At 32.2% G+C, this 72,089-nt stretch overlaps 1 protein-coding gene across 1 annotated transcript; it reads right to left on the reverse strand.

Moving 5' to 3' along the window:
* Positions 1-17,375: 17,375 nt before the first annotated feature.
* LOC131856645 (uncharacterized) lies at positions 17,376-23,117 on the reverse strand. Its single transcript, XM_059208500.1, has 5 exons — positions 22,873-23,117; positions 22,691-22,777; positions 21,765-22,069; positions 17,947-17,997; positions 17,376-17,688 (listed from the first exon to the last, which is right to left on the reverse strand). Exons 1-5 carry the CDS (start codon positions 23,044-23,046, stop codon positions 17,376-17,378), a joined length of 930 nt encoding a protein of 309 aa, XP_059064483.1. The 5' UTR covers positions 23,047-23,117.
* Between the last annotated feature and the right edge of the window lie 48,972 nt (positions 23,118-72,089).

The raw sequence follows: 72,089 nt of genomic DNA on the forward strand, positions 1-72,089 counted from the left end.
CTTGTGCAACAAAGATGTCAATGGTGAAGTGATAGTTTCAAATCCACTTTGCATCCTCTTACAAGGTTCCAATGATAACCGAAACAAAAATTTTCAATTAGGAAGATAATCAAGTTCCATAACCAATAGGCTCATGTTATGTTTGCAATCAGGTGAGAGGGAGAGAGAAGTAGAGGGGGGAGGGGGGGAGCAAGAGAGAAATAGAGAGAGGTAAAGAGATAAATATAGAGATATATATAGAGATGGAGATGAGATAAATATGAAGATGGAGAAACAAAAGAGAAATAGGAGAAAAGGAGAGAGATATGGAGGGAAAAGAGAGATAAGAGATAGGATTAGATATATGTGGAAGCTAAAAAACTAATGAGAAAGGGAGAGAGAGGAAAAGAAGAAATATGGAAAGATGGATATAAAAAGGAAAATAGACATGAATATATATATATATATATATATATATAGAGAGAGAGAGAGAGAGAGAGAAGATAAAATAGATAGAGAGATAAAGAGATGTAGAGTGAGAGATAAAGATATAAGGATAGGGAGATAAAGAGGTCTATAGAGGAATATGAAGAGATAAAGAGATATGTAGATGGTGAGATAGAGTGATAGAGATATAAGGAGACACAAAGAGAGGGAGAGATAGAGATAGATACAAAGATTGATATACAGATATAGAGTGAGAACTAGAGATAGACAAATAGATATGAAGGGAGAGGGAGAGAAATATGGGGAGATAAATGAAGAGATAGACATATATTGGAAGAGGAGAAAGAGATAGATATGTGAAAGAAGAGAAAGGGAGAGAGTGGTAATGATAAAGAGATAGAGAGTGGGATACATAGGGAATGAGGGAGGGAGAGATAGGGAGAAATAGAGAAAGAGGGAAAGATATATATTCAGAGAAATATAAAGAAATAAAGAGGGATAGGGGGAGAGATAGAGATAGAGAAAGGGAGGGAAAAACAAAGAGTGTGTGTGTGTGTGTGTTTATGAGTTAGAAAGAGAGAATAAGTAGAGAAAGATATAAAAAATTAAAATTTAAAGATAATTATTCTATAATAAATTAAAATTTTATTAAGACAAATGTATAAATTAAATTAATTCTATTATCTTTGAAAATTATTAATTGTAACTTTATAAGTAAAAAATAAATGAAATTAAATTTTAACTTAATGTAAATTGAACCTTATAAGAAGAAGATGATGATTAGAATAATTTGATAAAAAAATAAGATAGAATATTCTAATAAAAGAAGATTAAAATAAACAGTATTCTTATCGAAAGAAGATAGAAATAAAAGATAGAAAAATTAAAATAAGATTTTCACTTAGTGAAAAAGTAATAATTTAAAAAACTAGGAAAAATAGCTAATTCTTTTTTTTCTAATGATTTTGTCTTTTCCACTTTTAATTCTTCAGAAAAATATGGAATATTCAAATAAAAGAAGATATCATTAAAAGATATTATTATTAAAAGAAAAAAATAGTATATTTTTATTTTGTACACATTATTTTTCTAAATAATCATATTAAAATATGTTTTTTAAATTTTTAATCTTGTTTTTTTCAAGTTATTAATCTAAACATACAATTGAGATCAATTCAATCATATAAAGATATTATTATTAAAAGAAAAAAATAGTATATTTTTTATTTTGTCCACATTATTTTTCTAATTAATCATATTAAATATGTTTTTTTATTTTTAATCTTTTTTTTTTCAAATTATTAATCTAAACATACGATTGAGATCAATTCAATCATATTTCATCGTTCTAGTCAATTTTGAACCATTGATTTCAATAAGTTGAAAACTTCATATAGGGTATGCCTTCAACATAATCAGTTTCAATAAATTTCTGATTTTATGTGATGCAAAAAATTTGACACAATCAAAACATATCTTAAATAGTAATGTATACCTTCTACAAATTATTATCTTTTAAGTTATTATCAATAACAGTTGAAAAAATATTAGAAAGAATTAAATGGAGTGTATATATTATCCTTATTTTTTATTTTTTCAATTAATTGGAAAGTGTATGATATTTTTTTCTTATGTATGTAATTAGTTGGAATGGAGTATAATCACTAGAAACCTTTATTATTTAATATATTATACAATTTTATTTATTTTTTCATAATTTAAATCTTTTTATCGAAAATACTATTAAACCAATTCTTTTCAGATTAGTTTAGAGCATTTTTTTATCTTTCTATATGATAAGATATTTTTTTACAGAATTGAGAGCTTTTTTTTTTCTCAATAACAGGTCAAGGCTAAAATATATTAAAATAAAGTAGAGAACATACATTAAAATCTTGATGACTATTAAAGTCATACCCTGAGATTCAAAATCATCCCATCAATACGGGATCAACGAAACTGTCAAATATATAAACTACTACAAAATTTGCCACCACTAGAAAGAAACCTTTATGTAGGCAAAAAAAAAACCCCAAAAATAAGATAACCCGGGCAAAGAAAGATGACAATAAAAATTATCAAAAAGGTATGTGGAGTGAGGCCATCAAACCATGAGATTGGAAAAAAATAGAAAAAAACAAAGACTGGGGCATCTTGGAGCATTAATCCACCGCTTGACTAGAGGATGAACTAGGAGAGAAGGCCATAGAACCAGATGAAGGGGAAGAAACCATTGCATGTTCCATTTCACCTTCCTGTTTACCAAAGTCATCACTGGAGCTTGAGTTTGTTTCCACATCATTTTTGGCATTTAAACTTTCCATAAATTTGTAGTCCAGCACCCAATCCATAGTTTGATCCACATTGTCACCGATGATATTGAAGCCAATTAGACCATCTTCTATGAAACCCATTAAATGATTGAGAAATTAGGCACTTCTCTGAACAATGGCTACTCTAAAATGCCAAAAACATTGGTTTCATATAGTGAGAATTGGGAATCTTAGAGTTGGAATACTAACCTCCATTTTGATGGCATAATGCATCCTATGGAGGATTGTAAAATCTTTGTTAATTCTAATCAAAACTTTGTCTAATTCTCCTAGAAACTCTACTTTGAAGACCCTTCTATAGAGTGTTTCCACAACCAACTTTGATTCACCAACCAAGAAGGTCATGGCAAGAGAAAAGGAAAGGATATTTGTACTAACTCTCAAACAGACTGAAGAATATGGCTAAAAACCAAGACAAAATCAACAAGGCAAGAGTGGAAAAGAGAGAAAATCTAATAACAAACTTGTTGGAGATGCCAAGCTCAAAATTTGATATTCAAAAAGACTTGGAGGACAGATATGTTAAATTGGAAAGAAGCCAAATCTTAAGCGTAATCTCGCTCAAGGGATAAACTTAATGCAAGTGAGGTGGAAAAAGGAGGTTGGAGATGTATGCCGAATATAGGCCTATCTAAAATAGAAAGAGAAACCCATATGTTAAGAAATGCCAAGCTAAGAGAAATGGTTGGTAGCTATCCCAAAACAAATTTAAAAAATAACTGAATATCACTATCCCTCCAAGGAAAGGCTCATTAGTGAACATAGATATATAAAATTTTGAGGCCAAAAGGTGGTAGAATAAATGTCAAGGAACCTGGATAAAAAGGTAGAGAATGCCAGTTTGACCACAAGTCCACATAAAAAAATCCAACCTTTTGCCAACCTCAAGTAGCCGTCAATTCAACATTAATGAGCTAAGATAGCCATACACTCAAATTGAAAGAGTGGTAGATTTGATGCGAAAGATAGAAAAAAGAGTATGTACTCCACCTCAACCACTAGCCTTAGACAATAAATGTATTGCCAGCTAGACAGACCCTAGCCAACAACTATAACAAAGGCAATATGAATTTAAAATTCAAAAATACCCATCCATGGAAAGGGGATGGAGGGTAGAAAAATTTAGGGTTTCCAAGTTTTTTAATAGCATCTATATCCACTTCCAATCCAACAAATATCATAAATAAATAAAGAATAAGAATTTAAATCTGACTACAATTAAGAGATCGTATCAACTAGGTGAGCCCTAGGTTCTCAATTCAGTACCATCTACCCCTGAATTTTCCAAAGAATCTACTATAACATTATCCTTTCTTAAAATGTGTTTAAAGACTATTGGTTCAAAGAATCAAAAACCTCCAAAAATTCCCCTAGCAAAATTGATCATGCAATTTGGGATATAGCTCACCCTCAAGGCATTGATAATAATTACAAAATCTCCTTCAATTTCTAGTTTCTTTTTGTTTAACTCTCTACAAAGAAGGATCCCTCCCAAAAGAGCTTTAAGTTTCGCTATATTATTAGTATCCTCTTTTAATTTTTCTCCCAACTAGGCTACAAAAAACCCATCTTAGGCATGAGCTACACAACCAACTCCAAAAATACCAAGATTACCTTGAGAGGCCCCATTAAAGATCAATTTAGCCCAACCAAATTTAGGGGCTCACCAAAAAACTATCTCTTTTTGAAAGACTTACTTGATCCCCATTTCCAACAAGAGGAGGAATCTTTAGTCCAAATCATTTCCTTTTGGTGGAGCCATCCTAATTTGAAAATTGGATATACTTTTTCAACAAACATTCAATTTTTCTATTCATCACTTCTATAATGGACACTTCTACTTTGTTGATGAATGACTCCCAAAGCATCTTCTTTCCTTGAAAAATTCTACAGTTCCTCTCTTTTCATAATTCCCATACGATTTCTAAGGAGCAAATAATCAAACAACCTCAATAAATGCATGTCTTATTCAACATTGGCCATCTTTTGAAAATAAAAAGGATATAATTAGGAAGAGCAGTCATCCATCCTAATTTGGCTCATAACCAACACCAATAATTTTGAGCAAAGGAGCATTCAATAAGGATACATGGTTAACTGTTTCTGTATGTTGTTCATAAAGAGCACATATAGAAGTTTCTTCAAACCCAATTCTGTTAAATGAATCTACAGTTAAAATTCTCCCTTGAAGGTAAAACCAAGAGAATGTCTCTTCTTTTGGTATACATAAGCCATTATAGCATAATTGAATGGGAATCTCATATTTTATGTAATGATGTTTGTTGATAATGGGTTTATAGCCATTAATGGAAGATAAATTCCCTAAGTTGGCTCCTATCCAAACCAAACTATCATGACTATTTATGAAATTCAACATTCTTTTATTTAGAATATCCTTTAATTGAGATAAATCTTTCCTTGGAAGGGGAAAGTGTTCAAAATTTTCCCATTTCCAACTTAGGAATAATTGTTGGGAAAATCCACATAATCCTTGATAGAGGACCTCCATTCCCTTACAAAATAATCTCTAATTAGGGTATTATCCATTAGGTTGGATATAATTGGGAATTCTCCCCAAGAATCAAGCCAAAAAGAAGAACTTCTCCCATCAAGAATGTCCAAAGGAAGTTGTTCTGAAATTAGATGTCTGCATTATAAAATGAAGTTCTAGACCCTTCAACCTTTTAGTTGATTGCAGACTCTAAAAATACCAATAGGATTAAAGTCTTCTAAGTATTTACCTTATAGAACTCAAACTCATTTGAGGTGTGGTTCCTTAAAAATCTTCCTTACCAATTTGGCTCCAAGGGCCTTGTTTTTCCATAATTGATTTGTCAACCCTAAACCACTAGCTTCTTTGGGTTTATAGATTTTATCCCATGAAATCATAACCATCATCTTTCTTTCAACAAGACCCTACCAAAAACCAATTTAATTTTTTGAATGAGTTTAAGATTAGCACCAATTGAGAGGGGAAGACATGCAGTTTGATATATTGGCAAAGAAGAGAAGACTGAGTTTAGAATAGTAGTTCTTCATGTCCATGATGTCATCTTCTTATCCATCATATCTCCAAATTTATTCAAAACCTTACTTGATCTTGTCCCTATATCTAGAGGAAGGCCAAGATAGGAGCAAGGGAATTGTCCAAGTTTGAATCCAAGGGTATTCAAGATCATTCTTTCCTAAGATTTTAGATTTTTCTTCATTAACCATTTGGTCTGATGCTTGAGAGTAATTGTGAAGGATTCGATTGATATGAGTAGCTTCCCAAGCCTCACCAACAAAAAAAAGTATAATATCATCAATGAATTATTGATTAGTGATGGTTTAAATTGAATTAGTAATTCTAATGCCTTTTATAAAACTAGACTCTTGGGCTTTGCAAATGCTTCTACCTAAACCTTCAATCATAATGATGAAAAGAAAGGGAAAAAGTAGATCACCTTGTCTGATCCCTCTAGAAGAATCAAAGAAATTGCTAGGAGTCCCATTAATTAGAACTAAAAATATTTGATTAGAGATGCGGAAAAAGATAAGATTTATGTATTGTTTGCAAAATTCAAAATCTTCCATGCATTTGCAGAGAACTCTTCAATCAACTTTATCATAAGTTTTCTTTTTGTCTTGTTTTACAATCATGATCAGTTGTTTATGATTTTGGATTAGAGTGAATGGCTTCCTAAGCTATGATTACCCCATAAAGAATTGATCTACTGGGCACAAAACCTGTTTGTTCCTCCAAGATAATGAAAGGAAGAATTTTCTTCAATCTATTGGTCAAAGCTCTAATAAAAAATTTGTAGATAGTATTACAAAGATTAATTGTCCTATAGTCCTCTAGGCCCTCTGTGGTTTCCTTTCTAGGAATGATTATAGTAAGTGTTATTGATTTCTCTTAGGAACCTCCTTGAATTTCTAGCCCCTTGAATAGAATCTACTAATTCAGCCCCCACAATATGTCATCATTTCTAAAAGAAACCTACAAGAAAACCATCTGGACCAGGGGCTTTGTCTGAGTGTAATTGATTCAGAGCAATCTATATATCCTCAATTGAGCATGTTTCTTTTGACATTTTTTTGGTCCTTAGAGATCAGTTTAGGAACATTTTCCAACAAATATGACTGAGCTTTTATGTTGGAACCTTCCCAATTATTTAGAATATTATTAAAATAAGAGATTGTTTCCTTTGTGATGCCCTCTTTATCTTCTATAAGATTTCCCTCTTAATTTTTCAATATGTTAATGATCCTACAAATATTAGTACTATTATGGAAGAACATTGAGCTTTTATCACCTTCTACTAACCAAGTCTCTCCTGACTTTTGTCTCCAAAATATCTCCACCTTTGACAATATCTCTTCATTTTTTCCTAGGAGATCCTTCTATTTTAGGAATTTAGCTTAATCAATAACATCCTTTATGATTTCCTCATTTAGAAGTTTGATTTCTTCATCAATGCTTCTTTTAATTGTGAAAATATCATTCAAGTGTTCTCTATTCTAGGTCAATAATTTTTTTTTAAGATATTTCATTTCTCAAATGAAGCTAAAGAGTTTTGATCCTATGAAATGGCTCTCCTTCGATCATACATCAATTAAATCTAATTTTTTTTAATCCTTCATCCACATATTTTCAAACTTGAATGGGCAATTATGAGGCTTTTTAGCTCTAAGCAAGCTCAATAAGACTAGAAAGTGATCAAATCCAAAATATGGCATGATGGAGGAATTCAAGTCTATAGGAAAAGTAGTTAAGTCTCCTCTACAGAGAAATCTATCTAATTTCTCAGTTATGTGGCTGAAACCTATACGTCTATTATTCCATGTGAATGTCCCATTCTCAGGTTGTAGGCCTGCTAGATTATTTCTAAACACACAATCTCTTAAATTAATTTGAGGCTACAACTCCTTTTGGATTCCCCCCCCCCCCCTTTTCTCATAGAGATTAAAAATTTAATTAAAGTCACTTCCTAGAATAGTATGGAGAAAGGGATTATGACTCATTAAGTCATCTAGTTCTCCCCAAACCTTTTTTTTATTGAGATTAGCGGGAGGTCCATAAACATTAGTCAATTGGAATTTCAAATTATGTCCAATAGCAGTGATAATGCCACTTGGCCAAGAATCACCTTTTTGAGGATATTTCAAAAGAGACCCTATTAACTTTCCAAAAGATAGCCAAACCACCTGAGACACCTTCAACTTGAACTACCTCCATATCCCAAACACCCAACATTTTATTCAAAGAAGACATTTCATCCTCTGCAAGTTTGGTTTCTTGTAATAAAACAACTTCAACTTCTACAATGCTTATAATGTGCTTGACCAAGTGTTATTTGTTAGGCACCTTTAGATCACTAACATTCCAACTAAGGAGCCTAATAATTGAGTTAGAAGGTTCTTCCCATTCCCTACATTTAAGATTGAGGTGATCTTTTCTCGGCCTTTGGCTTTTCCATCTTTTGATCTTAAAGCATTTAATGATTTTATGCCTCTCTTCTTTGCTTTTTGTTTTTTGACAATTAGGATTTCCTTTATGAGAGCTCTTTTGTTGGATACCTACAAGAGTTTCATTAATACTATCTTCCTCAAGGTCAGAAAGGACCTTATTGAGAGATCTATTACTTTCTTTCTTAGTTTTAACTCTTTTCACTTGTTCAGAATAATATTACTTTCCACTAAGTTAAATTTGCTTAATCATACACTCTTTTACATTATGTTTGTAGACAATTTACAATTATGACAATTTTAAAATTGTTTGGAAGATAATTCTTATTGGAACTTACGTGTTTGTACACTCTTAAAAATCATTATTACTAATGCATATTAGCTACAATAAATATTTATTTTACAATATTATTATGAAATCATTAATTAAATAAAATATTTCTTTGAAGCATTACTCATTCAATATTATTTGAGTAATATTTTATGATTATTAGTAAAATCTTCATCACCAACAGGAATATGACTAAAATGTATGTGGAAATGAGAGTTTGCTAGCCTAAACATGTAATCTAGGGACAAATTAAACCTTTATTTCATTGGAGATCAATCCATTAAGATCAAATTCAGTCCCTGAGGAGAGCTGAGCATTTTGGTCAATTATTTTATTTTTAAATGATATGATTAGATATAATTTTGAAAAGGATCATGCAAGAACTAGGTAAAATGCTAGGAAATTGACAAGATTCAACATAAACATAAAAAAATGGATCAACAAGAAACAAAAAATTATAGATCTATAAATGAGATATAGAAATGAAATTGTCACTAAAAATTAGATCTTGAAAATATCGATCAAGTGTGTTAGGCCCCCTAGATCTAGAGGTTATTCCATCAACTAAAACTTTAGATTATATATCAAGATTATCTATAGATCACTCCATCCAAAATTGACCCAAAAGTGGTGGTCACATGTGTAAATTGGCATAAACCATGAGTTTTATGCCTATTCAAAATATAGAACTAGATGTCTCAGTCTTCTCTCTACAACTCTGCAACTTTTGGCTATTGGATATATAACTTGCACATAGAAAAGAAGGAAAAATGTTCTATTGTATAAGTTCTTTCCTATATTAAATTATAGATATAAATAAACCTCTGCTACAACTATGATTGATTAGAAAAGTGAGCTTAACTGTGATAGGGCAAAGACTGAAAACTATAAGGAAATGCTAAATTGAAATGATATTACCTTAGGCTTGATAATATTGATAATGTAATTCTCTTTGGATAAGTCCTTCAATATTTAATTAAATGGCATAACATGACAAGACATTAGATTATCAATCATGAAAACAAACTTGCATGTAGGTTGGTAGAGCTTGTTTCTCCATAATGCTCAAATCTTAAGATAGTTGATTAAGGATGTACTTATTATATGCTTTGGTTTCTTAGGATTGAAATTAAATTACAGATGATGATTTCATATAGGTTTCACAAGTTATTTCCTAGTTTAGGATAACTTCTATTGGTTATATCAAAATATTAGGATTAGACAACAAGTTGTAAGAATTGACACTCTAACATGATTGATTTTGGGCCCTTTTTGGTAAGACTATGGCACTAGGGACCCTATTCCACTAGTAATATGATACTAAGAATGTTAGTACACCCCAAATAAGAAGAGAGAAAGATGGTTTATAGAGTGCATAGTCTCAAAACATAGGATATAGTCACTAAATAAGCATATGACTACATTTTTGTTGTGACAAGATGAGAAATAGGCTTGGAATGAGCTATGACTATGAACACTAAACAAAGGGCCCAAAAACAAGTGTGAAATTCTCAAGGGTTATAATTCATGGTAGTCCATTTAGCTCTCACTTTAGTCAGAGTATGAAATTACATTCATACTAACATAAAAGTTGAGAGAAAGAAGGAAATAATTCTATAGCAATTGAGAGCAAGAGTAACAAGAGTTAAAGATATCACTGATTTATTGGTATCTTAACTCACACAACATCCAAGGAAGGACAAAAAAGATAAAAGATGAGGAAAAAAATATAAAATAAAAGGAAAACACGGAAAATAAAAAGACATAGAAAAATGGTTAGTACTTAAAAAAAGGCTCCAAGTCAACTACTTGAAGAGAACTTGATAATCAAAATATCTCAAATGAAAATATCATTCACAAAATTTCATTGTAAGAGAACAAGTGGAATTATAGAAAGGTAAATATCATACCACATTTTATGAGACATGAAACCATTATCCAATAACTAGGAAGGTATATTATGCTAGGGGTCCATTGAAAAATTTGAACCATGAATTTTACTTACCAACAAGGTGTGTTATGTTTGGTGAGCAATGATTGTATCATTAATTATACGTTATCTAGCTGTGTTATGTTAGGTTATCTATGAAATAAAGTGAGATAGATTCTAGTAGAAGATAAGGTGTCCTATATTGTGTAATATGGATGCAAAAGAAGATTAAAAATTAAAAAACCTCTATTTTCTAGGTAATCTAAAACCTTGATCATAATATAGGTGCTATAGTGTTGACCAAGTTCAAAGATTGAAAAAAAAAACTCTTTCCCGTAGGTAATATGCAAATGCAACTATTAACTGTGTGATTTAATGTGCACAAAAATATGAGACTACAAAATCAAGTTTGAGTATGCATCAAGAAAAAGAAATAAGGAGGATGTGTATGCCCCCTTTAAGATGCAAATATAGCATCATGTTGATACCTTAAGGAAGATAGAGATCCACATTAAAAATAATTCACCATCAACAACAAGGAGATATCCTTGGCAAAAATGCATGCATTCCAAGCTAGGAAGAGGATCCTTGTAAAGAATACAATCTTGAAGAAAGGAAGAGATAGTTGTGAAAAGAAATATGTTTCAACAAGTGTAAAGATATTCTTATCAAGGATACATAGCTACCAAAGTGGGAGGAAGATATCTTTGAAAACATATATCTACCTCTTAAAAGAGAATATTTTTATGAAATATGAAATCTTCAACTTGAGAAAGGGGAAGGAGATGAATAATAGACATCTTCCCTATTTCTAAGAGGGAGAATTATTGATGAAGGATTTAACACTTTAAAAAAATAGAGAAATTATTTCTAAAATATTTACTCTTTCGGAAGATGTCCTAATCAATGATACACAACTTCACTAAATGATAAATCTTCATGAAAGACAAACAATTATATGCAAGATAGGATATCCAATTATAAAATATACAACTCAACAAGAAGAAAGAGGATACTTAAGAAGGATGAAAATATTTAAAAACTATTCATGACCTCTAGTGTAGAGACAAGAATAATTAAGCTATTAAGTTTCTAGCTAAGTATGATTGCACATAAATTTGTACCATCATGAATGATAATGAGCCCCCAAAAGGGTTAAGTATTAGTGTGACATATTGAGGAGCAACATAATAAGGCTACAAAGTGCTAAGTTATCATATGCAAATTAAGACTTTCAAAATAATAAATATTTGATGTTCTATGAATGAGAGCCTTGTCACATAATTATTGAACAAATTCAATAAATTCTCCATGATAAAAAGGAGAGTAAATGTAACTATGACGTAAGAGAGAAAAAAGTGTTGTCATCAATCCACTTAGAGTTATACCTATATCTTATGAAAAGGAAAAATTTGATCATTTTATCATATTTGAGTCTCCAAAAGATTCTTTCAATTAGAGTAGAAATTATTTGTGGGAGGGGAAGGCTATGATTTGATACATGAATTGGTAAGGAAGGAGTATGGAATCTTATGCATTATTTAGTGTACTGGGATGAAGGTTATATAGGGACCTTGATTGCTTGTTCCATATGTCCATTACCATGTGCTATATATCCCTTTTTCAGAAATAATGTCGAATTCCAATTTATAATTTGCTTACAAATGTGATGGGAAAGGACATTATTCCAAGACCTCATGCAATTTTGTTGTGTAAGTATATTTTTTAACACCCAAGGAATGAATATATGAAGGATGGACCCTTGTAAGATAATACACATGGGTAAAAGTACAAACTTGTGTCTCACTTTTATAAAGGAAAAGGCTAACAACAAAAAAATAGTTCAACTTCAATGGCACAACAATGATATTTCTATTTGTTATTTGAAGATGATGTAAATTGATGAAATGTGTAAAACTAGATGAAGTTTATGCATATTATTTTAAAAAAAATTGGAACAAGAATTGATATGTTTTTTTAACTATTATAGTCAATTTTTCAATAATTAAAAAATATTGCAAATCAAGAGTTTCACGTCCCACCACAAAACTATATGTAAATAATCTTGTTTTCCTCCGATTTTGAAATATGTTTTAGATGACATCCATAGCCAGCGTAGAAAAAAAAATCTGATTTCGATGTATATTTTCACCATCCTAACAATTCAAAGTCGAAGTTTCCCGAAATCAACAGTTTTCATCTCCCACCAAATTTCCCCTACCAAAACTATATATATAATTTTTAAATTTTTCTGATATGATTTACTATTTTTTTTTATTTTTTCGAGTCAGAGTCTTCTCGAATGTTAATATACCTACTTGTAGTATTTTGTAATTTTAATATACTAATTCTAATTGAAATTTTATTAAAATTATATGTCAACGTTCCTCGCTCTGAGCTCTCCAAAAGGGTATTTTTATTTTAAAAAATAAATAAAAATTTGATAGTCTAATTCTTAGCAAAACTTGAAAGTTCTACAAATTGGGGGGTTTTGTTGAGTAGGCTGCCATGTGGGATGCCACATAGGCAACCTCAGCCAAGTAGGGCTCAATTGAGTCCCCCAAGTGGTGGGACCCTCCATGGAAAATCACGTGGAGAAGTGACCGCTCGTTTCCCCACCCTTTCCCTCATATATTCATGAGGTCATTTTTTAATTTTTTTAAAATAAAAAAAGAAAAAAATTCATGAAATCTTCAAATTTTTTTGTAGGAAGTTGATTTTTTTCAAGGAAGGAGGGGATTTTTTCTAAGGAGGTCATTTTTTATCGAGGTTATTTTTTCCAAAGGAGTTGATTTTTTTCTTAAGGAGTATTCACTTGTGAGTTCAGGAAAGTAAATTTCAATACTTTATGTAATGGGGAATAAAAGAAATAGAGCAAAAATATATGATCGTATAAGGGATGATTGAAAGAAAGTTCATACAAAACGTAATCAAGAGAAACCTATTGATGTTGATGGATATCCTATTTATGTTTAAGATGATGTAACTGAAGTAGCGGAAGAAATTGGTACTAGTCAAGGTACGAATTTTTCTTTTGTCATGAGAAATTTGATGGAGATGAATGAGGATTCTCTTTTTAGTCAAATTTCCTTAGAACACATGGTACCTGAGAGCACAATTAAATTTCATTGCAAAAACATTTGGGAGGAATATTTTGAAAAAAAGCCTATGTTCGGGAGAGCACAATTATTTGTAAAGTTATTCAGGAAAAGAGAAATGAGTCTTGTTTTGGATTTGTTGCATGTTTTGGATAATAGAAAAACCTTAGGAGGTCATGTAAAAGAAACAATAGTTGAAAATTTGCAAGATGCATTGAACCTTATTGATACCATAAGTCGAGGAGCCAATTCAAGTGCTGCATGTAGAGTGTTGATGACTACGATTTCTAGTAAGAGATTGTCACATAAAAGACAAGTTACAACAATTTCTGAATTATTGCATATATCTAGAAAAAAAGTTTCAATATATATTAGGAGGAGAAATATGTTAGATGAAAACATTGAAATGAATTGGGTAAATATTTGTAGACTTCCTCAAAAACACAAAATTTCTTAAGATGTAAGAAGATTGGTCATTGAATATTGGGCCAGCCACTCCCATGTTTCTTCCAATAGAAGGGACACTATACAAATGAAAGATGAAGAGACCAGTATGAAGATTTCACAACCAAAACATTTTGTAGATACTTCACAGAAAATGAACTATTTGAAGCATTCAAGGAAGAATTTTCAGATGTGAAAATATGTCAGATAATGTTTGAGAGGTTGTGCCCTTTCTTTGTACACATAAATAATATACATGAAACTTATTGTTGTTGAAATCATGTTGATTTTCATATATACTTATAGTCATATAAAAAAGCTATGGCAGTACTTAATCTAGATATGGTCATCCCTGGAAGTACAACACAATTTGTGAAATCAGTTTTATGTGTTAAATCAAAAGATTTAGATGCTTCAATGTACAGTGTATAAAAAGTGCATGCATTGATGGTGGAGATTTACTAACATTTCCATTATAAATTGAGAATATTGATGTTTCAATGCCAGTTTTGTGGAAGAGATTTCAATATGAGACATATCAAACTAAGTCAGGAGATGAATCCAAAAAAAATGCATTGAAGGATAGTGAATTGCCCTACCTTGAATTTATGAATAGATTTCATACTATGATTTATCCTCATATCCAACATTGTCATGGTGCATGATAGCAAGCTAAACAATTTTGTGATTCCAAAAATTGTTTTCCACATGGTTGTATAGTTTTTTATTCCTCCTAATATAACTAGTTGTTTAGTTATTGTCTTTTTTGTTGTTTCACACAAGACCTTGAACTTCCCAAATCAACCCATACCTTTATTAAAATAAAAAAATTGAACTTACCCCACAACCACCTTTATCAACCCACCTCAACTTGACTAAGTAAATATCTCATGAAATTTGATGCTCTATAGGTTACTATTTAAGAGTATTTCCTAAAAAAAATAGAAATTCAAAATTCCATATGTCCTCTCTCATTATAGAGCATTAAATAAATGCTTGATAGTGAAACATTTTTATTTTAAAAACTAATAGGAATATCAAAATCACATATATCGTTATATAGTCCTTATTTGTCTTCACGAATTTGTACATGTTTGGGTAGTTGACCTAGGAGAACATGTCTTCAAATACAATGAAAACCCTTTCATTGTATTCTTATTTTCTACGAGTAATCAAATCAATGAGAGAAATAGCACAAATCAAGGTTAATTAGGTGATAAAACAAGTTGAAGAATTTTTTTTGCAAGCACAAAATGAATTGAAAAGAAGTTATATTAAATCATAGTAGGGAGTCTCCATATGCTTTATTTCATTAATGACATTGATTCTTTTCTCAACAAATTGTGTATCTTCATTTCTTATTTAGTTTGTGTGCTTTAGTATTTAACAATAATAAAAATAAAAGTGAATAGATTTACAACATTAATTATTCTAGGTTAAATGTTAGAGCTATAGTACTTGCACAATCTAAAAAATAACTTTAAATTTGATTATGTATGATTTTTTTACATCAATATTTTAGATCATACTTCATAAGTTACAATGAAAAGAATGAGTTTGTTTATTATTATATATTTATGCACAAAATAAAATAAGAAACTAGAAAATAAAAGAAAAATCAAAATCTAATTTAAAAAAAAAATAATAATTAATCATTAAAAGAGTCAAAGAGGTCATGAATTGTTAACCTAGATTTCCTTAGAAAACAATAAGACTGTATTGATACTATAATATTAAATGAGGCTACGATAATATAAGGTAATCATGAATAATATAAAAATAGTATAAATTAATTTCTAATTTTAAAGAAAGAAATTTAATTAGATTTTTATTTATATATTAAAAAAATTATTCAAACTTAAAAATATTAAATAGATAAGGATTCTAGGTAATAATTAGGGAGGAAGAAGAAAATAATAGGAACATGAAGAAATAATATTTATATTGAAGTATTTTATGAGATGGGTAATATTAAAATTATAATGATTAAATTTCATAATAAATAAATATTTATGTTTTAATTAGCATGCCAATGATTTAGTTAAGTTTTATTTTTTCTATTAAGTTTTATTAAATTTTTTTTTCTATCATAATAAAATTTCAATTGTTGAAAAATGTATAAATACTAATGTTTTTTTTTTTAGGCAAAAGTGGCAAGCCACTGATAAATATATTAATAAGATAATTGATTCAAGAGCTCAATAAGGAAAGAATTGGGAAGAAAACCCTATATCCTTGCTCATATACAATGAACAAAGAGGAAAAGAGGCTATGAGAAGGAACCCCGCAAAGATTCGAAGAGAGAGATAGAACCTGTGCATAGTACAAGCCGCATAGAGGCCAAACTTAGAGTAGCGAGTCGGGAAAAGTCCAAAAGAAACTTTAAAAATTACCCCCATAACCAGTTATCATGAAAACTTGGAAAGCAGAATTCTGGTTGTCAGAACACTATAGAGCTACGACGACCGGTTACCGATTATGTTATAGAAAAACTTTGATACCGGTATGTTGTCCTCTTAAATGGTTCATAAAAGAGCCTCCATTACCAGTACTACTTGACTGATTGACAAGATGTATCCACTACCAGTTCTATTGTACCGGTGAAAATAAAAGAGTAGACCAACACTGGTATAAACAAGAAGCAGTCAAAGAATTTCAAGTCATGTCAGTTGCCGACACATTTCCTTACACATCAAAATGGAGCATATTCAAAGAAGCAAAAAATAGAACTAGAATTATTTTACTTGTCCATGGCTGCATCACCCTGGGTTTGAATTTCAGGGGCATCGAAGGCTAGAATATTTACCTTCCATCTCATTGGTACTGCATCTTCTTAAGGGCAACGAAGGACCTCCCAGATATTGACCTCTATGTGTTGTTGCAATCTGGCATCTCATGAAGGGATCGATGCGATCTTTTTCCACTCTTCAGCCACTTTGGGCTGAGAGGAGCTAGTCCATCCCAAGGTCTCATCCTACACCAGTGCGTTGAGTTCTGACACCCTATCTGAAGTCCGTCCCCTTTCCACCGGTTGCAAAATTGGTAGAATGGGATCAATAGTTTCTATTTCCAATATCACCATGAGAGCCCCAACTTTGATTCTGACTCTGTGCACAATATGCTCATCCAATTGTTTACCAAATTGTTGCAGGCCATTCTTCACATGGTGGAAGTTTTGTCATTCAAGGGAATGCTTGATTCAGTCATAAAGAACCATGTAAGCATGGCTGGATTGGATAAAATATCATGGAAATAGGCCCCCAAGGAGAGCCAACCCCTGCCATAGATTATAATTATGTAGGGCTTCATGGAATGAGGCAGGTGCAAGCACGTCCTATCTTACCAACTTAAAAAACACTAGTTCAAGCAAAGGGATCAATTGCAAGAGGTCCAGAGTGTTGGACAGAAAACCTGAGGAGTTGATAGGGAAAGAGAATTCTTTTGGCTTGAGGGGACAAAATCTCCTCACCAATGAAATCTTTGACTACTCTTTTCAGTTGTGGGTTGTGCAAAAGAAATAGTTGGTCAAGGTCCCTGTCATTGATGTGTCCATGGAAAGTCATCGAGGGTTCTGAAATTCGTACTGGAACACGATCGTTCCATGGCATGTACTCCCAATGCATTTGCTTGCACCCTTCGCAAGAGCCATTCTCCATATTGTAGAACACTGAGATACTTCAAAAATAAAAAAATTCAAAAACTTTCACTGAGAACTATGTCTATAAAAATAGGCAAGTTTCCATTTATAAACAAAAATTAACATCTTGAAATGCAATAATTAATCAGATTTTAAAGACGAGTTCATGATTTCTTGCATTAAGTTGTGGCCGTAATTCAGTCGGGAGGATGTGTGAGAGGCCAAAATTTGTTTTGCCTTGTGTGAAGTGACATCATAAAAATCTCGGAGTACTCACACTAATCTTTCATTCATACCATCCGCATACTACATTTAAATGCATAACTGCAAGCGTCTTGTAAGTCATCCTGTTCATAGGCTTCAAGTTAAATGCAAACATGCAAGTACTTATTAAGTTGTAATTTGTGATTTGAGTGTTGTACTTTCTTTTTGTACTAATTCAAGCAATTTGGGAAAAGAAGATAGTTTGGTGGGAGATGCAACTGACTCAACTGAGATGCCATTGCAGCCCATATTTACTAATTTGTCAGCAACATAGTTGCCCTCTCTTAATGTGTGGCTAACAATGTAATCCGAAAATGTGTCAAGTAAATCCAAGATATGTTTCAAAACATATGATAGTTTCCAAGTCTTACATCTTTTCGAGGTAATTGAATTGATAATAACTAATGAATCCCCTTCTATGTGTATGTTGGAGAAACCACATTTCCTTGCTAACACCAGGCTAGCTAGTAAGGCATTTGCCTCCGCCAAGTTATTTGTACCTGAAGGGATGGGAGAAGCTTGGAAAGCACACACTTTGCCAAATTTATCTCGAATGTAAACTCCAATCCCCAACTTCCCTGGGTTTCCATGAGAAGAGCCATCGAAGTTGATCTTAAAGAAATTAGGTGTTGGGGGTACCCATTTTATGGAAGACCTATCTCTAACATGAGTTGAGGCCCAATTCGGGGGAATCCCCTTTGGCAAAATAATACCATTCCATGATTTTGCAATTACCTTATCCCACTGGGTAAATGACTAAATGTCCTTAGAATTAGTGAGAGATGAATTTATAATTTATGCAATCAAATTTTTGAAATTGATCAGAACGTGATCCAGAGAAGAGGATGTTTTTTTGAAAATTCTTTTATTCCTCTCCCACCAAATGGCCCAAATGATGTGAGCAGGAGCACATTTCCAAATGCCAATGAGAGCGTGTTGCAAATCCAAAAAGAAACAATATTAACTAATAGGAAAAAATATGCAATAAAGGTATTGAATTATTAGTGAATGTAGACCCCAAAAAAAAAAAAAAAATCTACAATATTAATCAATATGTTGCCAAAGTTGAAGGAAATATTAAGATAATCATAACATATTAAATAATAAAATATAATAATGATAGATCATTATATATGATCTAAAAATTTTGATGAAAAAAAGTTTATTATAAAATTTAAAAACACATTCAATATAGAATTATATAAATAGTAAAATGTAAAAGCTCTTATTCTTATTCTACAGTATATATACATATATATACATATATACATACATACATATACATACTTACTTACTTACTTACTTACTTACTTACTTACTTACTTACTTACTTACTTACTTACTTACATACATACATACATACATACATACATACATACATACATACATACATACATACATACATACATACATACATACATACATACCAAAGGAATCAAATGATGGTAGCAAATGATGAATTATAAGATCTGATCATCGATCTGCTCTTCAATGTCTGCCAATTGAAAACAAAAGCTTTCATAAATGCAAAACTCTCCTAACTTCAATGCTTAGTATTTTTTCCTTTAGCGAGCCACGACATTCTGAGGCTCCACTAAAACATATAAAAATATATTCAAATCATCTGGAAAGACTTAAATCTTTTAACTTTGATGAACCACGACCCCCTGTGGCTCCACAATAACATATAGAGTATTATGCTAGATCTATGATTTGGACGCATTGACTCTACACCAGATTAGAACCTTACAAATCTCAAGCCACTCTCCTACTATGAATTGATTTTTCTTCTCCTTTTAATATTTAACTGTTTACAAGCGTCTGATAACAGTTTACCAATGAATATTATATTGTAGAAGGGATTATAGTATAAGTCAAAGATTGAAGCAACCAATTAAATTATTGAGGAACAAACATCCAAAATAAGTCTCAATAATATAGTTATGGTTATACAATAATTATAAATATAAAGCTGATTTTTTTAAGTTAAGATTTATATTATAATGTTAAAATTAGTATATAAAAATCTAATAAAGAGAAAATATTTAACATTTTATTTAAAGTTGAATGTTGATTGATAAATTTTTTGAAGTAAAAGCATCTCAAAATCTATAGATAGTCTAGACATTCATTTATGCATATGAAAATTGGAACATTGATTTCTATGCAATATTCAATTGTCCTCACAAACATGTGTCAATTTTGTGTCTATAAACTAATTATGTGAATCCAAATGTGACCATCATAATCTATATGTTCTACCCTATGAATTTCAAAAAGAAAAGATTTCTAAATAACAATATTTTCTACCAAACTCTTAGGGGTTTTCTTTTAAGGGGATGGTATTGGAAAATACAATAACAAAATTTAACCATGCACATAAATGTGTGAATAATTGCTAAAAATTGCTATGTGATTAATATGCAGCAAGAGTCACTAAAGGAATAATTTTATTGTTGAATTCCTCGTGATCTCTTCTTTGAAGAAATATTAAAATTGAACTCAATAAATACTTTTCAATAAAAAATGTCACTTCAAATTGTAAGGATTTGAGCAAAGTCACGATTGGACCAAAGTGTAAGATGAGACCATGGGTTAACTGTTCAATTTTTATTTTGAAATTGTCAGGAACAAGATCGTGGCAATAAGGGCAATGTCAAACATGTGGGCATGAATTGAGTACTCAATCAAGTTGGATCAATATGTGATAGGATTGGATTGGATAACTGATTAAACTAGTTGGACAAAACCACTAGACTAGAATTACATAACTTATAAAACAAGATAAAAAATGCATTAAATATATATTTTTCATAGTTATTCTATTTTCTTTAATTATTAACAACATTTTCTATTAATTAATAAGTAATAAAAATGTACCATTTCTAATTATATAAAAGTATAATGATACTACTCAAAACTTAATTAAAAATGCATTAAATATATACCTTTCACCATTATTTTATTTATTTATTATTAATAACAATAATTCCTATCAATTAATAAGTAATAATACTTCCAAAGAAAATAGTTTGGTAATTCGGTGACATTAAAAACAGGGTGATTTAGTGCATGCATAAGAAGGGTCAAAATAATTGGTGAACGTGAAAATAGAAAATGCCAATATCTTTTTTAATAATTGCATACACTAATATGTGCATGCAGTACACTGCGCAACTCCTCTGTTTCTCGACGAATACCTTCAAGCTCTTCTTTATGGTCTCCAGAAAAAAAGATCCTTCATAATGCAATTTGCAAATAAAATATAAAGACGTGTGAGACCTCAGTTTATCATAAGCGAAACTACGTAACTAGATAATTAAAAGTAGAAATATATTAATAATATAATAACAATAAAATTAAAATTTAAGAGTTCTAAGTAGCTAGCATTGTATATTTGCTTATTTACAAAATCAAGTCAGCCGAATAAACTGTCAATTCAAACCAGCGTAGAAGTATCTAAATCAGACAGGCAACCTATAATGAATGAACGCTGCTGGGGCAAAGGCCCTCAATTTTTATTTCGTCACATCTATTTTGAAGTATCAAACATTAAAACGTAAACTGCTTGGATAAAAACAAGCAGACCCACGTCTGAAAAACTGACGACTTGGGTGTAACTCATTCAATTAATGGTTGTCAGTGTACCACTAGACCCTATCAAAGTCATTTACAAACTATAAAAAATGTAAAAACATATATATTGTGTAAATTTTCTTAACGACGCGGTTCCAATATGGAATATTTTAAGAGAAATTTGAGGAAAGATTTCTTTTATAGAGAATAATTTGCAGACCAGAAATAATATTAAAAGTCAAAGAAACCAACAAGAAATAAATCAATCAGATACCCATTCTTATGCAAAACTGTAAAACAAGTGATTGCTCCATGGATTATCGTATGGATAGCTTCCTTCATTTTGGCTTGCGTCTTAACTGTTTCGTGAGGAAGAGGCTGGAGCTCCAACACTATTTTGGCTAAATCATTCATGGACTTGAGAAGCATCACGCACTCTTTCTTGTTTCTTTTTTTTGTCTCCATCTTTTCTAAAACTGAGGCCACCAGTACGAGACCAACTGCCGCCCGATGACATTTTCCAATACCTTCTAAAACTTCTATACCTACTTTGATGTTTTTCTCACAAAAGATCGATACCTGTCCAATACATAACAAGAAGTAAGAAATAAAAAATTATTTTGAATCATCTAGTTGCTAAAGAGCCTTCTATGGCTATCCAAACCGAAGAATTTAAAAAAAAACAGCAGATTAGATAATTTCTTCATCACTTATCTAATCAGAAATCAAGATAAATAAAACACTATAATTCTACGTCAATAAATAAATAATAAATATGATGTTGAGAAATTACAATTCCAACACAAACGACAAAGTACACCAGGACATATGTATACTAGCTAAGCCACAATTACTGCTTCCTTTTAACAATATGTTTGATAGAGTAATATGTCAACTATAATCAGTAAGATCATCCAAATTAAGGTTAATAAGCACTTCCACTATAATTTACCTATGATAGTAAATAAATCTACTCTTATCAACATTAACATAGGATTAAACACTGCGATTACCTCATAGAAAACTATGAAGGATAGTTAATACATAGAACTGGAGAAGAAATTGAGATAAGCAAGTCCATCAGGATTGTCAATGAAAATAAGGGATTATATTTAGAAACCGAATGAAATATCACTAAATTGTATCAGAAACCAAATGTTTATAACATCTCTAAAAAAATATATTAATATTTGCTTCTACCTTCTCGCCAACTAATTTGATCGTATTCCCACATTTGTCTAAGATTCTCAAATGCTTGTTCTCGGAAAACTTCTCCTTCTTTGTCTCCTGCAACAATACAAGTCTTGTAAAGTATTCCTTAAAAGTGCAGCTAATAAAAAACATTCAGACACAGAAAATCATTGAAATAGAGCGAGTCATACTGTACTCTCTTTTTCTCGGAGTAAAAACTCATCAATGGCCACGATTAATTGGGTGAGATCGGGATCTAGCAACTTTTCCTCTTTTGCAAGCGTTTTACGAATGAAATCAAATAATTCATTTTGCGATTCCAGGACAGCATTTTGTGATTTCGGCGACTGCAAGTGCGTTTCCATTTTCTCGACTTTATGGACTTTACTTCAGTTTACAACTCACCGGCTCTTAGGAAATATAAAGAGGAGACGAAAGAATAAAGTCGTCGCTTCAGAGTGGATTGGCATTGAGCTGTATAGCCAAAAGGCGACCATTCATTTATGAGTGGATGGGAAGGGTTGAACGCATGAAAGGGCTGTGAAAGGTCTGTTGGGAGTATCAGATAGAGGTCCCTCCATACATTTACAAAAGATATTGTTGACAAGGACACAAGCAAAAATACTATAAATGATATCATTACTATTGACAAGGACACAATTTGTAATATTGAATACTCCGCGGAATTTTGAATACCGATTATAAGAGTTGTTTTTTATTAAGGATAAAACAGGTTTTGAGGGGGATCCGAAACCTCATACAATAGGTTTTGAAAGGACCTGAAACCCTTCGATTTTACTAGGATCTGGAATCCACATAACAACGCTGCCAAGAGGTACAATCATAGAAAATCAGCAGCCCAACCACATAAAAAAGGTCAAAACCTTACACCTTCAAAGCCAAATAAAGATTAAGCAAGAGAGTCCAAGGGTTTTATCAAGGCAAACTTAACCTTCAACATATACCAAGGAAACTTGAACCTTTGCAGAGAAAGATCCCAAAACCAAAAGAACCAGATCTATGAAAAATAATCTTAATGGGATAATCTAGAAATAGGGGGTTTTGGAAGGCTCCCCAAAAACTTCAAACAAGGGTTTTCCCAGGGTCTCTTAACTTGTAACATAGTCTTTAGGCCACCAAAATCAAAATGCGATACTAACCATAAACAGCTGGCCAAAGTAGCCCATGAAAACTACTAGTATCTAGTCTACTCGTGGGTTTTACAAGGCACTCACAACTTGAATCGGGAACCAAAAAGATAACCACTAAGAAAAAAATAGAAATTGGGGGGTTTTGAAAGGATCCCCTAACCTTCTAGTTGGGTTTTACCATGGCTCCCAAAATCAATAGGATAAAGCTAGCGACCACACAACATCTAATCAAAATCTACCTTCCAACAAAGCACCTCTTCACCTTAATAGGACAACGAACCACCTTAATAGGAGCTGAAAAGATAGAGACCATCAGTAGAGAGCATAAAGCTTCAAGCCACAAAACAGAGTCTAGCAACCAATGAACAAACCCACAACGCTTAGCTGGACAAATAGGTTTTGAAAAGGCTCAAAAAATCTTAAGCTAAAGAAGAGGTCCAATCCAAACAAATTCTGAGCAAATGAACTCCATCAATATCTCCACCTCTATAGGAGGGAAGGGACAAAACCCCAATAGTAAGGAAAGAGTAACAATCACACACCTAGCCTAAAAGAATAGGGTATGCAAAACCCCTAACAGGAGCCATCCCACAAAATCCAACCCACAACTCTCCCCCCAATAGAAGAATGATCAACCTAAATAGGACAAACTGAGAGAAGAGGAAAGACGGTGACCTGAGAGTCACCAGATAACCTCTTGAAAGAAATAGGAAAATAAAAACACCCACAATCATCAAGAGGAAACCGTGAAAGGAAAAACAACAAAGACAAGAAGACCTCCCATAGAGAAGCCCCCATAAACCAAACCTTAGGGACCATGGGATCCAGCTGACAAACCAAGAACCCCACTAAAAGAAGGCCCAAAGAAGAGCTAGAGTAGGGTCACCAAACAGGAGAACAGGGGAAGTTGAGTAGAAGCCAAAAAGGCTTAGCCACAACCCACCAAAAATCCCATCTAACCAGAGTCTATAGAATCCATACTAAAGAATCCACAATCCAATAAAAAATCTCCAAATCTACCCTCAGAGCCCACTAAACTAGCCATAGGCTGCATGTACACTCGCTGCAAAGAAAATGAACAAAGACCAATGAGGAAGGAATGAGATCCACCACCAAAGAGGAGCCCAGAAGATCTGCTTCCCCAATAGGGTTGTCCTCATCCACATCTCCCACAACCGCACCAACTCTCCCACCATTCTCCTGGCTCTTGCACCTTCTGCCTCTCGCAACCTCATCAAGCGAAAAGTTGTCCAGAACAAGAGGTGATAGGGGAAGATCATCAGCTTCATCATCTGTACAAATGCCTCCCTCTTCATCAATGCCATTTGCATCTTCATCTTCTGCACTGTCACCTTCCTTTACAAAAACTCTCACGCCTCCCTTTCCTGCACCTCTCGCTCTTCCCACTCTCGCCATTCAAAAGAACTAGATTATAGGAGTTGTTACATACCAACAAAATACTTTAATTTGAGGAAGTTTTACCTTTATTTTGATGCCTAAATGTCATCGCATGCACTTGATCAACTCATAATCTAAATAGAAAGTCAACAATTCAAAATGTAGATATTTGCACATTGAGTTGTAAGCAATACATTCTCACCACTATATCTTTTAATTCCTATACATTCTATCAAAGGATTGTAAATAGTTGATTAAAATAATGCTATACTTTTATTTTATATTTTAAATTTTATAATTGTGTTTTGGGTTGATTTTGGGGCATTTTTGATAGATTAGGTTCTATTCTTCATGACAATATAATTAAAAGATGATTTTTGGTTTATATTTATACTTATTCATCATGTTATAATCTACTTAATGTATAGGAAATAATTTTGATAATACTACAACCTATAATAAAAGATTTGGAAATTGACCCTAGGGTGTACACCAGTTGGTCAAGCCATTGAAAGACATGGGTGATTGAAGTAGGCTCAAACTTCTTCCAAATGAAAAAGCCAATTTAACCAACCATGCCATAGTTGGTCTCCTATGGATTATCGTGTTACCCAAAGGATTAGTCTCACCCTACCTTGACTAACTCGATAATAGAGTCATAGGCCAAGTCACTGGGACACATTTGAGATAACAAAAAAAATAAAAGATTTGGCAATTGTGCATTACATTAAAGCATTTTATCAAGACAATCAAAGATCACATCGATATTTAAACACAACTCATCCATTAAATACTTTCACACTTAGTTAAACTTTTTTTGACTTAAGTTTAGAACATAATTTATATTAGGGCTTCCTTGAACCTCATCTAATGCTTTAGAAGAGATTGAAACAAATCAAATTAAGAGATGAATTCATGATGTCACCACTTCATATGAATAGAATCACATTAAGGATTAAAAAAAAAGATGACTATCAAAACATCTAGATTGTTCTTATTTCAAGGAACCAACAATAATGAAAAATATTAGAAGTGAATGATTATTTTCAAGCCAATCTCTAGATCAAGGGTTGCCTCTTACCTACTCTAAATTAACTCTAATAACACTAAGAAAAGGTGGAAAGCAGGAAATGTTGAAAGTAAAATACCAAAAGAATAAAAAGCCATAAGCCAAGAGTAGAAACCTACCATTATCTAATAATAAGAGCTTAACAACTTTCCTTGCTATAATCAACAAGAAGAAATATAAATATAACATCTTGGCTTGAACAGACATGAAATTTAAAACATTGATATGATATCCTATTTGTTTATTATGTTCACTAACCAATTAAATGTTACATGAATATAGATCTCATATAAACATTGTATGAGGTTGCCTTGGGACCAAACAAAGAAATTATTAGAGATAGAAAAATACACATCCCAAGCTCCATAGTTTAGTGACATGCATAATGTACCTCAGGGATAGGATCACCACAATAATATGAGTATTTATAGAATATTACATCAGTTGGTAGCTCTATATTTTACATATTTATTACAATAGAGGAGGAGGGGACAACAAAAATGGGGGAAGAAAAGAAGAGTATTGGAGATAATTACAAGGTTTTCAATCTTTAACAAAATATTATCTTTTAAATGATTTTAACTAACAATCAAAAATATATATATCTCAAAGATAATATATATAAATATGTTGAGACATATCCTTCTTAGGGGATCTATTTTTAAAATCAATTTCTCATGTTTAAGATGATAATAGAAATAAATAGTATTACTTGATCAGTAAAATAAACCCTCTTTTATTTTATTAGGACATTTTATAACTGCCTTTAGATTATCCATACTGCAAGATTATATATATATATATGTACTTATTATTTGAAACATACCTATTTTACAAAGATGTCCCTGCTATAGGTACTATTTTTTTCATTTGAGTTGGTACTCTTGTAGTTTTATTCATGTCTCTCTCTATAGTATTCTAATTTTATTTTCCTATATTTATTGTTGAGAAGCACTTCAATTGCTAACCTTTGGTACTACTTTCTTATTTTTTAATTGTTATTCACTTTTGACTTATAAGAAATGCACATTAGCATGAATCTTGATGTCTTGAAAATAATTTTATGTATACATCAAGATATATCCTTCTTGAGACATCTATTTTTAAAATCAATTTTGTCACATTTAATATGACAATATATGTTTCAAGAGAAATATTCTTGACCTAATTTATATATATTATTTTAAAAATATATATGTTAATAACATCTATAAAGCAGCATGTTATTAAAATTTATATTAAAAATATAAAATAAATATAAACAAAATTTGAAGACTAAAAGCTTTTTAAACTAAAAAATATTTTTTTTTCCACGTAACATTCAAAATTATGTTTTTAAAGAGTTGGCATTATAAATTTAAAAGAACTAGATAAATTTGAGCTTTGAAACTTGACTTGTACAAGATACTCTCACAAAATTTTTTAAGAAAATGCACTTGCCTTTCTTTTCCTTTCCACACCTTGTTGGTTAAGACGACGAGATTTCAAAAATACTGTTGGTGCTTCCTACCACTGGATTTCACAAGCTTCTCACTTTTTGAACCTGGTTTTCTCTTTTGTGAATATGGGTGGCGATTTGATTCATATTTAACTCCATAGTTGCTATGAATTTAAGAGTAGTGGGGAGCATTGGGACAAGGTGATCTAAGGGAACCTAGATAATTATTTTGAAGGGATGACTAGACATGAGCCTAAGCTCTTTATTGATTTTGTTAATGCTTGGGGCAATGGGAACATGAACATAGGTAGTGTAACCTTCGAGGTTTTAGTAGAATCTATTGTGAAGGTTACAAGGTGGGCCCTTGATGGTGTGTTGTTTCCCACAAAACCAAAAGGGAACTACAAGGGTGACTTTAACCAATTTTTTCAATTGGGTGAAGGAGTTTTCAAGATTCAAAGTGGTTACAATAGAGAGGATCCTTCCCAAAATTTGGAAGGATGCAAATCTCCTCATAATCAAGTACTTCACCTCGAACAATATAAACAAAAGGTTCCATACGTAGATTTTTCCCATGCTAAATCATCTCAAGTATGGTGATAGAATAAATTTCCCTTTCTGGATCATTTCTTCTTTCTCCCAATATGTTTATCAAGCCATTGAAAAGGGTAAACCTCCACTCCACCAAGGTCTCATCCTGAGAATGTATAGCTTCCACTTGGGTTTATTCCCCTCGGGTGGGGTCCCTTCTATTTCAGTTTGGTGTACCTATTATCCCAATTTGATTGATGATCTTATTATCACCTCCTTTAATTCTAGGGAACCAATTTTGCCTCCCTCTAGTCTTAAAAGGCGTATTAGGAAAACAACTTCTAGAATGGCCAAATTTAAATCCATTTCTACCCAAAAACAATTAGAATATGGGTTTCCAATCTAAGCTTCAACAAGAAATGGTTAACAAGTTTGTTAATGAGTGCGGCTCTTAATCTCAATCCTCAAATGATTTACACTCCTTGGAAACTACAAGATCATACTAGTCCCCTACTAAAACTAGAGGAAACCCTATCCTTTCCCCTCAAAACCCTCCTATCCCTAATCACTCCAACATGCAGCGTACTATTTTAGCTTTGACAAAAATCGTGAAATACCTACACGATGAAGTTCAAAGATAGGAAGAACTAATCAAATGGCTCTTTGAACAAATGAATGTGGCTATCAAGAGATCAATCAACTGTAGGTAGCAATTGAGGCTTAGGGTAGGGCTAACACTTTGGCTAAATAGTTGGACAAGGATAGGGTATCAAAAAATGCCAATGATCTAATGGATATAATGGGGCAGTGGGAAATGTTGGGCATAAATATTGCTAACATGGATTCCCAGATCAAGAATATGGGTAGTAAGAAAAAGTTGGAAGAGATCAAGAAAACCCAGAAGGCCCTTAAAAAGAAAATTGAGAAGGCTATCCATGAGGAGATGGAAAGGAGAAAGGAAAGAAAGAGAAGATGCATGGACGCCCCAGCCAGAGGCTCTAACCCCATCACTACATTGGTCAAGGCCACCTCTAAGTCTGCAATGGTTTCCTCTAGTTTGGTTCTAGATTGAGCAAAAAAAAATCTTATTATAATATTTTTATTAGTTTGTATAATAATTAGTAGGACAAGGGTACCCCGATGCAGTGGACCATCACTTTGTGTCTATGTTGGGTGGCTATTTTGATTTTTTGGTGGTCATATTTCTTTTTTCTTTGCTAATTTTTTAGTTTAGCTACTAGTTCTCTATTCTCCCTATTGGGTTTTTGTTGTGTTTTGGTGGGGGGTATTTTTGTTGGTTGTATGTCCCTCATTTGTGTTGGTTTCACTCCCCAATAATGTAATGGTACGAGCCTCTCCTTTCATTAATCAAAATATTTTCTAAGAAAACCTTATATATAAAGGATTTAAGCATTTTAGGATTAATAAAATTCTCAAGTCCATAGTGTATTATCCCTTTTATTCAAATAAATATTTTTATTTCTAAAATGAAAAATATATCATTTCAAAATTACAAATTTAAAAGTTCAATTCTAGCTAAGTTGGTACATCACAAAATTTTCATATTTCAATTGGCCATCTCATAAATTTTTTTTTTTTAATTTTGACATAGCTACTACAACTCGAACATTCATCATCAACAAATCTCTACTCTAATCAGACCAAGTTATTTTTTTTGAAGTAGTTTGCCAAGCTCTCCCAATTGAGTTGTAGGTGACAGATCCACAAGCCTTAAAATATGTAGCAAGAAGAATCTTATATTTCTAGCCAACTAAATCCAAAGAGTGACCAAAAATAACATTTTGAATTTGGTTTCCAACAAGGTTCTTCCAAAGAACATCATCATCCAATTCTCTTACAATCCATTTTGTAGCAACACAAATGCCTAGAGTATAGTGGTCGGTCATACCCAATCCTCCTTTATCTTTTGGTTGGATGCAATGTGACTATGAATTAGTAGGGAAACCTTTTTTATTGCCCAAGAAAGTTTCTAATAAGCTGGATTAGCTAGTTATAGTGACCCTAAGAAGCAAACCAACAACAAGAGATGTAAACATGACTTGCTAAAAGAATTTTTTTGGCAACTTGGATTCTATAAACCATTGAAATAAAATTGTTGGTTTAATTCAAAAGTTTATTTTAATTTTTTCGTAGGAACTAGTTCAAAATCTCTTGAAACAAGACTCCAATACCAAAGGGGATCCCTAGGTATCTTCTAATATTGTCATGCTTCATCTCACACCATTTAATAGGGATCCAAGATAGTTGATAGTTAGTGCCATTCAAAATGTATTTAGTTTTATATAGCTAATTTAGAACTTAAAATATTATCAAATAGGTCTAAAATATCTAAAGTATGAGTTAATGCCTTCTCCAAAATTTTTATGAACAACATAATTTCATCTATAAAATGTGAGTTAAGGGCTATAGTATTTCCTGGAAGTGAGATACCTTGAATAAGCTTATTTAAGAGAATATGTTGAAAATGATAGCCAAGAGAATCTATTGCAAGGACATAAATAAATGAAGCAAGGGGATAGCCTTAAATCAATTTTTGTAAGGGAAAGGAAGGAGATAGAACACCATTAATAGCCACTATAGAATTCACATCCTTGAATAACATGTTGATTTGGTCATAGATTTTTTGTCTAAAAGTAACACAATTTAACATTTGTGATCATAATAATTGTCAAAGTCAAACTTTATAATTAAAGCATTTGAGAAAATTTTGAAGCCCATTCAATTCTTTCCCAAGAAAAATCCAAATTGTCCAAGATAAATTTTCCTCCCAAGAACCCAGTTTTCTCAAGATGCACAATCATTTGGGTGATGTGCATAATTATTCATGCAAATATTTTAGCTATTATTTTGTAAGAAGTATTAAGGAAGGTAATTGGTCTCCATCCATTAATGATGTCTTCCTATTTTCCTTTGGAAATAAGATTAATCATCCCTTGGTTAATCACATTTAACAATGTTCTAGATTCAATTTTCTCAAAGTAAACATTAGAGAAGGCTTCACGAATATGTGGCTACAAAATTCTATTAAATTCCACCAAACTCTCATAGATTCCATGGCTTTTTTCTAAAGACATACAATGAAGGGAAACATCATTTTTTTCTATGGAGAAGAGGTGGTCAAGAAGCTTGTTGTATTCAGGATCTATTTTCTTATAAATACATTCAATGATACTTTTTTCAAGAATGTTGAGGAGAATGTCATCAATTGAGTCATTAGTAAAAAGGTTTTTGAATTGGTTATAAAAGAGATTTATAATTTTTGAATGGCTATTTTGTAGGGAGCTATCAACAAATTTAATCATAGATATGTCCTTCACATTGTGTTTGTGAAAAATATTAAAAAAAAATTAGGCTCATGGTCACCATCATTAATTTACTGAATTTTGACATGAATTTGAGCACCTTTGCCTTTCTACATAGTCATTTCTTGAATAATGTTTTGAACATTGGCTACAAAATATTGTAACAAGGTATTGCAATGATTATAGACCAGTTGTTATTGACCATATTCAAGTTTATTTTAAAGATATTTCTCAAGCTTGTGATTTTTAGTAGAAACTATCCATCCATAGGTATGAAGGAAGGCAGTATACCAATGAGTATCTCTCTCCCCACAACTAATCCAACTATTTTGTTGTGGTTTTGGCTTAGTGTTGCAAATAGCCACAAGGCCATCAATTCAATCTTGATTTTTGAGATGAGAGACGTTCAACTTGTAAGGAAAGCCAAGTTGAATTAAAGAGAGTTGCAAAGATGGGAAGTTGGTAAAAGAGAGTGGCTAAAAGGTCAAAAAAAAGAAGTCCATCAAGCGAAGGAAGAATGTGGCAATTGGGATATATATAAAAATAGTCTCCTAAGGTTCATTATTTGTAGTTATTTCATTTGAATTAATAAAGAATTTGAAGGTTAATTTTACCCATGAGAGGCTTATACACAGTAAGGTCATTTCAAGCTAGCATCCACGCATCAAATTTAGACATAGGCAACTAAGAAATTTCATCCCAACTATAGTCAAAAGGTTGTTGCACCATGTTGAAATATCCTCCCAAAACATATTCTACATTAGGAAGACTACTACAAAGCCATTACCAAATAACAATTCTCCCAATCAGAGAATTAGGAGCATAATTCAAGGAAAAACCTACCATCATATCATCAATTACAGTAGTAGACCTAAAAAAAGGTTGTTAGTATTAGATCCAATAGCCACTATATGTTTATCTATCCATGGAGAAAGACCCAAAATAATAACACCACCACCATTACCATGGGTTGTAAGGGGAAATTGTGCATCTATCCAAAAGGAAACAAGGGTAGCATCAAACCCAACTCAACAAACTTTCACTTATTGTAATATTAGGAAATTAGTTTGTTTAAACTAAATAGAATGTTTTATATGATATTTACAATTAGGGAAGGTCAATCTTTACACACACATCATTGAAAAGAGTCTAGAAGGGTTTTCTTACTACATTAAGCTATGTTAAATTAATTCATTGATATGCAAATTTGGGCATCTATAGAAGGATCTTGTTCAATAGACTCCATGTGGGAATCTTCACCAAAAGGCTCTTGGGAAGGAAATCGAGTTTGATTCTAAATAGGGCTGATAGCTTGAGGTGGCAAGTTTTTTCTAATAGATATATATTTTTCAATATTAGGGGTCTCCTTCATCTTATTGGGGCCCTTGGCTATGCTCTACTAGTTGTGTCTTAAAATGACTTGTTTTCAAAATAGAGAGGTGGAGATTGGGTGAGGGCGGTGAGGAGGGTGAAGGTTGGGTGTTGTGCGGATGAAGGGTGTTGAGAAAATTTAGAGAAGAACAAATTGGATTCTATAGCTTATTATTAGAAGTTGGGAAAAAAGAAGAAGGTTATATGAAGGTTCTTGTGAAGCTTTAGGTTTACAAAAGGGGTAGTTGTGAATGAGGTGACATTCCCTATGACAATAAAATAATGCATTCATATTGTGGAGGTAATTAATGCATTGATCAAATTCAAATCTAAGTGCTTCAAGTTTAATAGAGTTGGGGAGGGGTTGAGTTAAGTCCATTTCAATGTTGTCCCTAAAATGAGAGTGCATAATAGCCCATTTATCAGAGTGTTCTTTCACAATATAACTTTTCCTAATTGAGTTGTTGTATCCTACAAGAAGGGAAGAAAGGATACATTGAGAAAATAAAACTCAACCCACATAGGATATTTTTATTTAGTAATGCCTTTTGGGTAAAAATGAAGTTCCTAGGCTTCAACATGACAAAATTGGCAGTACATAATCCAAGATTCATATTCTAACACAATACAGTCATTGTGTGGGTTAAAAATGTACATGCTACATAAACCCTTAAAGGATTCAATGCTCTAGCCCTTGAGTTCCCAATAATTGCATGTCCATTTCAAAAAATCTTGTTCTAAAAAATAAAATAACTTTTTTTTCTCTACATTTGATAATAACTTCAACAATATCATTAAGGTAGCTCAAGAAAAATTATTTTACCTTCTTTTGGGTTGTCCTGTGTGATAGTGCTTGTTGTGGGATGCATTGATGCAATAAAGGTGGAGACATTAATTACTATTGGGTTCTTGTTTCCAGTGTGAGAATCTCTAAATCTAACACCCATATTAAGCATGGTATTCTCTAGTTCAAAGGTGGGGTTAGATGAATACCACCCTTTATTTATTTCTTCCTCCGAAATTCCATGTTCTCATGCTTTATTTGTCATTTTTTTGGTCTTAGTTTGGACTTTGTGTGGGTTCTAGAGGGAATTGATTGAGGTGGCTTTAGATATAGTGAATTTTCCAACTATGATTTGAGCTAACAAAATTGGTAGAGGCACTCTTAGGGTTTGTAAAAGTGACATAGTTTAGCTTTTGTACAAAATCACACATTTTTTTCTAGTGCTAAGACATTGGTCCCAGTTCGAGCTCAAGTTTGGGTTTAATGTTTGGGTTCATAGGTTTGGCCAAATATTTTTTAGGGGTTTTAGGTTTCTTAGCACAGAAACATATATATAAAAAAAATTTTATACATGTATTCAACATTAGTTAAGTTCAAAATACACTACTATGCTAATTCTCAAATATCATAGCAAAAAACACCACCATATATCAAATGTTTAGTTCAAATAACATAGGAAAATATTAAATAGACCACCATATTACTTTAAAAATAATAATGTCAACCTATAGTAATTAGCCATCACTTATAAAATATCAGATGGGTCATAAAAATATCATCATCATTATTCATAAATTAGAAGAATCACAAATAGTGCCACTAGGAGTCGCACTAGCACTAGGACTAACACTAGCACTAGCAGCAGTACTATTATAGTCACTGTGATGATCACTAGGTATCTCAGGGTCATCATCAAATCTAAGGCCAGTAAGGTGGGAAACAAAATCATCCAACTCAATGTACTTTAGATAAGCATCCCAATACTTTGTTTCCCCTTCTTTTAGGCATTTTCTTTGTATGCGAGGAGCCACAAGCTTGAATGTATATTGACCAAAACCTTTATCTTTTTGTATTGTAATCTATTGTACTTTTTGAGTGATGAATAATTATTTGTTCCAATTCCTCTCTGATGAAGATGAAGTAGCAACCTATCAAGATTTGAAAATTAGAGATTTAATAGTTATATAAAAAATTAAAATTTAAAATATAAGCAAGATAGAAGATTTCTTCTAATAACTAAGAATTTACTTGCAATAAAATATTGATGGTAGTAGGTTGTAGGTGTTGGGATACTTGTCCATAAGATTACCGCCAACTATGAGCAAGAACCTTACTCTTGTCCTAAAGAGCTTCAAGACCAAAATCATTTGTGTTTGAAAAAGTCATGATTTCATCTATCACCTTAAGTTGCAGGTCTTAGGAAAAGAGTTTACAAAGGGGTACCTTGTACCCTTAATAAAATTTAGGACCTCTATATGGGGCAGTTCTTGTGTCAGTAAGGAGATCTTTACTATAATATTTTGGGCTCAATGCAGATGCAATGAGATGCAATGGAGTGGTCATTCTGTTCCATCACTTCATAATAGTTTGTTATATTTGTTTGAAGAATGTTTCTTCTAGATCTTTCTCTTTAATATTTATGATGACTTTCATCTTCTTAATCATTGAGTTAATCCCATCATATACCTCTCCCAAACAAGGCCTATCCATGTCAGTGTAATAGATCATGCTCAATATAGGCTTAGTAAAATTCAGGAGGTAGTCAACACAACCCAACCAGGGGTAATTCAATATCATTTTTTAAATGTTTTTTGCCCTTTAGTGTTCGATTGCCTCCATATTCTCCAATTATGGCTTATTACCATTCTATTCTAGTGTCATACAAACCTTCAAAAGTTGTCTTAACACAAGTGTGTCTCAAGCAAAGTGGGTCCTAACAACCTGTTTCAAAATCAATACAAAAAAAATGTAAAATTAAAATTAAATTAAAAAATTTAGTAAACATATTTATTATTTAACTAAATTTAAAATTAACTTACCTTCAATTGCTCCAATCTCAATTTTTTTGGAAATATTCCTTCCAAAATATGGTGGTTGGTGATAAACATTTGGATCTCCTTAACCTCAACATACACCTATTTGATTCAATCAAAATTTTCCCAATTTTTTGTAGCATTAGGTTGTGTGAGTGGACCAAACAACGTGTCCAAAAAATGTGTTGATACTACTCCTCAATCAATAACCGTGCAAACCTATAATTTTTGGTATTGGTGCTACCAATTGAACAAAATTTTGAGGGCCAACTTCCTCATTGACTTAGTAAATAATATTAACAATGAATGGACCATCCTCACTTTCCCTTCACAATCCATTGCTCTGAAAAATATTACCTCTTTAAGGGACACTGCAATAAGGTAGATCAATGGGTGATTTATTACATCTTTCCATCCATAAGATATGATGGACACTCTTGTTTCAATCCATTAATCCTTGGTGGGTTCCACAGAGTCCTCTACATGTTTCACCTCTTTTTCTAATAAGGAAGTACACACCTTTTCATTACCTAGGCCCTTGAACCCCTTTGGAGGATTTTAATCGATCTTAACCTTTTTTTCCAATAAGGTGAACAAACAACATTAAATGTCAATCCATTAACATAGATGCATCTAGCTATGTCTTGCTTGGCAATCTGTCTACCCTAGTTGTTAAATGATGTTTCCTATGGTCCTTGTGCTCTCTCATGTGACATAATAGGTTTTTCTTGAGTTATAGACAAGAATGGATGGCCCTCTGCATGGTCAAAATTAAAAGGTGATAGAAAGGTCATTGTTCCTTTCTTAGTCCTACTCTTTACCAAATGATGAGAAGATTGTTTCTCAATTTCTTCATTATCTTTGCTTTGCTCTTGTATATATGCCAATACTTGTGCCTCTACATGAAGGCCTTTACCTTTTAAATTTTTTGGACAAAATTTGACCCCTTTTTGAGGGAGAAAACACAAATGTGCTTTCACTTGATTGTATGAGCTCCTATATAGGCTTTTGGAATGAGAAAAAATTCAATGAAAACCTCTTCCAACTAGAAGTTATTTTACCATTTCCACATATTTTCAAAGGGGAGAGTTTAAGTTAATTTTTAAATGGGGTTCATTTCCACCACTAGAAGCACTTGCCATTCTACAAACCAAAATGAAAAAATAAAACAAAATTAGAGAGTTCATTTTAATTTGTAAAAGAAATGCAAGGAAAAAATAAATAAATAAATACCTCTTTTGTTGAAATCTTCTTTGTCAATGTCTTTGAGAATGAATCTACACTTGCAACCACATAGGAGTAGCACAACAACCAGCTTGAAACAAACAACAATCAATCATCAACTCTCCTTGCTCAATGACAAGCAAAAAAATGAAGTTTAGCAATGAAGCAAAGAAGTTTTTTTTGGCATTTTATTTTGCAAGAATGAAATAGGTTTTACCTTTTTGACGTTTTAAGAGGTCAAATTACTGTTGGGTATGATTTGCATTTTTGACATTAAAAAAATTTCAAAAAATCAACAAATTTCACCTTAGCACCAAATTCCTCACAAATTTAGTGAAATTCTACAAAATTCGTCCCAAATTCCATCGGATTCAACAGGGACAAACCCACAATGTTTGGGTTAGACCCTATTAAAATCTAAAAGAAACCAAACCTAGACCCAGACCCAAGGGAACCAGATTGAAAGCCTAGGTCCCCTAGAAGATCTTGGTAACAAAATTACAATGTATTAACTTTTGAAGAGGAGAATTCAGAAAGTCTGAGATACCCAATTAGACCAATCATGTAAAGCCACATAACAAACGAAAATGTCGCTATCTTTTTTTTCCAAATAAAATCATTTTATTGACTACAACCAACTCTATTTAATGTGATGAGAGAAAACTAAGGAGCCTCGAGGACCTCGTGTAGGAATCGTGTAGTCTTGAGGTAGGTAGTACATCTTATTCCGAACGTGAAGCCCATTTTCATACATGAAATCTAGATGCTTCCTCTTAAGCTCAAAATTCCACCGGAGCCACACAAATTGACTTCCAATCTTTCATTTGAACGTATGGTGTGAACGAAAACTTTGAATTAGTGCATGAGAATTAACTCCAAAATTGTAACTCAACTATTATATGACGTCATCAACACTATTTAATAATTTAATGTTGCGTCAGCGTAACGTACTTGCTCAATCGCTATGAGAATAGTCAGGAGACGAGCAACATGTGGTATCTGACAATTACATTATTGTTTTATTCTGCGTCAAACTGATAGGAGATTTAAATCCAAAATGTAAGGAGTATTATATGACCTTATCAATATTTAATGAGCTGTTTTATATGACGTCACTGGGGCGTAAGTGAACTATAGTGGGGGACGAGGAACATGTGGTATCGGGCAAATACATAATGTTCCTAAAGTTTTTTCAGATACCACATTTTCCTCGTTCCCCACTTCCCAGAGTAACTGGGCAAGTGTGTGTCGATCACGTCACATAAATCGACGACATCATGTGAAACTTCGCTAGGTAAGTGTCATAAAGTCATATTTTGGTAATTCAAAGTAATTGTTCAAACTATACATTTACATGAATGTTGGAAATCCATTCGTCTCACATCGGTCGAATTTTGAGTTTAAGAGGAAGCAACTACACATTAGGTATGAAAATGGGCTTCACGTTTGGAGTAAGATTTACTACCCACAAGGAACTTGAGGTTTCTTAGATATCTTTCATGACATTAAATAGAATATGGTTTCGTCAATAAATTGATTATAACAATAATATTTGTGATTTTCTTTGAAAAAATTGATAGCCTTGTGTATCATATGGTTAGAATTAATTCAGTTGTATTTCAGTTTATATTCGAAGCTAAAATTTTAGTATAAGTTTGTACAATTTGATAAAAAGTGTATAAAAAAAGTTGTGTATTAAATAAGTATTTTGTTTTTTTAAGGTTGTTTAAAATGTTATGCATTTTTTTATGAAAAGTATTGTACAAAATAGAATTTTATCATTTTATCTTAATAATGATGTACAACTAGACAATCTTTAGTTGTACAACATAATCAACCTACTATCTTTGTTGCTTAAATACATGACACCACACTCTAATTTTCTTTGACATTACAACCCTATCTAAGTGATATTGACCAACAAAATAGGATCATGACGTGTCATAACATAGAAGCAATGAACATGTCTCCCTTGATTTTATTCTTTCCATTAAGCTCACTAAATAACCTCAAGATATAATGAATTTGATTGATCCATTTAAAATCAATGACTAGGGATCAAACATTATAGACCAAGAGGCAAGTCTTTAGCTTTTTGTTATTTAGCTACAAAGTCATAAAAGGTTCCTCTAAGTTATTATAGTGATTTACACTGGTCACCATATATAGATAGTAAATTTCACATACTAAAGATGATTTGCATTAAATTATGGCATGATCAAATAGCTTTACAAAATCATAATATTATGTATAGTTTGGGTTTTAATGCTGTGGAGAAGGTTTACATGTGAAATTTTCTATAATTCCTCCTCGTAAGAAACATCTAGCTTTCATGATTGATCTAATATGTTGGTCATCTTGAATTTCCTAATCCCCCTCTTTAGATGGTAGCAACTCGATTGACATGATGTTTTCTATAAATATTAAATAACGTGATTACCTTGGTTCCAAGTCCATTAAATTGAACATCTCCTCCTTCCCCCTTGAAGCCTCTACCTATCATTATAGCGCACCCGCATTGATCTTATTCATGAAAACACAAAACTATCATAACATGTCTCAATATAATCCCTAGCCCAATCCTACTTTATTCTAATAAATCCTTACGGTACAAATAGAATGGTGAATTATTCTAAAAGTATCTCTTAAAAGTCAAATTTGTAGGAATTGAAATATGCCTAGTAATTTTGACTCTAAATTTAAAATTTGTTTTCCTAATTGATCTTATAGATTAAGCCCTATTAAAAAGAAAAAATAGTGAACAATGCTTTTTCCATCTAGGGGAAAATTTATCACTAAGAGGTTACTTTGAATGAGTCATCAAGTAGAATCTATATAAGGAAACATTGGCCAAGAATCGATCCATGGACTAAATAGTATCTTAGATAGAATAACATGCTTCAAATTTTTAATAGAATTACTTTGTAAGGAGAAATTCTAAAACTTACTATACATAAATGATGGTAAATATTTTTTTATTTTTTTTGGTAGGTAATAGGCCGAAGCCACAGTATTTTGAATTATTATTATTATTATTATTATTATTATTATTATTATTATTATTATGTTTGATTAGATTGACCCTAGACCTTCCCCATTTTTATGGAAGGCCAAGAGTCACAACTTAGAATTCATTTTAGATGTCCATATTGGGAATTGAACTTGGGTCTCCACAATGAGAACCCAATGTTTTAACTAGTTAAGCTCAACCCCTTGGAAGATGGTAAATAATTTGTTAGGTTCAATTATTTGAGAAAATTAATATTAAAAGAAATTTCATTTAATAATGAAAAGAAACAAATTAAATGCGACTAAATCTGAAACTTTGTAGATTTCCCTCTAAGAGATTTATTGACTAATTCCTATTGAAGAATTATTAATGGGATTTAGTTTTTATTCAAAATAATTAAAAAACTGAAAGAACATTGAAAGTGAAAACTCTTCTTACACTAATCAATTAAGAGAAACATGGATGCATGATGTAAAATTTTGAAAATAAAAATACAAATAAAAAATAATTCTCCACAATACTAAAATTTCTATAGGAAAACACTTTTGAGAAAAACCTAACCTCCAAAACTTGAAGCAAAGTATTCAAAACAGCAAAAACCAATTAAAATATATTGATAGGTTGTAGTTTCATAAGAGAAAAATAATACTAGAATAGATTTAGTATCAAGACTAGAAACTAAAAACTAGAGATGTTTCTAAAACCATGAGAGGGAATCATTAGCTAAACGTAACACCAAAATATCCATGTAAATTAAAACTCTAGAATCAATGAGCTAACTAAAACATAGGACCAAAAAATCCTATTCGAATTAGAGAAATCAACTTGGTTTAATACTCCTTTTCTACTAACATGCACATGCAAAGTAATGATCTAGTTTGATCTTCTTTAATTCCATACACATGCAACATAATGGGAAAATTAATTCCCGACCCATAAGGGTTCAAGTGCTATATACATCCTTTTATCTTTATATCTAGAGTTAGATATGATGAAACGTTCCTGTAGCATAAAAAAATGTTGACCACAATAATTTCACACTAGATTTAGTGCCCGTTTTGGCATGTATGTCTCATTATGTCAATATAGGATCTTCAAGATAAAATTTATTCATTTAATAGTTTCCTTCTTTATTTTGCGTGTACCTTACAATTTATTTTGCGTGTACCTTACAAGAGTTTGCTTATTTAATCCGATGGTGTGTTTGCAGAAAGAATTCATGGTCTGTTGTGCAAAAACCAAGAGGGAGCCTACAAAGAAATACCCGCCACACCGAAGCCCGTTGTGTTGCAAGGTTTGCAAATTTAAGAGAGTTATTTATATATACTTTTTTTATATCTCAAAGCAAATATCATAATTTTTTTAAAAAAGTTTCTTGGCCTGGATGGCTGTCGCGATCCCCTACCTGCCATGTGAGCCGTAGACCACTCATGGAGTAACAACCCCCATTAATGATGCTCCAAGAGCTATAAAATCCCCCATGGGGGTGTTGTAGACTCCATCCGGCTATGACCCCCCTTACATGGGTGTCATTGGTCCTGTCTACAATATATTTCTTTTTAACTTTTATTTTTCTAAGATATTTTTTTAAGAAATAAAATATGTTATTTAATCGAGATATATATATATATATATATCTATATATATATATATGCTCGGGTGGCTGGCAATATGGTACGCATAATCGGTCCATTGGGTGGCTGGCAAGAATGGTGTGTGCTCACAGAAAATCAGAGCGACTTGCTTGCAGTCATTGAGCAAATATTTCAGGAGGTAAACTGTGAGTTTAGTTGGGAGGTTAGGATCATCGATCCACTTGGTGGATTTCAGGAGTAGAGGGTTCTAACTGAAAACCAAAATGTAATCGAACAGGCGCTGAAAAGCTCTAAAAAAACGTCTTTTTTCATTCCGTCCACGTTTTCAACAGCCATTTCCATATCATGGATGTTATCCTCGGCCATTTCCATATTACGGATGTTTCTAAAGGCCTTATTCCCCCCTTCCATGTCTACCCCAGCCATCTGATTCCCATGAATGTCACACAGGGCCATGTCCGTGTAATGCATACTATCTCTGTGGCCAGCTTGGGAAGAAAGTTGCACAAGCCGATTCTGAACGACCTGTCTAGTTCTTCATTGGACTTCATTAGTGAGGGCTGGTTTGTGTATGTGCCGTCCATCTTACTATCTTATTAAATAAATCTTCGATGGTTCGGTTTCGTGTCCGTGTCCCTGTCCCGTGTCTGTGTGGCGTATGTCTATATAAGCGTGTAAGGTTTCGACGTGTGACAGTTTCCTTGTTAGTATGTAGTTACATATATATAAATAAAAGTTGAGATATTAGAAATCAATAAAGCCTTTTACTAATGTGTTTGTGAATTTTGCTTACTTCAATCCTTCAATTCTTTGGGTTTTATTTTTTTTATTTTTTTCTTCATCATCATTATTTATTATGTACTAGTTGCCCGCACCTTAGTATCATATGCCAAAACAATGGTTAGAATGACTTTTTTATCACTTTTGTTCTCTTTAATTTAATGATAGATCATGTACTATGATTTGAAATGTTCTTTTGCTCTTTTTATTCTGATACCAGATCATATAATGTAATCGAAAATGTTAATGGTAGAAAAAAGCATTGATGGTTCCAAAAACATATTCATTAAATAACTTGTTAATGAAAAAACAATCTCCCTCTACTTTTTGATTGTTTTTAACATTTATATAATGTTCTCACGATCTTCTCTTTGTACTTGAACTCGATTTATTCTTTATAGAGAAGCTGATAAATCTTTATACTTTGATGATTTTGAGATGTTGGAATGTATTTCAAGAAAAAATAAATTGAAGTATGATAGTCAACAATGAGAAAATCACATGTAATGAAAATGATTCATTATTAGTTGAATATTGTAAATTATACAAATAATTTTTGTAATCCCTTAACATGTGTACAATCTCCTTTTCAAACTGAATTATTTATGGTTCCATTGATTCTAAAAAAAATATATAACTTCAATATCTAGGTTTGAAGATGTATTTAAATTTACATGGAGAGGGAGAATCAATGATTAGTTTATGGTAGTTAAGAGGCTAATTAAAGGGAATGAAATGCTCTTTAATATTTAAAGCTTTGCAAGATGGAGTGTATTCTTATAGGTTTAAGCAACATAATTAAAGTAAAATAAAATTAATATAATTACTCTCTCAAAATATCATACTCGTTGTTCATAAATATCCCAAGGACTTATCACTAAAAAATATTAGATTGCTTTTACTTATAACCGATTGAAAAATGCCTTAACTAGACTTAAAAAATATGTATCCAAACACAAACTTTTACATATTTTTGTTTACTAAATATGTGGTCATTTTAAAACTAAATTATATGAATGAAAACAATAAAGAAAATAACAGTTAACCCACTAAAAGTTATTTTTGGTTACAAAATCTTAATAAGTAAATAAACAAGAAGATCAAAATGATTATATTATTTAAATATGAAATTCATATAGCTAGAGAACTAAGAATTAGAGGCTAACACCTCAATCCTATAATAACCACCAAGGGGAACAATAAATGAGCAATGCAATCCCAAATTAAAAACACTCATGGCTAAAGGAGATAAGAGCAATTCAAGAAGACCAAAGAGAAAATTGGCCTATAGAAAAAAGGAACAATGGATATCTTAAACAAAAAAGAGAGACAAAAAAGTCAAGTGATGGAGAGAGAGGAAAGACACCAAAAAAATAATGAAAATTAAAAAAAAATGGATTAGAGTTCACCTTTGGAGATTGTTTTCATCGTTCTAACATGAGTGCTACCAAAAAGAGAGGTAAAAAGGTAGGAAAAATATGTTTGAGATATCAAAGAAAATGCATGTATTATTGAAGAGAATAGGAACTTTCTCAAGCAAATTGAACAATATCCTGAATAATTAAGAAACCAAAAGCTTTTCTAAACGGGAGTACTAGCATAGAGGATCCTACCATACTAGAACCTTCTACAAACCCTAAGAAAAACTTGATTTAATTAATATTATAATTAAGTTGAATGATATGTTTAGAGAGCTCCTACAAACTATGGATAATGTCCTTTCCCTAAATGGTGATTATTTGAAATAAAGGATTAATAAAAATATAAGAAAATTGAGAAAGGAAAAAAAAAAGAAGTAGTTAGTTCACATTTGGGAAAAGGAATCGACTTGTTAACAAATAAAATATCATTTATGAGTCAAATTTTGAAATGGTGTTTGGAATATTCACAACCATTGAACCAAGACCCATCCCTAATAAGGTATAAAAGTAAAAGAGTTTTTGTACAAAAATTACCACAACAAAGAGAAGAGAAGAAGGAAGAGAAGAAATAAAATAAAGAAGGAAAAGATTGTGTAGGATATACCTTGGAGTGAGATATTAGAAGAAGAGTATCTTGACATCAACATAAAAGGAGAGAAAGGCAAAGAAAATAAACCTCTGATTAGTGTGAGAAAGGATACCCTACCAACTACCTCAAAACTATAATGGAAACCATAGTGGAAACTTAAATTGGAAAACAACCCTAAATTGGAGAAGAAATCAAACAAGATGAAAGCCACAATTAAGGTCCCAATCTTTGGATATGATATTATAAAGGCACTAGAGTATGTATTCTTATTAGAACAATTCTAGGAAAAACATGGAAAAGAAGAAGACAATGATAAATAGTTAGATTATATAGCATCACTAAGGAAAGAAGAACTTGATTGGTACATAAAAAATTATCTATAGCATGAAAGTACTTGAGAAGAAGTAAAGAAGAACTTTCTAGTTAGTTTTTCCACTCCAAAAATCCCCACCAAGAGTGTGATTAAAATGAGAAATTTGTTCCAAGGAGAGAGAAAATTAATGAAGATTTATGACAAACAATTCAAACATGTATGTAGAAAACTAGAGGATCCCTTATGAGAAAAAGAAAAAGAATGAAAGGATTATGTTCAAACTAAAAAAGGATCCATTAGAGTTCGATTATATGGTAGAAAATTTAAAAAATATATTAAACTGATAACAATGCCTTATTAGATAGAAGTACAACCTTGGAGTAGGTCAAAGAAGGATAGAACTATATAATAATTTCAAGATTTACAACTAAAGGTATAAAAATTGGTCATCTAGGAAGATATCATGGTCAAAGAACCTAATAAATCAAGGGAGATTCAACATGTGTATCATAACATAAATGGCCACATCTAGAAGTTAAGGCTCAAGAAGAAAGAAAATTGGCTATAGTTAAGAAAGTCAAAATAAATTCTTATGTATTACGTAGTTTGTAATGAAAGTGGCATTCATTTATAAGAGGAATATCCAAAATATAGACCATTAATTTATAATGAAGGGAATTAGTGCAATCAGGGCTACCATATTCATATTTGTAGTGCAAATGAGAGGAATTATGTTATATATCACTAGCCATCATGGAGGGAAAATTGAAATGCATATGCCATGTACAATAATAAACAAGAATAGTAAGGGGAATATAATAGACAATCAAACTCTAGAGGAGAAAGAGGAAGATAAAAATGAAGAAGCAATACAAGAAGAAATGATACAAGTTGTTTCAACTATGAAAAACTAGGCCATTTAACCTTGCAATGTTTAGGAAAGAAGAAAAAAAACTTTGAATTTCATGGAAAAAATTCCAATGATATTTATAAATGTGATAATGTCACATGGTTTTTTAAATTTCCAATCAACCATCTTGAAGTGATTGATTGCAAAGATGAGAACATTCTGGAGAGGAGTCGATGATATAAAATAACAAAAGGAAGAAATTTTGATATAAGAATAAAGCCAATATTCTAACATAATAAAAAATTTACACCAGCAAGAATAAATATTAAGAGATGATACAAGAAGATGATGACTATAGCATATTAAAAGAAGAAGAAAAAGAATTAAAATACTTTCAGCCCACCAAGAACTAGCATGAAAGGGTTGTTCATAAATCCAATAAAAAATCATACAAAAACAACTAGATGACATGTCATGCTCTAAAGAAGAAAAAAAATAACGTTGAAAGACCTAACGTCTCTTACACAAGAAAAGGACTCAGTGATTAAATTTAAATAATGGGGTAAATATTAGAATAAACAAAAGAAAGTGAATCAATTATCAAAACATCATAGCTATAAAAATGACCCGCTATTGGTAAATGTACACTTAAATGAATAGAAAGTGAAGTATGTTATGGTTGACCTGGGAGTAGATTTAAACATTATTCTAACAACCACATGGGAAAAAGTATGGAAGCCTAAACATGTGAAGGTACTAACTATTATGAGCATTGTTAATGGTTCCAAGATGCAGAACCTTAAAATATGGAAAAATGTAGAAGATAATATGAAGGGAACAATGTAGTTGGTTGATTTTGAGGTTATTAAAATTGAAGAATGTTTTAATACATTCAAAGCTCTACTTGGATTGATTCAAATAGAAATATAGACTTCCAAAAGGAGGAAATTTTATTTGTAGATGATACAAGGGTAGTCCATTTATATCTTATAGAAGTCAATGACAACATAAGACAATGAAAGAGAATAGGTGAAGAAGCTCTTTTTGATATTGAAAGTTCTAGATACAGAGGGAGAAGAAAATCCTAATAGTGCTAGAGAAATTGAACTAGATAGTGAGAATGATAGAACTAACTCTGATGAGGTCCTTGAGCCTTGGATGCAAAGTGAACAAGAGCTAACACCCTAGAGATTTTATGGATTATAGAGAGCATTATTGGTACCCAATAAACACCTAAACACCAACAAACTATAACAAGGAATCTTAGAACAAAGGATACTTATTAGAAACTACTTAAATCCCATATCTTTAAGTTATAAGTTATGAGAAATGAAGAATCACTGAGTAGATATAGATTATATCTTTAACAATATAGATCAACTATAGCAAAATAACTCCAAACTAACCAGAGAATGCATAAGCTTTTGTTTGAAAAAACAAAGGTTGCCTAATAGATCATAGTCTAAATTATAGAGGTAGCAACAATAAGCTACAACAAAATACAAAAGGTAGAAGAAAAATTAATATAAAGAAATCGCATTAGAGAGAAATTCCAATCTCCCTTTACCAATAAACCTTATGCCTAGCACAACCCCTCCAATGTAGAATATCAAATATTTCATTGCAAAATAAATATAAATTGAACTAGTGGCAGCCTTCATACTTGATTCAACTAGCATTGCAAGGGACCCAAGTATATATATATAGGGAGTACATCTCCCTTGATTTTTTAAAAATTATTGGACATCATCCATCAAAAATCCTATAATGAGCTTCTCAAATAGCATGCATAGAACTCAAAATAGATAGAAAAAATTGTAAAAGTGATTTATCATAAATTTCCTCACCTCAAAGGGGACTTGGTGTAGAAGCACCTTGTAAACAATCATATCATGAGTAATTTCATAAGGTTTTGAGTCTATAATTGTCCTTGAGGTCATTTAGATGTAATTTAAGGCATAATGAGTCATTTTGTGAAGCATTGTAAGACATTTGCTCAAGATGTGTATTTGAGTCCGAATTGGGTATAGGAGGTCACATTGTACAAATATGCCCATGGAAGGGTAAATACGATGTAAAAGGTTTTTTTGAGTCTATCTAAATGTGTTTGAAGTGTAGAAGCAAATATTAGGGGTCATATTTATCAAAATGTCAAAATTGTCAATTGTGTCAAAAATGTTGTTAGACACAAAGTGCATTATAAAGTTACAAAAGGGATGCAATTCAGTTGAAAACTGTCATATGTATGTAGGAGGCTATAGATATTCTCATTTTTTTGAATCTAAGGAGTGTGTGAAGTTAGAGGAAGAGTTTGAATGAGATAAAATGATAAGCCTCTAACTCTCATCATCCTATAGGTATTTGGTGGATAGTAGAGAGAAAGTATATGAGTTTGATTGTTGATCTCTCATGTAATGAGAAGGGAGATTGAGGAAGATATAATACGACCAACAAATTAATTTTTTTAATGTATTTTATTTGAAAAAGAATAAAGAGTTTTCTGTTTTGAATTCATTTGACAGTTATTGGTTGCAGGCATGTTCTTGTATGTAAATGGATTGAATAAAGTATAAAACCTATTTGGGATGATAATAAGATGGATGAAATTTATTTTGAATCCATTTTGAACATTAGACATGATGTGTGGAGAAATTTTGAATGGATTGTTTCAAATCTGTCATGAAATCCTTAATAACAAACCAGTCTTTATAACAGTAAAAATAGGTCTGAGCATGGGGGGCATAACTCTCAAATGAACCATTGGATCTGGCTATATTTTGGATATGTTTATTTAGTCCTAGTTCGATACACCTCCATTGGAGATATTATGCATATAATGTCTTGGTTCTAAGGTATAAGCAATAGAATACAATACTATAAAAATTGTCATGATAGGACAGTCAAAGTCTATGTTTTGATCCTTGGTTATTTGACTTGATGAAGGTTGATACATGGATATTTTTGGAATCATATGGCAGATGAATGTTCCTAGAAAAGGATATGTTGAATCACATGGATTTGTATGAAAAGGTATAAAGTATTAATCAAATGTGTGTGTTGGTAGCAAATGGACAAGTCACTGTTTTGTGGACAGTAATTCATTGTATGATTTGATCTTGTTTATTGATATTGAAAGATAGATTAAATATGTGATTGTTGATGTTTATGGACAATGTTGTGTACAATGGGAATATTTCTATATTGAAGCATAGTGATTAGATCCTAGAAGGATAGATACCTATGAAGTTGATGACCATGGTGTTATTGATGAATGACCTTTGAAAAAAGATTGTGTGTAGAATTTGATTGAACTTTTTGTAACAATGAATGGCTAATCTTGTTAGATGCCTCTGAATGATGAAATGGTGAATGGATCAACATATTGCTTGGTTTTGTAAGATGCTTTGCATCAGGACTGTTCACAACCAACATTGGTGTAACTAAGGAAATTGATAAATAACATACTTAGGAGACCACCTTACACAAGGACACAATTAGGCAATGAGTAACAAAAAACCCTAAGAAGGGGGGAATGGATGAGGAAAGGACAAGGTGTGTCATAGATCACTCTATATTAAAGGGTTATATCATTACAGTGAAGAGTACAAAAAGATAAATTAATTAGTTATATCAATATTTATTGTAGCTATCAACCATTGTGGCCCTAATCAAAGATTATATGGACCACCTATAACTCTCTACATTATTGAAAGATCACAAAATTATGATGGGAGAAAAGATATGGTTTGACAAAATGACTAGGAATAGAATACTTTCATGATTAATATAAAGAGGTCCAAGAGCAAAGAGATAAAAAATGGAAAATGTTACACTTAGTCTGAGATTAGCCCACATCAAAAGTATACTATGGGAAGCTCATCATTTTTCACAAAACATTCACATACCAACTGCACTTCCTGAAGCTAAAAAATAAATAGTGCTACTATAGATTCACATCAACCAACTTCAATCAGTGAAGAGAGATACAAACTCAAGCATAAGTGATTACCTTTTTGATATAGTTATTTGCAATGGGCCCATTGGTTTTCCATGCAATGACACAACTAATTGAAAAATATCATTTTTCCAAAACTTCAACATGAAAAATGGAAGTCACACCTAAACTAGAACCCTTGATGGAAGCTAGTCCATAGGGTTGAACCCAACATACCATGACTTAATGAAAATACCAACTTGATTATAAAAATAAGGCCTCCATTCAAAATCCTTGTTTTTGTTTCATATGCATGAAAAAAATATAAGTAAATAGCTATTCGTATCTAACATCACCTCTATTTTTCTCTCTATAATCCTTATGTAATGAGCCCATGATTCCAAAAAGGGTAGTGATAATTTAATCCTCGTGAAATTTCATATCAAGGTATGATTTATAAAATAATTAACATCCTCATCCATAGCATTGGGTTAAATAATAAGAATGGGCTTGTGTTCACTCCTTGCAAGACATCCATTCACCTTTGAAGGTTGAAAACCTTGACTTTGTGAAGAACCTTTTCTTATTATAATTTGGTTCAACCCAATTACAAAATTTTCATGGAGAAGAAATTCCTCCTATCATTGCATATTTGAAAGGAATATTCTACTTCAAGGAAGCATCTCAAAGAAGGGCCATGCAAATCCCTTGGGATTAAAAATTAACTCAAATTACACTACACACAAATCCCAATAAGAAATCAACCTATAGAAGCATTCACAAATAATATGGATAATCAATAGCTATGAGAACCCATAATATACTACCCATAAATATTCCAAACCATTCACCAAACTTCCCCTAACACATAAAATATACCCACTGTACAATCCCCACTAGCACCCACACACCTAATGAAGGGTACTCCTCTTAAAAAGCCAAATACAAAATAACAATAGAGAAATAAACATAAAAATATAATAAAGAAACACATTAATTCTTTAATTTAAATGAAATAAGACCTATAACATTTAGAAAAATACATGCTATAGCTGCATGGTCTCAAATCATTACAAAGAAAATAAATTCTCTAAGAAAACCCTACAATCTAGAGACACAATCTCTTTTGATGGATGTATCCCCTTGTAGATCTTAGTTCACCTCTTTGTTTACCACCAATATCCACCCTAGAATGTTATATAAAATGTAAATTTTCTTATTTTTGGTGTCCAATGGTCTAGTGGTTCATTCTTCCACCTAGGTAGATTTTTCACTTAAACTTGAGTTTTAGTGACACAACATTTGAGAGCCATAACTTTTAAATTCGGCATCCAATTTTTTATTATAAGATATTATTGGAAAGCTTGTGAAGAGATATACAATTCCAAATACTTATGAAGATCTATTTGTCCAACTATCAAAAATTTTCAAGGCTTCTAAGGTCCTCAATTTTGACTTTGAAACTTCAATGGAGAGATTTCTTGGGATGAAAAATTTAATATTCCAAATGATGCAATAAATTGATAGGATTATTTCACCAATTATTTTATTTATCATTTTTTCTTCTTGTTGTTAGTTCTCATGTCTATACAAACCCAAATAAGCCAAATTATTGAAAATAGCATGTGAATATTTTTTGTTGTCTCAAGCTTTCTAGTGTCATACACCTCATAAGCATCATCATGGGCTCCAAATAATATAAAGAAAACTATAAAATAAAAGGAAAATATAATATTTTTAGGTGATACAAGATTACCCTTACACCACTAGATGCTCCTACTTAACAAAAGAACCTCGCGCAATGTCAAGTCAAGAACTAGTCGTATGGAGAGAAATGCAACTAGTGCCTCTCCACCCTAGTTGACATAGCTTGATCACTTCACAACAGTTCCATCTCCCATCTTTTATCTTAAAGTGAATATAATTTAATCAATCTTTCATTAGTTTAGTGGGATCTTTAGCAGTGATATGGATCGATCACTTTATGATTGATGGTTATATGGATATGGTGAGATCTTTATTTACCATGGAAGAATTTTGATAATTTTATGCGGTGTTAGTTTCTAGAATATGATATTTAGAGCATATGATATTCCTTTCAAGAGATCTCTTGTTTTGAATTAATGTTCCCTCAAATCTTTTGATGTGCTTAAATCATTAGCCTCTATTGCACCTCCTATGTCTCACTCTAAATATATGATGACTTACTCCTACCAGTGACACATTTTCCTTGGCCACATGTCAAGTTATTAGACCCATGTGGAAGAACAATTAGAAAATCCTAGTTGCATTTTATCTTTCCCTTCTTTAAATTTAGCTATCATTTCATATCTACTATTCCTGTACAATTTAGTTCAACTTTGATCATAACCTTTTGTGCATGAGAATTGAATGCTTGAAGTGTTCAGGACCATAAGTTTTTTAAGTCTAAACTTTTTAATGACCTTTTATCTAAGAGATATTCCCATTAATTTCCATTGAACTTTAATTTTACATAATTTAGTATATGTCTGTACTGCTTTGACAAGTTTAAAATTTAGGCTAACCATTGCATCCTTTAAACTTGAGATACATATCATAGTAAGTTAAAAAATTAAGATCGCATAGTTTAAATGGAATTTTGTCTATGATTTCTACAAGCATCCTTAGACCCAATATCTTTATATCTTCCCATTTAGCAAGATGCTTGTGTGACACAAAATTAAATTAATATCCTAGGTGAACCAAATAGACACATAGAAGTGCGGTAAATTAAAAACTTGAATTGAGATAGATGATTTTTTCATATTGGTATTGACTAGTTCTCTTAAATAAAACAAAGCTTCTATTGTAAATAAATAAGTACAGTGAACCATAGTAAATATTATAGGTAAATAAAATAAATAGTACAAAGATAAGTGTATAAAATAGATAAAGTATTAAATACAAATATAATTACGAGAAAATAGGATTAATGACATGTAGAGGAAAAATAATTAAATCAATTTTTGAGTTATATATTAAATATAATTTTATATATTGTTATAAAAGTCATGTTCAAATAGATTAATGAATAAGTGAAAATATGATTGAAGACACGTGTGTGGGATGAGTAAATATTGTCCAAGATATGTGTCAAGGAAGAAATGGATAAAGGTACACTATTCTAAATTTAATCCCATAAAATTATGTAGAGAAATAAACAATAATTAAATTGATGTGTTTATATACACCAATAAATATAGCGGCATGGATGTTGTATACATACAAAATAAAGGTAGTCATACGAATATAGTTATTGCCATATTAATATTTTTGTTAATTTTTGTTCTATATTAGATGCTTAATTGGACATTAATATGTAGTTATTTCTATATGACTATTATTACAACGTTTTTTAATCTTACCTAGTTTTATGCTTATGTTATTTATGACTTATTCTGTAGCCAATAGTATAGTTGATGTTGCTACTATTTGAATTTTATTCTACCTTAACCTAAAAAAAATAGATGTTTATAAAGATACAAATAATATTTAATAAAAAAATACTACACAGATGTTTGTGTAAAGAAAAATGAATATAAGAAAAATAAAATAGGTACCTCTATATCTATATATAAAAATATTAAATTTACATATATCAATAATAATAGAATTACAAGACACGTGTATAGATGTAAATGAACAATGGATAAAGAAAATAATAATAAAGTTATATGTAAGACAAGAAGAAACGGGTTTTATGGTAGGTATTCAAATATAATTACAAGGACATATATGTGGATTTTTTTTCACAAAGCCACAACTAGAAAATATTTATATAACTTGAATTAGATGAATTGGTTGATCCCACATTAGTGGGTTACACTTTTTAGCCAACTTTGACAATAAAATGAATATTTTGAAAAAAAAAGTTCACATTCAGACACCTTTTACTACTAAACCTTAAGGAATTTATAGTTAATGTAAACTAGTGATTTGTGTCATTTTGTATGCAAATTCTAAATATATTTATTGAATTTTTTTGGAATTGAAATTTGTTCCCATTTGTATATCTCCCTCAAAAACTATTTTTTAACAATAAACAACATTTTTAAAGAGTAACCCTCTTCGGTGATACCCTCTTCAGTTTTGGATGCGGCTTCGAATGTTTCATGTTGTGTTGTGTCTTGGGCTGGTCTCAATGCAGGGGAGGCTCCCTTCTATTCTTGTTCTCTCTTCCTTGATGAGGTAATGGCTTTTTTCATTATGGGTTTTAGGTTTTTTTTTCCCTTTGCTTCTCTATTCTCTCTCAAGGAGGAGGTGTTCTTTTTGAAGCCCTGTCTCAAGGCCCCGAGGGTGGGAGTGATCTATTTTTTTTTAGTGCCCTCGAGTTTTTTTGAAGATTTGTTGATGGGATATCCTCTTTGGTCCAGCTAATTATTTTTTTTGTAGTATCTTTTGGTATGCCTTCTCTATGCAGCCTCGGTTTTCTCCAGTTTGCCTTGTTTAGGTGGCCCTTCCATCTTCGGAGGTGGAGATGGATGGTGCTAAAGACAACTTCTCTCTTATAGAGGTGGAGTTGAGTGTTGCGATGGAGTTTGGGTGGTGCTGGTAGATGGTTGGTGATGTGCTTCTTCTAGACTATTTGGGTACTAGAGGAGATCTTTTTCTTGGCTCATCAGGTTATGGGAGCCTATCAAAACCCATTTTTGAGAACATCAGAATTTTGATGGCAGAATATGTTCTGTGTATTTTTCTTCCTGCTCTAATTTGTATTGAGGTGGCGATTGTGGATAGCTTTTGATTTCCAGCCATGCTCTTGTTCCTCCTGGTTGAGGGAGCCAGTAAAAACCCTCCTTCGTTAGTTATTTTTTTGAATAACCAAGTGTTAGCTGGCCGTTTTAAAGGCCACACCTTGGTTTCTTCTTGTTCTTATTTTTGGTTAAGGTGTGCTAGGTTTGGGAGCCTATTATCAAGTTGTGAGATCCTAGTTAAAATCCTCTTGTAAGGTTGTGGGTGCCTATCAAAACCCTCAGTTTCTTTCAGGTTGTGGGAGGATATTTTAAACCCTCTTTTGTGGTTGTGGTAGCTAGTCAAAACCATAAGAATCTTGTTTCTTTACTAAGTTCTAGCCTGATATGTAATGTTTTCTGCTATCCTTTGGCTAGCATTTCATTGGAGGTTGGCTGTACGGAATCATTGTATATCTATTTATCGACAGTTTCTTGCTAGGGTTTGGATGTCGGTTCATCTAGGGGGTTTCAAGTCCCCTTAAATCTATTGTTTGGGGTTCTGAGTCCCCTCAAAACTTGCCTTTACCTTAATCAAAAACATTTTTAAAGACTGATACTTAGTTGGTAATGCATAAATTTTTTTCCAAAATAGATAAAAACCTAATAATATTAAATATAGGGTTGTAACATCAATATCTATTGTTTGCAATTGGTTTCACAACATCATGTTTAGTATTTCATATTTTATTAAGTTTTGAAGTCAAGTTAACTATAATTTTGACATAGGTTCATTTGGTAACTCATAAATTGTTGTATATGTATCAAAATTTATTTTATTTATTTTTGTTGGAAAGAGGCCTTCAATACCTATTACGTAGATATTTTTCAGAATTTTTTCATTAGTTTACTATTTTTCCAGAAGCATTGAATAGAGAAGTTGATGTTTGGCAAAAACCCTATGTTTACTTAAACTAAAAAAATCCATAATAAACTCAATACATATGAAAATTATAATCATTGGAAGACTCTCTTTGAGTAATACTATGATGCACTTGTGTTTGTCAAGATTATTCTATGTGAGCCTTCAATCAAAGCTTCAAAGGCCATAAATTTGAAAAAAAAGGGGAGATTAGGAGGGAGATGTCTAGAAAATAGGTTCAATAGAATATATGTTCTATCAAAAGGGGTCTGTTTGAACATGATAGGGTTCAATTGAACCCATGTTCTATCAAACACGGTTGACACAATTTTTTTTGTAACAACCATGTTCCATAGAACATGGCCTATATTAATGACCAATATTCAATAGAACCCCCTATCAGTCAAATTGTTTTATATGAATGTTTGCATATAAATATAAATGCTCCCTTTTTCATTTTTTAGAAATCAAAATTGAAGGATAATTCACATTTTTCATAAAGAAGACATTTTGAAGTGAATTTTGTTGGTGTGGAATTTTCAAGCCCACCATTTTTTAAAAGGAAGTAGATGGGAAATAAAATTAGAAGGGTAAATAAGACCACAAAGTATTCACTTGATATGGAACAAAGATATCATGAACAAGAAATGGCAAGATATCATAGGAAGAAAATAGGTATGCACCTTTACAATTTAGAAAAAATAGTCAAATTATAAAATATAATAGAAATAGATAGAATTTTCTCCATGTTGAATAGGGATGCATTATTATATTTTAGGAAGATAATTTTGGGTTTTTTTATCGCAAGTCTCTCTCTCTCTCTCCTCTTTAGTCTTTATAATTAAATTTATGCAATAAAGATAAATTATTTTTGATTCTTTTTTGTGTGTAGCTCATTCTCAACATGAAGAAGCTCTAGTAGAAGCTCAAGAAAATTTTGGAGAAGGCTCAACCTAAGTTCAAGCAATGAATTTTGGAGTAGGGTCAAGATTTCTTCCTTCTACTAGTATGGATGACAATATGAATCTAGCTCAATGTGTAAAGAGAAAAAATAATTATAGAAAGTTAGGTCAAATTTACTTGAAATGGATGTGGAGAAATTGAAATATAATGTTGAATAACCTACATATACTAAGAGGAAGAAACTAAATATAAATTCAAAGAAAAAAATTTCTCAAATTGAGAATCTTGAAATACTTGAAAAAATCCCAACTATTATCAATTCAAATTCTTAATAATGAGTTAAAAGAGCCTTTAAAGTTGTTGGGTGTAGATACAACATTGAAAAAGAGGAAATGTTTTTACCTATAAAAAAATATTTTTGAAAATGTTGAGGGTTTTGTTTCCATTTGAAAACAATCTAAATTTGCGGATAAAGACCATTTCAAGAAGACTGATATTGACATCTATTTTAAATTAAAAACATGTCTCAAAAAAGACAAATCTCTTCAGTTTCATCTGAGATTGGATATACTAGGAAGAGAATATCACATTATGTGAAAAGGAGAATCAATTTGGATGATAGTACATTAGAAGGAAATTGGACAATAATGTGTAGATCTCCTCCTTCATAAAATAGTAGAGATGTTATCAAACTTAGGACCGAGCCTAATGAATATGTGCTACATACAAAACATTGGTTGGACACAACATGACATGAATTATATTTATCATTTTGTAATTCAAATCCCAACATAAAGATTGGACAAACAATGTTTGAAAGATTAAAGCCATATTATGTGAAGATAAACAAAGATTTTGAAACTTCTTCTTACTGTTATTATATTGAATTTGATCTCCAATATCAAGTGTTTCAAAATATGATAGAAGAAAGTGATGATTTTGAAAATTCTCCCCCTAAATGGCCAACTCAATTCATAGCATCAATTTTATGTGATAAATCAGATGATGATGCAACAGGTCAAATAAATTGCATAAAAGGACTTTGTGAAACATGTGGTAATTTGGCTAAGTTCCCTTTAAGAAACAAAGATACTGACATGACAAGGATGGAAAAATGTAAGAGTTATAAGTACATAAAGTCTAAAACAAAATTTGGAAAAGAATCCACAAGGTTAGAATATGTAGAAGAGGAGATACCTATTGGAACCTTTATGGAAATTTTTTCATAAATTGACTTTTTTCTAAGTAGCAAGCGCAACACTTCCAAACATTGAGAGATAATTTCCCACCTAGAACAATTTTATTGGTTCTTGACTTTATAGAAAATTATTCTTTTATTCATCAAAAATAGATTCAATCAAAATACTAATTTTCAAAGCAGATCACTATTATGGTGTATGTGTATTATCGACATGCACAACTATATTTGGATGGTTTTGATAGTACATTTGAAGTATAAGTCATTAAGAAATAATATTATCTTTATGTTAGTGATGATAAAGAGCTTGACACACATTTTGTAGAACATTGCTTTAAGAATTTTTTCAAAAATTTAAAAACAAGGGCATAAAAATTGAAAAGCATTTTGTTTGGTTAGATGGTTGTGTGGCACAATTTAAACCATTAATGTAATTTTGTGCACTAGGTAGATATCATCGAAATCAAAAGATACCATGTGGACCTTTTCCTTCGAAATTCTCTCATAGAATTAATTAATTCTATTTTTCTCCACATGCCTCCTAACTCTAACCCCCCATCTAACCCTTTCTTTATCCTAACTTGCCTAATTAACTAAGGGTTTTGGTCAACCTTATCCCTTAACCCTCACGAGCTGTGTGGACATTCCCAAAATATCCTAAATTTTTTAAATTTTGGGGAAATGTCTTTGGATTTCGAGAAATTTCCTAGAATTTGGGAAAATATCCTAAATATCCTAAAACATGGAAATATCTCTATATTTGGAGTATAACCTTCTTATTTTGGAGTCTCATTCCCAAATAAGCACTTGTTCTTAGACATACATGTCATTCCTTCCAATGACACTTTTCCTTCTTAAGGACAAATGTCATTTCCATCCATGACACTTGCCCTTCTCAGGAACGTGTGTCTCATTCTCATGCCTCTAGATCTCTCATTCTAGCTTATTTAATCCCCTCATTTTCGTTCACATTCCATCCAATTTAATTTTCATACCATCATAATGCAAAATTGTTTACTCACCTTTTTGCACATCCATTAAGAATTTTACTTGCATCTTGCATCTCACTTTTATGTTAATCCTCATCTTGCATTCACTATAATTCAGAGAAATCGAGAAACTACAACATAGAAAGAACACATCAAATCAAGGGACTATCAAATAGAAGGATAATCTAGAGTTTGTATTTTAATTGCTCTTATAATGTTTATCTAGTTTTATTCCTTTTTAGCATCCTAAGGTTGAGTGTGGTTGAAATATGTGTTTGATTTGCTTTTTAATTTTATCTTTTTAATCTCTTTAGTTTTGTACTCATAATTTTCTGCACATACTTCTGGCACACCTGATGGGACCTCACTTCACAAGTCTAATAGCACACTTTTTGTTGTTTTAGACTATTTTATTACAGATTTTGAGACTTGTAGGAAAACATGCAAGAATACAGGTGGATTTTTGCCTCAAAATTTTTTTGTTTCATAACAATTTATTTTTTTAGAAATGGCATGCTTGCTAGTAGAAATAGCAGGTTTGACTAAATAAATGATGGGAATGCATTCTTGCAGTCTTGTGGTAGGTACAATTTTTGGATTTTACGTTTTAGGTTTTCTATTTTTGGAAAATTTAATTTTACCAATGAAACGATAGGTTTACGGGTGAAAACAATGGCTTTGTAGGTAAAAAAAAATGTTTTAAATGCATTCTATCTAGTTTTTTCTACATTGTTTTATTAAAATTCTGCATTTTGTAACTAAAACAATAGGTTTGCTAGTAGAAACGATGGGTTTGTGGGTAAAAATAGTGGGTTCGCATTCTATCTTGTTTTTCTAAACTATTCTATTAAAGTTATACATTCTATAACTAAGACGGCTGGTTGGCAAGTAGAAACGATGAGTTTGCATGTAGAAATACTGAGTTTGTACTTAAAAAATAAATAAAAATTTGAAGAAACTATGAGAAAGGACTAAAAAATCGCAAGAATTATCTGTTGTTTTTTTTTGTACTTTTTTCCAAAAGTTTATTTGATTCAAATTGGACTCACCTACTAATCTGTTGTTGTTTTCTTGTTTTTTGCTAACATTTGTGTAGGTTCGATAGTAGAAGGCCCCAAAGCTCAAAACTCTAACTTGTTTGTTGTAGGACTACCAAAGAGGGTGCATTTACAAATAATTTTATATTACAATAAATCATGAGTCTTCTCTTATTTAGAAAATACTTCAATTTCATAAGGATAGGAACCTTTGTATTTTGTGTTTGGCACACTTATGCATGTGTGACTAGACCTATTGCTAACACAGACTATCCTCTCCACTGGATTTTGTGGTCTTGGGTGCAAGAGAAAAGTATTAGGGATGCTCAAATTTTTAGATTTTATTAGAGGGTCTACCTCTCGAGAAGCCATTAAGGTTGGGTGAGAGGGAATGACCTAAGCAGTACTTACTTTTAGTCCACTATAATTATTTGTGATTTTGGCAAAAGCCATAATCAATTGGTGAAGTTGCATAAATCTGGTTTCCTTCAATACCTACATGCAAAAACCTTTGTGGTCTTGACAAAAGTCAAAATCCCCTAGTGTTTGTGTGGGAGATGTGTAAAAACCTATGTTCTACAGGCTAGGATATTTCTTAAATGAGCTAGTTGTCACATGTATAGCCACCAAATTTACTCTAAATGTCCCCCACTATGAACCAATATTTTTAGTAGCAAAAAACCTTTGATACTTGTTGGTGTTGGAGGTCATACCTATGAAGTCGCCCCAGTTCATATTATTCATTGTTGACATAGATGTCCCTCAATTCATAAGATCTTCAGATCTTTGAGGTATGATATTTTGGTGTCCCTGAGAAGTGTGTGCTGAGATATCTCTTTTTGTCCACTTTGTTAAGTATATGGAGAAATCCAAGTGGGCACTCAACAAGTAGTATCCATATTCCAAGCCTAAGATTGTTTTGTCTTAACTATCTCAATGTTTCAACTAGTAATCATTATCACTTGGGTTAACTTAGGCTTTCATCATATTAGTTGAGTTAGACAACTATTTTTATGATTATCGTGTTTATGTCACTTTACTATCTTTTTCCAAAGAACAAGTAAAAAATTCATCATTCAAAGTCCAAACTTATTGTCCATCAAAGTCCAAAATTTGTGTCTTCATGATCATTATCCTAGTCCTAGCATTCTTTCCATTAAAATCCAGATTTACACTATCATAATCATGATTTTTCATCCATTGGTATTGCCACCACAGTCATGTCATCATTACCTTCTTCCTAAGTCAATCAATCTAAATATAAAACATCCAATTTATATAACATCAAATGTCATCCTCTTTCCAACTTCCTCAAATTCAGTCCTCATCCTAGTCTAAGATTGTCATTCATCCTATTCTGAGCTTTAGTCTATTGTCCAGTTTCATCTTTCATCTCTCCAACTCATCAAATAATCATTATGTCATAATTTTATTATGACGAGTTTAGTCATCCTTCATTTTCTTCCTCTTCATCTTATTTTGATGATGATGAGATTCTTGTTGATCAAGACAAATATGAAATTGAAAACCTTGATTCCCTCATCCCTAGCAATCTTACACCAAGTGTTAGATACCCAAATCCAACTATTCATCCTAGCTACACTACCATTCCTCCATGCTCATCCACTCATAATCCTTATCACACCTTTGACAAGGGAAATCCATTAGGTCTTCCAACCACAACTCCTTCATATATCACATCCATGTATCCCTCATACGAAATATTGATGCTTCCATCTTCTCCCATGTCCCTATCCCAACATTCATCTTTTCATAACATTACTACCACTTACATCCATAATCCAAATCATGTTATAGATACGTTGTTGATGATTATGAGTGGTTGTCATTAATGTCAATATAATGGTTGTCATTGATGTTCTTAGTGTTGGTGATCCTAAATATGTGTTCTTGATATCTTTGATGCTCTGGAAGATATGTTTCAACACAGATGTGTTGATCGATCAGATGTGTTGTTGGTGATCTAGATATTTTTGGTTATCAGAATTTGTATTAATAGATGGAATTCATGCGTATCTTTCTTCTATTCTTCTTAATACTATTTTAGGCAATGATGTTTGGGTCCAAATTAAGTCCATAATTTGAGGATTTGTAGTGGCTTTGGTGTAGTGAGTGAGTCATGGTTTGGGTCCAAAATTTGTAATGATTGTAATGTGTTGATCTAACTATTTATGTGTGTTGTGGTATGGTCTACTTCTCATTCTTTCCCACCACCAAAATTTTTAGTTTCGACCTAATTTAGATCTCTATCATAGCCAACTTGGAAGATTATGCTTCCCAAAGACAATATATATGAGAATGATTTGGATAAGTTAATAAGGAAAAAGTGTGACATTGTTATTGAAGATATGTGAGATTGGAAAGGAAAGATCTGATTGTTGGTGATATGTGAGAGTGTATTGGTATTGAGGCACCAAAAGTAGTCTAGTTTTGCAGATTGTGATATAGTGGTGGTTTATTTCTTTATTTCTCTCTTTCTTTAGTAGTGAGACTTTTCTGGGTAGTGAGCCACCCTTTGTAAAAATTACCTTAACAGGTGTCACCTTAATTGGTTTTTTATATTGAGAATGAAAATTCTTAGTGGTTTTTCCCTTCTTAGGTTTTCCATATCATATCTGGTGTTTATTGTTTGATATGTTGTATGTTTGGGTTTTCATGCTATAACTCTCTTAGTTAATTATGTTGGTTGGTCTGGATGTGAAAATAAGAAATAAAAAATTGACTTAATTTATCAACTGATTTACCCCCCTCTCAGTTGCCTAGATATTCAATAATTGGTATTAGAACTTTGGTTCCTTGGAGAAGTGTTTAACCTCTTGAAATAGATCCTGATCTGATGGCACATAAATTGACTATTCCTATCTTTGAAGGATCAAACTGTAGTTTCTGGAAAGTGAAGATGAAAGGCTACCTAATCTCTTTGGGATACAACAGATGGAAACCAATGGAAACCAAGTATGTTCAATAAGAAAATGGTCTTACCACTCCTAATGAGATTCAAGATTATGAAGAGAATGAAAAGGCAAGGTATTCTTTCTTTAGTTCTTTATCTAAGATTGAATTGGTAAAGGTTATTTCATTAAATATTGATTATGAGGTCTCGAAAAACTTGAGAGATATATACGAAGGAAATGATAGAGTCAAATTATAAAAAAAGCTAACAACCAAGCATAGATATGAGAACTTGAAAATGAAAGAAGCAGATGACATAACTAGTTACCTTCAAAAGGTTGATGGGGCAGTAAATTAAATTAGAGAACTTGGTGACACCTTAATAGATGCAGACATAATTGAGAAGATCTTGATGTCCCTATCAGAAAGATATAGTGACAAGATCTTGGATATTGAAGAAACCTATGATCTGAAGAAGTTGACTAGAGAGTAGCTATATGGTAGTCTACCAGCATTTGAGATAAGGAAGTTTGGAAAGATGAAGGTAAGACTAAGTTTTCCTTTAAAGCCTTCGAGGAAGATCCAGAAGATGAAATTTTAGATGAGATGGAAGAAAAATTCGTAAGGTACAAAAAAATACAAAGGTACGTTACCCCTTAAATTCTTTAGATGTGGAAAGATTGGTCATGTTTACTACTAGTGGTCCAGAAAAATGTTCAAGAAAAAATCTAGAGAAGGTAAAGGAAAATTTAATAAGAGATCCTATTATGTCAAAGATGACGTTGGTATTTTAGATGATGAATTAGATTATGAAGATGGCAGTTGTTTATTTTTGGTAGAGAGAGATATACCTAAGATTGATATTCCTAAGATTGAACATGCTACTACTTTATATGATAGAATAGATAGAAATTAATGGTTGATTGATAGTTGATGTTCAAAAAATATATTTGGTGATAAAAGTAAGTTTGTAAAACTTGATAAGTATGATGGTAGTTTTGTTAGGTTTGGAGATGATTAGACAATACAAATTGTGGAAATTAATTCTATTTCTTTTGATGCAAAGAAAAATACTGACAATATTTACTATGTGAAGGGCTTGCATCATAATCTTTTGAGTGTTGGACAAATGTGCAAAAATGGTTAGAATATTGTTTTTAATGATGATGGTTGTGAGATCTAGAAAGGATCTGAAATTTTTATTGCAATAGGGAAAAGGACTTGTGGAAACATGTATTCACTAGGAGTTATGAAGTATCATTTATTATCTCAGATTAATGATAGCTAGCTCTAGCACCAGAGGATGTCTCATATCAAGTTTGACAACTTAGTGAAGATTAGCTCATCAAGTACATTGAGAGATTTATCGATGTTGACCAAACTACAAAACAACATTTGCAAAAATGTCAAGTTGCAAAGAAGACCAAAGGAACTTACAGAGGAAAGGAGCATTTGTCCACTAGATTGTTGAATTTAGAGCATATAAGTCTATGTGATCTGACCAGAACAAGGAGTATACAAGGTAAGAAGTATTTCATGTTGTTGATTGATGATTATTTTAGAATGTCATGAGTTGCATTTTTGAGAGAGAAGTTAGAAGCATTAAAGATTCAAAATTATTAAGGCTAAAGTTGAAAATGATGTTGACAAAAAGATTAAGTGCTTGATGTCTGATAGAGGAGGATAATTTACTTTTGATGAGTTTAACAAATTTTGTGAGAGGCATGGTTTTAGAAGATAGTTGTCTTCCTTTAGAACACCTCGGTAGAATGGCATAGTGGAAAGGATGAACCAAACAATTCAAGAGGCAGCCAAAACAATGATCAAAAGAGAAAAAATCTTGGAAGTCTATTGGAGAGAAGAAATCCATACTATAGTCTACACTCTTAAAAAAATTATATCCGAGAAACGACATGAAAATACATCTTATGAGATATGGCATGGTACAACTCTGACAGTGAAATATTTCAGGGTATTTGGAAGCAAGTGCTACATCTAGAGAGATGAGGATAATCTTGAAAAAATTGATAGAAAAGATGATGAAGGCATATTCCTAAGATACTCTACAAGGAGCAAGGCATGCCAATGTTAAAACAAAAGTCTAAATAAGATTGTTGAAAATGCAAATGTGAAGGTTTGTCAAGATATTTCTAGAGAGTCTGACAAATTGGTAGGTTATGAATCTCATGAATCTGATGATAACAAAAGGGAAAGTAGATCAGAGAAGGAGAAGAAGAAAAGGAAGCTCAAGAAGCTCTGAAATCTACATTTAAGACCCCAAGATATGTTGAAAAGAATCATTTAGTGGACGAGATTATTGGAGATAAGAACAAAGGTATCACAACAAGAAGCAAAGTAGCTCAAGAATAAGTCCCGTTATGTTTACTATTAGAGATTGAACCAATAATAATAGAAGAAGCTTGCAATGATCAAAATTGGATGAAGGAAATGAAAGAAGAGATAGAGCAGATTGAGAAGAATCAAACATGGGAATTAGTTAATAGACCGGAAAATAAGAATTTGATTGGAACAAAGTGGGTATTCTAGAACTTGAGTTGGATGAAGATACAAAGGTTGTGAGAAATAAAGAAAGTTTCAATTGCAAAGTTTATACTCAGATTGAAGGCACTGATTTTAGGGAGACATATGCCCTAGTTACTCAGATGGAGGCAATCAAGATGTTTTTGGATTTTGTAGCTTTTGAGGATATCAAATTTTATCAAATAGATGTGAAATCAACATTTTAAAATGGAAAATTGAAAGATGAAGTTTGTATTGAACATTCAAAAGGATTTAAGTTGAAAGTTGATCCAAATATTATTTGCAGATTGAAGAAGGCCCTATATGGATTGAAACAAGCCCCTAGAGTTTGGTATGGAAGGATAGATGAATACTTGATTGATCAAGGTTTTTAAAAGGGTTTAGTTTATAGGAATTTATATTATAAAATTGATTCAAATAAAATCTTAATTGTTATAGTATATGTTGATGATATAATTGTTGGAGGAAATTAAGGTATGTATAGAAAATTTACTAATGAGATGCAGAAGGAATTTGAGATGTCTATGATTGATGAGCTATAAAAATATCTTGGTTTCCATGTAAATTAGAATGATAAATGAATTTTCATTTCTCAGTCTAAATAAATTAAGGAATTGTTGAAGAAGTTTGGGTTAGAGAACTCCAATCCAATGTGTACACCTATGACCATCCGATACAAATTTACAAAAGATGATAAGTTTCCTAAAGTAGATGCAAGTCAATACAAATCAATGATTGGAGGACTATTATTTTTTACTACTACTAGATTAGATATCATGTCTATAGTTTACTTGGCAGCTAGAATTTAGGAAGAATCGAAAGAATCAAGACAGATATGTAAAAGGAATATAGGAGTTTGGTTTGTGGTACCCTAGAAACTCCAATTTCTCCATGACAACTTATACTGATGCAAATTGGGCTAAAAGTGTTGATGAAAAGAAAATTATAAGTGGTGGAGCCTTCTTTCTTAGCTCTTGGTTAGTTGCTTAGTCAAGTAAGAAGCAAGATTCTGTCTCTTTATCTTCAGCTAAAGTAGAATACTTTGCAACATCTTCATTTTGTACATAGATTTTATGGATGAAGTAGAATTTGAAGGATTTTGGTGTAACATTCAATGAGCCCATCTCTATTATGTAGGATAACACAAGTACAATAAACATTTGTAAAAATTTGGTATATCATTCTAGAACAAAGCACATATCCATTTGGTATCACTTCTTGAGGGAAAATGTATTGGATAATGAAGTAAATCTTTCAAGTATGCACCTGCAAAAGAGAATATTATAGATATCTTCATGAAGGCATTGTGTAAAGATACTTTTGAGTATCTCTAATAGAAGTTAGGGGTATTACCCCTTCCTTGTATGAACTAATGTATATCTTGGTTGTACATTGGTCTAGTGAACAACTTGCATATTTTTATCTAGACTAATGCTTGGGTGCTTCCTCATAGGGGGGGAATGAGTAAGTTTATAAGGGGGAGTTATGCCTACCTTTGTCCTTGATGGAAAAGGGGGGGAGATTATGAGAGTTTTGGATAGTTTTTGAGTTGTTGCAGAGTTGTGCAAAGAGTTTCATGTGTTTCTTGTTGATGGATATTTCCATCAATGACAAAGAGAGATATTGTTGTAGATATGTTGTTGATGATTATCACTACTTGTCATTGATTTTATTGGTGTTAGTGATCTAGAATATGTGTTCCTAGAATCTTTGATGTTTCGGAAGATGTGTTTCAACATAAAAGATGTGTTGATAGATCAAATGTGTTCTTGGTTATTTAGATATTTCTAGTTATCGGATATGGTATTGACAGATGGAATTCATGTGTATCTTGGTTTGAATCTTAGTTTTGGTGTTTAGGAAATGATGTTTGGGTCTAGATCTAATGTGGAATTCAAGGATGTGTAGCGGCTTTGACATAGCGAGTGAATCATGTTTTGGGTCTAGAATTTGTAATGATTGTAACGTGTTGATCTAACTATTGATGTGTGTTGTGGTATGGTCTACTTCTCATTCCTTCTAACCATTGGAATGTTTAGTTTCAACCTATTTTAGATCTTTGTCTTAGCTGACTTGCAAGATTATTCTTCCCAGAGATAATATATATATGAGAATGATTTGGATAAGTTAATATGAAAAAAGTGTGACATTATTATTGAAGATACATGAGATTGAAAAGGAAAGATCCTATTGTTGGTGATATATGAGTGTGTTGGTATTGAGGCACTGGAAGCAGTCTAGTTTTGCAGATAGTGATATAGTAGAATTGGATTAATTTTTTATTTCTCTCTTTCTTTAGTACTCAGAGCTTTTTTCTGGGTAGTTAGCCCTCCTACAATGAGCCATACTTTGTAAAAATCATCTTAAAAGGTGTCTACTTAACCTCTTCTTTATATTGAGAACTAACATTCATCACAATTTTTCCCTTCTTGGGTTTTCTACATCATATCTAGTGTTCATTGCATGATCAGGTGTATGTTTATGTTTTCATTCTATAAATGTCTTAGTTAATTCTGGTTGTTGGTCTAGATGTGAAAATAATAAAATAAATTTATCTAAGTTATCAACTGATTCACCCTCTTGTTAGTTGCCTATATATTAATTAAATCCACCATATTATTATCTTGAAATCCATTACACAATCCATAATCATAATCCCCCATTCTACCTCACTCCTCCATTCTACCTCAATCCATCTAATATTAAACCCCCATCCTACCTCACTCCTCCATCTAATCCTAATCCCCTATCCTACCACAATCCTCCATCCACTTATAATCCCCTATCCTACCTCAATCATCCATCCTACCTCAATCCTTCATCCAATCCTAATCCATCATCCTACCTCAATCCTTCATCCCCTTCTAATCCCTATCCTACCTCAATCCTCCATCCAATCATAATCCTTCATCCTACCTTAATCCCCCATAATCCACTTATTCATATCTGAAACAACCATCCAATTCATCTTACCTTAATCCACCAATGTCTAATCCATCTTATCTTAATCCAGCACCCTCCATGCCTTCATCCATTTATACAACTTCCCTTCCACCTCCCACACCTATCATTCCTCTCCCATCTCCTAATGACATTGAAATTATCTCATCTATTGCCATTCTACAACCAAAATCCCCATCTCCTACTCCTTTCATCATTCAAATTCAACCTTAGGAACCTCACATCCTTCCATCCACTCATTCTACCCTAGTCAATGAACCTTCCATCCTTCCATCCACTCCTTTTATCCCAGTCAATGACTCCCATCCTTCCATCTAGTCCTACTATTCTAGTCGATGAACCTCCCATCTTTCAATCCAATCCATCTACCCTAGTTAAACAACCTCCTATCCTTCCATCCATTCCATCTGAAGAGTCAACCTACTCAACCCTCATAACATGGTCCACACAAACCCCATCATGCCAAGATTTTGTTCCAAAGAATGCTAAAATATCCATCGATCCAAATCAAAATATTACCATCCCATTGTTCACGTCAAGATCCTTCCATTCCATCACTTCCATTTCAAGATCCCTTATCATCTCGTCATCCAAGTCAAGATCCTCTCAGCCTATATACTCCACTTCTTGATCCTTTATTACCTCCTATCCAAACCATCCCAACACCATCTCTTTATCCCCTTGGTTCACTTGCATTCATCCATGGTGGTTTACTTGTAGCAAAAGAACACTTGATTCTCACCACCCATCCTTCTTGATCAGATAAAGGACTTGCATCTTGATACCGAGAGAACAAGTATCATGTTTTAGATAAAATGCTCAAAATAATGAATTCAAGGTAAAGGCTTAGGCCTACAAGAGAAAGGTGCTTTAGATCCCATCCATGTCAAATCATATCCAGGGTCTCATGGTCTTGGTTATATATCCCAAGGCAATTCATCCAAAAATGTTGGTACAACTAATGCAAAATCCAAGTGTGTATCCAAACCTACCATCCCATCTTCCCATCATTCCTCCAAATCATTTATCGACATCACTCCTTCTCTATCTTATAAATCCCAAACAACCATGCATATCCCTCCATTTTTTAAATTCATTTTGGGTCATTATATCCCAAATTTAACCATCACATATCTGCCACAAACCAAATCCATTTTGGGCCCTTATATCCCAAAAACCCATCCTCCCTCTTGCCCTGCTCATCCCTCATACAAATCCCATATCCCCATCACCCATCGTAAACATCCTAGTCCTTTCATTTCCAATCAAGATAAACAAAGGTGCATATCCCCACATTCCATCCAACATCCTACATCCATCACTCCATCCATATTCCCTCCATTTTCTACACTATCACACACTCCTTGCAAGGCTACTAGGAATAGTTTGGATACAAAATCAAACAAGATAAAAATCCTTTCCCTCCATATCCTAGATTTATTTTGGCTCCCTATGTCCCAAATCTACCTATCATTACTCCTCTATCATATCCACATGCTCCCTTTGGAGACATTCCTCCTCCACTCATCCCACATCCCCCGTAATATGTACCAATGTTGGTCCTAACAACATCTCCCTCTCACACTCACTTTTAATCATTCTATCCAAATATTTTCCACTACCATACCCCTTATCCCACCTACATCCCCCATCAATACAATCTAATCCAAGCCTTTACATAGTCCACCCACATTGATAAAGTTGTAGCTACATCCCATGATCACTCCAAATGGGCTCCTATTACGTTTTTATGGAAATTTATGCTTGAGTCTTCCATCCATATCCCTTATCATTTATCCTCTAGATCCATTTATACTCATCCATGTCCATCCATATATTTCTTCTAAAAAGATCCAAAAAATTGAAAAATAAAAAATCCTAAAAAATGGAACAAAAAAAAAAGACCAAACAAAAGTAAAGAGAAAAGTTTGTCTAATGGCAAAAACTTGGCAAACAGGTTCCTTGGACAAGTACCATGTTTAAAGCACAGCAAACAGGTGTCATGTGTAATTCCCCCATCCTTTTGTTTTCCACACTTTGGGGAAAGTTCTTCCAACCATCTAGCCATCATGTATACATGCTTTAGATAACTCTTGGTATCCATTTTCCCATCACAATTTTTACCCCAATATCTTTCCTTTCTACCAATTCTTCCTCACATCCATATAATCCTTTCGCATACCTTCATAGTCCTTATCCACCCAACACCCTATATCCCTATTATGTGAAATGTCTAGACTAGAGTATCTTATTCATTTGTGACATAGTCCTTGGAAACCCTATCATACCCACCATCCATCCAATCATCCCTTCATATAGCAATCCTTCTCTCCTAATTCCTCTTATCTCATAATCCTTTCATCTCCCAATCCTTATCTAATAATCCCTCCATCTCCCAATCCTCATACCATAATGCTTCCATTTCCAAACCCTCTTTATCCTATCTTCCATTACTCAATCCATCCCATCATATCACTCCATCACCCCTTAGGTCCCTTATCATTGGTATCTAGGTCTAGGCTACCCCCACACAATCCAATACCATCCAGCCAATCAGTCTATTTTCTCTTTGTAATATACCATTGCATGAAAATCCTATCCATCTCCTCCACCTATCCAAAACCAAACACCAATCAAATCATCCAATCACATACATGGTCTTGTTCCCAACATTGTTGCAAGCTTTGATCACAATCCAATCATCATCATTAGGATATATGCTTCCCAATCCTTGTGTTGTTTTGGGATACATCATTACCACATAAAAAACACCCCATCAATGATTAATCCATCATGGCTTTTCATGTTGACTAGGGCAACATCATGTTTATCTCTGGCTCCTCATCCATCATCCATAACTCTTGTACATCTCGTAAATAGTTTCTTATACATAGTGTTGGTCATGTATCGCCATCTAGGTCCACTTATACATATGTATCCTTAGGTCTTGTCCTTTGCATCAATCAATCATGTTTCATCAAAACCATATCCAATCAGCTAGTTCTTCAATAATCATCCTTGAGCATCTTTGTCATAATGATCATATCAGGTACCTTTTTTCATCTAGTCTCATCGATCCCTAATCCAATGATCATTCTGCACAAGATGTATCCTTCCTCTAGTCAAATGAATATCAAATCCCATCTGTCATTTATCCTTTTAGCAAAAGATATTTGACTCAAGTTGGATTTGATTTCTTTTTTATCTTTGTTTATCTTTATTTGAGCTTTCTCATTTTGTCTCCTCGTAATCACCATGATCCTTTATATCATGGTGTGCTATGACTAATGAAACTTGGGGCATGGTCTTGGTTTCTTTTTTCTTACATGGGTTTTCTTAATGTGTCCCTTTTTGTACCCTCATGAGGTCTCAAATATACATTAGGGCATATCTTCTACTTGTGATTTTTCTAGCATCATTTCCTTCAAAGTTCTCTGTAACTCTATGTAGTGCTAGACTAAGCTTTTTGTGTAAATATTTTGGTTACATCAGTCCATGCATTGGTTATGAAATAACCTTCATTCTTCATACCCTAGTGCATAATATACAATGACAAATCAAAATAAGTGCTTGATGCATGCTAACCCCTTTTGAAGGGTGCTCATGCTCCATGATCATTTCATGCATATCATTCATTATATTGTCATTCACTTTTAGGATTCATTTTGCATTGTCCTTCATCTTATTTCCTATGGAAATGTTTCTTTTGAGATTCCACATGGTCTTTCATTTCTCGTGCACCCTTTCAAGTGGGCATCACTAACCTATCCTTCATTTGTCGCCACTTTAGCTTGGGCTATTTTTCTCACTCCTTTTTCTTCCAGTCACTGGCGCTATTTTAGTGCCACCACAAAGAAGGAAAAAATGCAGAGAACTAAATTTATTAGTTTAATTAATTGAATTTAGTCATCCCAAGCACCTTTAATTAAATAATTACACGTTATTTAATTAATTAATGTTCCATCCCTCTAGATAATTGATTCTATTAATTATGCTATAGTCCCCCTCTAATTAATGAATTGATAATTATAAATCAATTAATTATTAAATTTGACCCTTTCTTCTATTAAATACATCAAATGTACAATTTTATTATTTAATTCATTGTTGACTTTTCCTCTGAAATGATCTCATAGAATTAATTAATTTATTTGATTAATTCTATTTTCTCCACATACCTCATAACTTCAACCCTCATTTAACCCTTCCTCTAGCCAAACCTACCAATCTAACCATAGTTTTTAGTCAACCTTATCCCTTATCCCTCACCATATGTGTGCACATTCCCAACATATCTTGAATTTCCTAAAATTTGCAGAAATATCTTTGAATTTGGGAAAATTTCATAAAATCTAGGAAAATATGCCAAATATCCTAAAATATGGGAATATCCTCACATTTGGAGTAGAACATTCTTATTTGGGTGTCACTCTCCCAAA

This window comes from Cryptomeria japonica, chromosome 7 (genome assembly GCF_030272615.1).
Source record: "Cryptomeria japonica chromosome 7, Sugi_1.0, whole genome shotgun sequence".
Taxonomy (NCBI): domain Eukaryota; kingdom Viridiplantae; phylum Streptophyta; class Pinopsida; order Cupressales; family Cupressaceae; genus Cryptomeria; species Cryptomeria japonica.

What these genes read in the sequence shown, in the direction of transcription:
- LOC131856645 (XM_059208500.1), bottom strand. Translation starts at nt 23,046, where the DNA reads ATGGAAACGCACTTGCAGTCGCCGAAATCACAAAATGCTGTCCTGGAA. An exon ending in ACAGTTTTGCATAAGAATGG is followed by an intron (nt 17,998 to 21,764) that starts GTATCTGATTGA and finishes GCCTATGAACAG; the next exon opens with GATGACTTACAAGACGCTTG. An exon ending in TTAAATGTAGTATGCGGATG is followed by an intron (nt 17,689 to 17,946) that starts GTATGAATGAAA and finishes TTATTTTTGAAG; the next exon opens with TATCTCAGTGTTCTACAATA.